The sequence below is a fragment of the Acinonyx jubatus genome, chromosome X (genome assembly GCF_027475565.1).
Source record: "Acinonyx jubatus isolate Ajub_Pintada_27869175 chromosome X, VMU_Ajub_asm_v1.0, whole genome shotgun sequence".
In the NCBI taxonomy this organism is placed as follows: domain Eukaryota; kingdom Metazoa; phylum Chordata; class Mammalia; order Carnivora; family Felidae; genus Acinonyx; species Acinonyx jubatus.
The window spans coordinates 96,026,642-96,098,730 of record NC_069389.1 but is presented as its reverse complement, the minus strand read 5'-3'; the positions used below and the strand labels follow the sequence as shown (position 1 = coordinate 96,098,730).

The 72,089-nt window shown below is 40.5% G+C and overlaps 2 protein-coding genes across 7 annotated transcripts; one reads left to right on the top strand and one right to left on the bottom strand.

Annotated features, from left to right (window-relative positions):
* The first annotated feature begins 37,407 nt into the window (after positions 1 to 37,407).
* On the top strand, positions 37,408 to 43,299 carry C1GALT1C1 (C1GALT1 specific chaperone 1). 2 transcript variants are annotated; one of them, XM_027054344.2, is made up of 2 exons: positions 37,408 to 37,560; positions 39,654 to 43,299. In XM_027054344.2, exon 2 carries the CDS (start codon positions 39,659 to 39,661, stop codon positions 40,610 to 40,612), a length of 954 nt encoding a protein of 317 aa, XP_026910145.1. In that variant the 5' UTR covers positions 37,408 to 37,560; positions 39,654 to 39,658; the 3' UTR covers positions 40,613 to 43,299. The 2 variants fall into 2 exon arrangements, with proteins under 2 accessions (XP_026910145.1, XP_014939791.1); XM_015084305.3 differs by lacking the exon at positions 37,408 to 37,560 and adding an exon at positions 37,567 to 37,768.
* Positions 43,300 to 51,362: 8,063 nt separating this feature from the next.
* Positions 51,363 to 65,853, bottom strand: MCTS1 (MCTS1 re-initiation and release factor). Of its 5 annotated transcripts, XR_003418450.2 has the most exons (8): positions 64,931 to 65,523; positions 64,220 to 64,372; positions 63,572 to 63,669; positions 59,758 to 59,891; positions 57,279 to 57,346; positions 56,013 to 56,298; positions 54,823 to 54,884; positions 51,363 to 52,699 (listed from the first exon to the last, which is right to left on the bottom strand). XR_003418450.2 is itself a non-coding variant. In XM_053201618.1 (6 exons), the coding sequence occupies exons 1-6, from the start codon at positions 65,558 to 65,560 to the stop codon at positions 56,217 to 56,219; spliced, it is 546 nt and encodes a 181-aa protein (XP_053057593.1). In that variant the 5' UTR covers positions 65,561 to 65,853; the 3' UTR covers positions 51,363 to 56,216. The 5 variants fall into 5 exon arrangements, 2 of the variants coding, with proteins under 2 accessions (XP_053057593.1, XP_014939789.1); XR_001432037.3 differs by having other exon boundaries at positions 54,823 to 56,298; XR_003418449.2 differs by having other exon boundaries at positions 51,363 to 54,884.
* Positions 65,854 to 72,089: the final 6,236 nt, after the last annotated feature.

Here is a 72,089-nt window from a genome sequence, read left to right as displayed (position 1 = left end):
TCAACCATGGCTGCACCTCGGAAGTAGCTTTAAAAAAAAAAAGCAAAAAAACTGTTTCCTGGGCTCCACCTCCAGAGAGAGACTGATTTAATTACTCCGTTCTAGGGCCAAGACATGAGTAACTTCTTTTAACTCCCTAAGTGATGTGAAATGTACAACCAGGGCTAAGAACCACTGCCTTAAGTGGAGTGTAGGCTTGTAACCTACACCAAGTCTGCTCTTCAGACCTTAAATATGTTTAACAGTAACAAAAGATTTCATTCTATAAGAGAGAGAGAACAATTAAATGCAAATGGCCCCAGGAGAGGAATTCAACTGACCTAAAGATAGTGGCATTTGAGCACTGGCTTCTAAAATCAAATGACCTGGGTCAGATTACAACACTACCACTTATCAGCCAGGTGATCCTGAACTAACTTCTCTAACATGCAAAAGTACTTATCAGTATGCTTGGCATGTAACAGGTCCTCAACGTATGTTTATTAACTCTGAAGATAAATCTCTGAGCTCCATCTGTAAATTGAGGGTAATATCTGGCTGCCTATCTCCTAGAGTTGCCATGAGACTGAAAATAGGTAATGGCCTTACAGGCACTTAAATATTTAGGTGCTGTACAAACAGAAAGTACAAACATTCTTCTTTTATGAAAATGTTAAACATACATCACTTTCTAAAAACTCTTCTAAGAATCTTCATGCCTGTGGTTTTGCAGAGTCTTACAACAGCCCTGAAAGTAAATTGGACAGTAAATTAACTGGTAAGAAAACGGAGACAAGAGGGGCATCCAGGTGGCTCAGTCGGTTAATCATCTGACTCTTGATTTTGGCTCAAGTTGTGATCTCATGGTTCGTAAGATCAAGCTCTGTGTCAGGCTCTGCGCTGGGCAATGGTACCTGCTTGGGATTCTCTCTATCCCTCTCTCTGCCCCTCCCTCGCTTGTGCTTTCTGTCTCTCTCTTGAAAAATAAACATTTAAGAGAAGAAAAGATTCTCTCTCTCCCTCTCCCTTTGCCTCTCGCTCTTGCTCTCTCTCAAAAAAAAGGGGGGGGGTTGAAAAAAGAAAAGAAAACTGAGACAAAGAGGTTGTGTGATCCACACAAGGCTGCTCAACAAAACAAAGGCTGGATCTTAAGCCCATTAACTCAAAGGCAGAGATTCTTTTCCCCAGATGACTCTCACAAAAGGTCCATTAATAGATCCCCCGAAATGAGTAGCCTGGTCATCTGATCAGAGCTCTGTTGGGTGTGTTGTGACAATTTCTTTTACTTGTCCCTTTCAAAGAAGGAATTGTACCTGAGGAAATCCAATCAATATTCCCCAGTCCTTAGGTACATGGTTAGTTTGGTTTTTAGTTTCCCTCGATCTGTTTTCTCTTATAAAATATCAGCAACCATGCCGTTGGTACATTAATCAAAAGAAAAAGAAACCTCTCCCACTCACCACCATCTCGTTTGTTTATTACCATGTGCCACTTTTCTAATTTCAACATGAAAAACAGTGAAAATGGCAACACTAAAGACTGATAGCCACAAGATGGCAGAATTTACCATTTCATTTTTTCCTTGCTTACATCATTTATTCATTCATTCATTCAACAATTATTGAGTGTCTACCATGTGTATAGCACCATTCTAGGGATCAAAAGGATTATAAAAGAGGCACACTATGTGATATGGTTCTTGATAAGCTTGATAAGCTTGGGGTGAGGGCAGTCTATAAAGAAGAAAAAACACACATAAGAACATTTATAAGAATGGGGCACCTGGGGGGCTTAAGCATCTGACTCTTGATTTTGGCTCAGATCATGATCTCACAGTTCATGGGTTTGAGCCCTGTGTTTGGCTCCACACTGAAAGCACGGAGCCTGCTTGGGATCCTCTCTCCCCACCTCTCTCTGCCCCTCCCCTGCTCACGAGCTCGGTCTCCCTGTGTCTCTCAAAATAAATAACTTTTCTTAAAAAAAGAAAATACACATTAATTTGTGATTAAAGGTCAAATGAGTGATCTAGACTGCTGTATGACTTTACAATGACCCAGAAAGTCTGCATGGAGGGGATAAGAACTGAGCTGGGGCTTGAAGGATAGGTTGAAAAGAAAAAATAGATCCCAAGCAAAGGGACCATTGTGGATCATGCTACTAAGATAAAAATTAGCAAAACATGTGTCCAGGTCAGTGATGAGACTAACCTGGTTATAACAAACAGACATTGAGTAAACAAGATGGAAATAAATTAGATCTCCATTGATTTTGCTGGAATGATGCCCACCAGAAAAGATAAAGTTATCTATTGAGTCTACCAATAACTGTAGCCTTTGGGCAGGCAATTTGGTCTAGCCCCAGTTTGATCGTTTGTAAAATGCACAGGTTGGACAAGATGACTTCTAATAGTCTTTCCAAATCTTATAAAAGAAAGAAAAAGACAGGGAGGCAGGCAGGGTTGTGAGAAGGGAGAGAGGAAGGAAAAGAAGAAAGAAGAATGGAGGAAATGGAGGAGGAAAAAGAAAGCTGATTCTAAGTTCTTTAGCAATTGCTGTACGGCTTTGAAGTATTTCAGTTGCAAACAAGAACAGTGCCAATATTACTGGTTAGGGCTTGGGCTCTCCTATTAGGTAGACTTGGTCCAAGTCTTAGATTAGTCACATACTGCTTAACGGTAGACATGTTAGCTTAGACTCTATAAGCTTCAGTCATTCATTCACCAAATATATATGTAACACCTTATGATATGTTAAGCCTTATGCTAGTTATTGGGAACGGGATGATAAACAAGACAGACAAGATCCCTTCTCCAGAGCTTACAGTTTTGTAGGTGAGACAGTCCAAAAATAAGCACACAAAAAACTAGATAGATGTGTAATTAATAACTGTAAAAGTACAGAGTGTTGTGAGAGGCAGATAGCCTCAAAGCCTAACCCAGTCGGATAGGTCAGGGGTTTCCCCAAGGAAAGATGAGCCAAGCAAAAAGGAAAAAAGCATTTCAGATCAAGTGAACAGCATATGAAAAGGCTTTAAGACTAAGAGGAACTTGGCATAGCAAATAACTAAAAGGCAACTGTAGCTAGAGCACAGAGAACTAGGTGGATGATGGCAGAGAGACCAGGATATGTAAGTCAACACACTGTAGCTTATATAATGTCCTGAGGGTCGTATGAAGCCTGTAGACTTTATGCTAAAGCCACGAGAAGTCTGTTTCCTTCTTTGTAAAAGAGGGGATAGTAACACACCCTTCAGAGGGTAGTTGTGAAGATTAAAGGGCATCACTGTCCTCTGCCATCCAATACCTCCATTTTTCAAACATTTATTTATTTTAAGAGAGAGAGCACACACCCAAGGGAGGAACAGAGAGAGAGGAAGACAGGGAATCCCAAGCAGGCTCCACACTGTCGGCACAGAGCCTGACATGGGGCTCAATCCCACAAATTGTGAGATAATGACTTGAGCCAAAATCAATAGTCGTGATGCTTAACCAACTGAGCCACCCAGGTGCCCCTGGCATCTCCTTACTAAATCTATCACCAAGTTCTATCAGCACCACCTCCAAGAAATTTGTCACCTCCAAAATATGTTTCCATCTCCACTGCCACCACCCTGGTCTAAGTCACCATCTCTAGCCTAGACTATGGCTAATTGGTCCCCTGACTTCCACTTTCGCTACCCTCCAATCCACTATCCCTGCAGCAACTCAGGTGATCTTACTAAAATGTAAATCTGACCATGGCACACCTTTGCTTAAAACCTTCCAGTGACTTCTCAGTGCTCTTAGCACTAAGACCAAATCCTTAAGACATGTGCTAATGCCGTTCCCTTCCCTGAGATGTGCATTTCAGCTGCAGACTCCCACTCCCTGTTCACCTACTTCATTCCAACTCATCCTTACTTCTCTTCTTCAGGGAAGCCTTCCCTGATCCCAACCCACCATCTATTTCAGGTTCTTTTGTTATTTGCCCCCTGAGAACCATGTTCTCTCCCTTCTAATCTCTTATCTCTGTAATTACATAGTCATCAGAGCGATCGTTTAATGCCTGTTTATGCCACTAAATTATAAGCACAAGAAAGCAAAAAACATGTATTTTTTGCTTACTTCTGTATCCCCAGAACCTTGCCCAATCTTTGACATGTAGAAAGCACTCAATGAATATTTGCTACAAATAAAAACTAATACTAACAATAATTGTTATTTATTATTTGCTTAGATTAGATAATATTATAAATGTGCTATTTCAGGGGCATCTGGGTGGCTTAGTCAGTTAAGCATCCAACTCTTACTTCAGCTCAGGTCATGATCTCACAGTTTGTGGGTTCGAGCCCCACGTAGGGCTCTATGCTGACATTGTGGAGCCTGCTTGGGATTCCCTCTCTCCCTCTCTCTCTGCCCAATCCCCACTCACACACTCGTGTGCACTTTCTCTCTCTCAAAAATAAACATTAAAAAATAAAAATAAATAAACGTGCTATTTCATTGATAGTTATCCCTACAGGAATCAGCAAGAGGGTAGCACAGACTACATTGTTAGTAAGTAAATACCCTACCACCTTTTTTCAGGGCCCCTATTTCTATATTTAAATCCATTATTACATTCTATCTCTAGCTACCACCAGGCATGGTTATGAGACTCTGAAGTCAGACTAGACCTAAATCCTCATTCTGCTACTATCTTTGTGACTTCAAACAAATTGGCCTTTCTGGGATGGAGTTTGTTCTCAGATTCATGAGGCTTTAATGAGATCATGCATGTAAAGTGCTTAGTACAATGTCTGGAATATAACATGCACTCAATAATATACTGTTAATATCATACAGATTGTTTAAGCTGAACAAGTACCCATTAAAATGTACAGCAAAAGCGGACTATCAAAGGACCTATGATGGCATGCTGTCTCAGCCTGCTAGGGGAAAAACTCCTTCGTGATACAGGTACATGACTGAATCTTCCTATAATCTCGAGAAATAAAGGGAACTGTGAAGGAAGCAAAAAAGGCTACAGATGGTTAAGTCAGAGGCCTCGAAGAATTAAAAGGTGTCGTTTACCTTATGTGCTAGTAAGTCATCTCGAATGCAAAAACAGTAGAGCAGGCCCCAAAGAGTTGGCTTTATCAATGGTAGCAAATCTCTGAGAAGACCAATATAAACTGTATACTTGATCTTATCTATTCTTCTTTGGACCTTTGTGTTCCTGATTCGCCAAAACTGACTACCTTGAGGAAACAACTGTCCATGTCCTTTGAGGAACTTAGCTAACAACCCATTTTCCTCCACTCAAATGTTATCTAATGTGCTTAAGCCATTGCTGCTCCTATGGATAGATACCTTTAAAAAAGGGATCCTAGGGGCACCTGGGTGGCTCAGTCAGTTAAGTGTCCAACTTCAGCTCAGGTCATGATCTCACAGTTCATGAGTTCAAGCCCAGAGCCTAGAGCCTGCTTCAGATTCTGTGTCTTCCTCTTTCTCTCTGCCCCTCCCCTGCTCATGCTCTTTCTCTCTCTCAAAAATAAACGTTAAATAATAATAATAATAAAGGGATCCTGGGGTAGGAAAAGCCTTCATGATCCAAAGGATTGAATCTCAAATGGTGGAATCTAAGAAAATAAGACATGTGATGCAGGAAATAGATTCAGGAAGAGCACATTGCCCTGTGTGCTTCAAATCAGGCAGTGGTTAGGAGCAGCTGTCTGGAATCAGATGGATGAGATTTCAAATCCAATTTCAAATCCTAGATCTGAAACATACAAACTGGGTAACCCAGGTAAGTTAATTAAACCCATGTCCTCAACTGTAAAATGGGGATAATAAGGATCTATCTTACAGGTTGTTAGAAAGATTAAATGAGATGACATAAAGTCATCCAAGAAAAGTCTGGTATAATTTGAGTGCTCACATATTTTTATTATTTAATCCCATCTGGTAACTGAATAGAGCCAGCCATGGTATTCTTTTCTACAACCATGGTGGGCTCTTCCTAGAGAGCCCTGGGGCCTGTGTGGATTCCCACCCTACTTGTATTCCAGGCACAGGGTGGGCAGAGCACCAATGATGGGAAGCCCAGACCTCTGGCCACTGGTCCCACTTGACCAGTAATAATCACATGGAGGACACAAAGGGGGAAACTTAGAAAGACAGATGAAACTCCTACCTCCCCCAATAAAAAATAAAAGCACAATTCAATATAACTATGCCCAGATTTCTGCTGGCAGAAGTTTGCACACTAATGTTTTACATAAAGGCCACCAGATCAATTAACATCCTGAGTGCTTAAAGGAGTGGGGTAGTGGGAAGTAGGTAATGGGCAAGAGTTTCACTCTCTCCCAACCCCCACAGCAACTATGTGAATGCCCCAGACACCACCTCCCTTCTCAGCAAACCTCAGATTTTCGGACCCCTTTAGTCTGTTCCCAGAAACCACAGGTGGTTTCTGCTTCTGTTGACCTTAAAAAACAAAGAAGCCAGTTATTTTTACCAGCAAAATGAATTTATTAGGAATAGCAGAGGAATTGCAATTCAGGACAAGCAAACTATGGCAAACCATAGGCAAACCCAGAGAACAGAGGAGAGGGTTCTGCTTTTACAGGGGAAGAGAGGAAGCTGGGAGGGGCTGTTTCACTGAGTTCTCACTGGCTGGGCTGTTGTTGAGCAAGGAGAAATTCTTCCTTCCTCAGGCTGGGGTACATATAGTAAGCTGCTTCCTGCAGGGAAATGTGAGATAGGCTTCTTACAGCAAGTGGTAATGTGTGAGAGGTCTCCCTTCAGGGCTTCCTGACTCCATTTTAAATGAGGTTTCCTTTACAGTAAAACCTTGGACTGCAAGTAACAGAAAAGCAAACATTTCTAATAAATTTTAACTTGATAAACAAGTGATGTCTTGCAATATGAGTAGTACAAGATGCTGAATATCACATGATCACAACTGAGCCAATGGTTCTTCCTCTCTCTCTCTCTCTCTCTCTCTCTCTCTCTCACTGCAGGATTGTGGGTGATCACCTCTCATGCTCGGATGCTTGGTCCCAAGCCACGGTGTTTGGCAGAAATCAGTGATTTTTCAGAACGCTGGAAGGTGCCAATAACTGGCACTAGTGTATTTTTTGTCACTTCAAAGCACCTCTGGACAGTCCTTTCCTTCTCCATACAAGAAGAAGCATCAGAATGCTTTGCTTCATTCTAGGTCAGGCTGCCGGCAGACATAGCCCTTTCCTCTGCTGCCTTATTGCCAGTTACGTTAAATACAGTATATGGCAAGAGTTCATTAATACTGTACTGTAGTCAACATCCATGCGAGCATATACAATGGCCCCCATGCAGAAAAAGGGTGAAAAGAAAGGCGGTAAGAAGGAGATGATTACGGTGGAAGTTAAGAAGGAATCATTGAGGGGTGCCTGGGTGGTTCCATCGGTTAAGTGTCCAACTTCAGCTCAGGTCATGATCTCACAGTTTGGTTTGTGAATTCAAGCCCTGCATCGGGCTCTGTGCTGACAGCTCGGAGCCTGGAGCCTCCCTCGGATTCTGTGTTGCCCTCTCTCTCTGCCCCTCCCCTACCTATGCACTGTCTCTCTCAAAAAATAAACATTAAAAATTTTTTTTTTAAAAAGGAGAAACAGGGCACCTGGGTGGCTCAGTTGTGTAAGCGTCCGACTTCGGCTCAGGTCATGATCTCGCGGTCCGTGGGTTCGAGCCCTATGGCGGGGTCTGTGTTGCCAGCTCAGAGCCTGGAGCCTGTTTCGGATTCTGTGTCTCCCGCTCTCTCTGACCCTCCCCCATTCATGCTCTGTCTCTCTCTGTCTCAAAAATAAATAAACGTTAAAAAAACTTTTTTAAATAAAAAAAAGAAGAAGGAAATCACTGAGAAGTACAAACGAGGTATGCAAGTGGCCAAAATTGCAAGACTTCATAAGAAGTCTACGTTGATCATTTGCACAATATTAAAGAAAGAAGAAACAATGGGACTAGATACAGCAAAAGGAGTCACGAGAATATCAAAGAAATGGCACGTATTCTGAAAAGTGTAGAAAAGTTGCTTCTGGTTTGGATAAATGAGAAGCAACTAGCAGGTGATACAGTGACCAAGAACTTTTATCTGCAAGAAGGCAAAGGCCTTGTACACCAACCTCATAAGTAAACTGCCAGGTACATCAACAGAAAATTAAGAAATCTTCAAGGCAAGCAGGGTGGCATCCATAGCATTGTGAGGCACGGACAGGCTGTGAGTTCGGACACTAAGGCAGCTGAGGCATTTGCTACTGAGTTCCATAAGATCATGGTTTCCAAGTGTTACCTGCCAGAACAAGATTTTAACTGCAATGAGATGGGCTTTTTTGGAAAGAGATGCCAAAGAGGACCTACATTAAAGAAGAAGAGAATGCAATGTCCGGTCACAAGTCCACAAAAGACCATCTCACCATCTTGCTTTGTGCTAACGCAAGTGGAGATTTCAAAGTCAAGCCCTCACTTGTGTATCATTCCAAGAATCCATGAGCCTTCAAGAAATGCAAGGTGCAGAAGAGCCAGTTAAATGTTATGTGGAGGTCCAACAACAAGGCTTGGGTCACCTGGATCTTGTTCATTGAGTGGATCAACAAGGTCTTCAGTCCTGCAGTAAAGAAATACCTTTTAGGAAAGAATCTGCCCCTCAAAGCCTTGCTGGTTATGGATACTGCTCCTGCTCATACTCCAGGCTTTGAGGATGACTTACTGGAGGAATCTTAGTTCATTAAGGTCAGGTTCCTTCCTCCTAACACCACTCCAGTCCTCCAATCCATGGATCAGCCGGTCATTTTGAATTTTAAAAAGCTTTACACCAAAGCACTATTTCAGCAATGCTTCAAGGTGACTGAAGGAACAAATCTTACCCTCCAAGAGTTTTGGAAAAATCATTTCCACATCGTGAACTTCCTCAAGATCATCGATAAAGCCTGGGATGGGATCACCAAGAGAACCCTCATCTGCTTGGAGAAAACTGAGGCCTGATTGTGTTCTCAGACATGACTTAGAGAGGCCTGCTCATGAACAGGAGCCGCCAGTTGTCGATGAAATCATAACCCTGGGGAAGATCATGGGACTAGAGGTGAAAGAGGATAAGATTCAAGAGCTGGTGGAGGAACATGGCCCGGAGCTAACCACCATCAAACTGATGAATCTGCATTGTGAGCAACAGCAAGAGGTTATAGAGGAGATCTCATCTGCAGAGGAGGAGAAAAAGGTGGAGGAATCCCTCACTCCAAAGGAGATTAGGGAGATGTGTAAAATGTGGGAAACAGTGCAAAATTTTTATAGAAAAGCACCACCCAAATAAGGCTATAGCAGTGCAAGCGATGAAATCTGTTTAACGACACTGCAATGTCACATTTCCACAAAATCCTCAAAAGGAGGCAAAAGCAAGTGTCATTGGATAGGTTCCTTGTTAAAGTTGCACAAAAAGAAAAAGATTCCATTGAGCCAATAGATAGCAGTGATTTCGTTAGTGATAGTGAAAGTCGTCCTACACAATAATCCTCCTCTCCCGTCTCCCTCACACCAGCCACGAAAGTTCTCAAAGGTAAGTGCAGGTTATTTATCTTTCTTTATATTTTATGTTTTATTATTTTGAAGTGTATTACAGTATTGTAATCATTTTTTATGAATATTTTTGGGTTGTGGGATGAATCATCTGAGTTTCCATTCTTTCTTATGGGGAAATTCGCTTTGATATAGAAGTGCTTTGGATTACAAGCATGTTTCCGAAATGGATTATGCTTGCAAACCAAGGTTTTACTGTATTTTCATATTTCCCCTTTTTGATCAAGGTCTTTCTTCAAAAGCATTGCTGAACAGGAATCAGGGTTGTGATTTTTTGGTGGTTTTTTTTTTTTCATATTTAGTGGTTTCGTCCCCTTGGTGCCAGAAAGGACCTTCCTTGGTGGTCACAACCCATATAAAAGGGAAAGTGGATAGACTGGAAACCACTGAGGTCACATTTGAGTAACAGGGAAGGGTAGGAGGGAGAACTGTCAGACATTTCCCCTCTGAGGTAAACGCTGAAGATCATCTTGAAGCACTAAGCTAGCATCACCCTATTAGGCATGTCGTTTCTACAAAGGTTTGACAGGCAACATGTATAAAGTTTAAAAATGATTACATGGGGTGCCTGAATGGCTCAGTCAGTTAAGTGTCTGACTTCGGCTCAGGTCATGATCTCACGGTTCATGGGTTCAAGCCCCGCACTGGGCTCTGTGCTGACAGCCTAGAGCCTGGAGCCTGCTTCAGATTCTGTGTCTCCCTATCTCTGCCCCTCCCCCCACTCACTCACTCCCTCTCTCTCAAAAAATGCATATTTTTAAAATGTTTTAATAAAAATAAAAATGATTAAACAGAGTAATATGAGGAGCAGACATTCTACATGGAACTGTCCCAGCTTAAAAGGGGTCTTTTGGGTTTTTTGGTTTGTTTTTTTTTTTTCAAATTTTTATTTAAATTCTACTTAGTTAACACAGTGCAATATTGGTTTCAGGGATAGAATTCACTGATTCATCACTTACATACAACACCCAATGCTCATCACAACAACTGCCCTCCTTAACGCCCATCACCCATCTAGCCCATTCCCCATCCCCCTCCCTCCATCAACCTTCAGTTCTCTATGTTAAGTCTCTTATCGTTTGTCTCTCTCTTTTTTATTTCCCTTCCCCTATGTTCATCTGTTTTGTTTCTTAAATTCTACATAGGAGTGAAATCATATGTTATTTGTCTTTCTCTGACTGACTTATTTCACTTAGCATAATATCCTCTAGCTCCATCCACATAGGAGCAAATGGCAAGATTTCATTCTTTCTGATGGCTGAGTAATATTCCATTGTGTGTGTGTATATATATGTGTGTGTCCAGTGTGTGTGTGTGTGTGTGTGTGTGTGTGTACACACAAACACATACATATATGTCATCTTCTTCATCCATTCATCAGTTGATGAACATTTGGACTCTCCATAATTTGGCTATTATTGATAATGCTGCTATAAACATCAGAGTACATGACCCATTTGAATCAGTATTTTTGTATCCTTTAGGTAAGTACCTAGTAGTGCAATTGCTGGGTTGTAGGGCAGTTCTATTTTTAGCTTTTTGAGGACCCTCCATACTGTTTTCCAGAGTGAACGCACCAGTTTGCATTCCCACCAACAGTGCAAAAGGGTTCCCTTTTCTCTGCATCCTCACCAACACCTGTTGTTTCTTGTGTTGTTAAATTTTAGCCATTCTGACAGGTGTGAGGTGGTATCTCATTGTGGTTTTGATTTGTATTTCCCTGATGGTGAGCGATCTTGAGCATTGTTTCATGTGTCTGTTAGTCATCTGGATGTCTTCTTTGGAAAAATGTCTATTCATGTCTTCTGCCCATTTCTTCACTGGGTTATTTGTTTTTTGGGTGTTGAGTTTGATTAAGTTCTTTGTAGATTTTGGATACTAGCCCTTTGTCTTCTATGTCATTTGCAAATATCCTCTCCCATTCCACAGGCTGCCTTTTAGTTTTGCTGATTGTTTCCTTCGGTGTTCAGAAGCTTTTTATCTTGATGAGGTCCCAATAGTTCATTTTTGCTTTTGTTTCCCTTGACTCCAGCAATGTATCTAGTAAGAAGTTGGTATGGCCAAGGTCAAAGAGGTTGCTGCCTGTGCTCTCCTCTAGGATTTTGAAGGTTTCCCACCTCACATTTAGGTCTTTCATCTATTTTGAATTTATTTTTGTGTATGGTGTAAGAAAGTGGTGTGGTCCAGTTTCATTCTTATGCATGTTGCTGTCAAGTTTTCCCAATATCATTTGTTGAAAAGACCATCTTTCAACAAAGGATATTCTTTCCTGCTTTGTCAAAGATTAGTTGACCATATAGTTGTGGGTCCATTTCTGGGTTTTCTATTCTGTTCCACTGATATATGTGTTTGCTTTTGTGCCAGTACCATACTGTCTTGATGACTACAGCTTTATAATATAGCTTGAGGGGCACCTGGGTGGCTCAGTTGGTTAAGTGTCCAACTTCAGCTCAGGTCATAATCTCATGGCTTGTGAGTTCAAGCCCTGCATCAGGCTCTCTGCTGTCAGCACAGAGCCTGCTTCGAATCCTCTATCCCTCTCTCTCTCTGTCCCTCCCCCACTGGCTTTCTCTCTCTCTCTCTCTCTCTCAAAATAAATAAACTTTAAAAAATAATAATAATATAGCTTGAAATCTAGAATCATGATGCCTCCAGTTTTGTTTTTCTTTTTCAGGATTACTTTGGCTCTTCGGGGTCTTTTGTAGTCCTATATAAATTTTAGAATTATTTGTTCTAACTCTGTAAAAAATGCTGGTGGTATTTTGATGGGGATTGCATTAAATGTGTAGATTGCTTTAGGTAGCATAGACATTTTAACAATGTTTGTTCTGGGGCACCTAGGTGGCTCCGCTGGTTAAGCGTCTGACTCTTGATCTCGGGCCATGTCATGATCTCATGGTTTGTAAGACTGAGCCCCATGTCAGGCTCTGTGCTGACAGCCTGGAGCCTGCTTGGGATTCTCTCTCTCCCTCTCTCTTTGCCCTCCCCCTGCTTCTTGGGATTCTCTCTCCCTCTCTCTCTCTCTCTCTCTCTCTCTCTCTCTCTCTCTGCCCCTCCCCTGCTTGTGTGTGCATTCTCTCTCTCTCAAAATAAATAAACTTAAAAAAAAAAACGTAAGTTCAAAAAAAAACTAAGAAAAAAAATGTTTGTTCTTCCAATCCATGAGCATGGAATGCTCTTCCATTTCTTTGTGTCCTCTTCAGTTTCTTTTACCAGTGTTCTATAATTTTCAGAGTACAGATCTTTTACCCTCTTTGGTTAGCTTTATTCCTAGGCATCTAACTGTTTTTGGTGCAATTGCAAACGGTATCAATTCCTTGATTTCTTTCTCTCCTGCTTCGTTATTGGTGTATAGAAATGCAACCGATTTCTGTACTTTGATTTTATATCCTATGACTTTGCTGAATTCATGTATTAGTTCTAGCAATTTTTTGGTGAAGTCTTTTGGGTTTTCTACATAGAGTATCATGTCATCTGTAAATAGTGAACGCCTCTCTTCTTCCTTGCCAATCTGGATGCCTTTTATTTCTTTTTGTTGTCAGATCACTGAGGCTGACTTCCAATACTATGTTAAATAGTAATGGTGAGGGTGGACATCCTTGTCTTATTCCTGTAAAGTGGTCTTTTCTAAAAGCCTTACAAAGAGAAGCTAGCTCATTTGTATTTTCCTTGGGTTCAGGGGAACAAAAAATATTTAAATAGCGAAGAATAGGGACGCCTGGGTAGCTCAGTCAGTTAAGAGTCCAGCTCTGAATTTTGGCTCAGGTCATGATCTCATGGTTCATGGGTTTGAGCGCCACATCAGGCTCCACACAGAGCCTGCTTGTAATTCTTTCTCCCTCTCTCTCTGACCCTCCCTCCCCCCCTGCTTGCACGCTCACCCTCTCTCTCAAAAATAAACTTTTAAAAAAATAAATAGGGAAGAACAGATCAAAGTTTCTGGTATGTCAGATCCAACAGTCAGAAAGGTTCCATTTTTGCAACAGATTGGGCCATGAAAGAAAGGGAGAAAATAAGGTAAGAAGCAGCAGCAAGAAAAAGGTATACAGGTCTGGCCCAGTCATCTTGGGAAAGCTGTCTCCTTCAGCTGTCGTCTGCTTCAATTCCTGGAAATCTTTATTTCCAGGTCATCAGCTGACATGCAGATCTAGTCAGGGTTTGGTGCTTTCTTTGGATGTGACACATGGGGGGCGGTGCCTGGCTGGCTCAGTCGGAAAAGCATGCAACTCTTGATCTCGGGGTTGTGAGTTCAAGCCCCACATTGGGTGTAGAGATTACTTAAAAAATAAAATCTTTAAAAAAAAAAAAAGGTGTGACACATGGATCCAAGAGTCATTTCCTTGGAGTTTGGCAGCAGAAGGGTTGGTTAACAGTACCTGATAGGGGCCTTTCCAACAGGGTTGAAGAGAGTCTTTCTGGAAATATATTTTCTAATAGGTGAAATCTCTAGGCTGCAAGGCATGATGCTTAAGGTCTTTGTCTCCCAGGGACACACTGTGGAAAGATTGTTCTACTAAAGCATAGTTATTCTCAACAGAAGCAATTAGGCCTTTTCAATACTGAAGTATATCCTCCTTTACCATTTGTGGATCTAAAGAAGCAGGAGCCAAGTACACTGGCCATCATGTGATTATCTCAAAGGGTGAGAGTTTATAAGTTCCAATAGAGATAGACCTGAGATTTAGAAAAACTAATGGCAGTGCTTTTGCCCAGTGTATTTGAAGGGTCTCTACATATTCTTCTTAAGGATGTCATTAGTGTGTTTGACTAGCCCTGATGATTAAGGATAGTAAGCACAGCGGAAGTGTTGTAACACTGGCCAAACAGCACAGACCTGTTGAAGCGTTCCCTGGTCACTATGAAGTTCAAGAGGGATCCCCCAGGTAGGGATGATCTTTTCTAGTAGGATTTTAGCCACAAAGTGGCAGTCCAGTGAGAAAACATACAAACCATTACCAAAACATAGTTATATGCATGAGATTGGGAGAAGCTGAATAAAACCCATCTGCCAAACTTTGAGTGGTCCATTGGGCAAATTAAAGTGTCGAGGAACAATGCAGACAGGTTTTCCTGAATCGTATTTCAGGCAGGTGGGGCAAGCAAAGTAGGCATTCTATGGCCTTGCTAATATTTACCCACTAGTATTGGCCCCAAAGGCCTCATAAATGTTTTCATTTTCATCAGAAGACCAATGACTGGATACATGTACAGTAGTCGTAATGGAAACTTTAGAGTCTCTGGCAACACTGGATTATTATTTGGCCCAACCCAGAGTTTTCTTTTCTTAATCGAACCAACAGTTATTAGGTTTCCAATATTGATTTTCCTTTCTGGGGCTGACTGTTGGGCATCTCTAGTCAATTTCTGAGATTATCATTTGTGCGGGGGATATCCCTTTGGATCATGACAGAAGTCTGGTTGTTAGTTCCTTTGAGAGCAGTGTTCTTTGTGGAAATATCAATAAGGTGGTTTCCTCCGGCCTGTAAGGAATCCAGTTTGGAATGTGCAGGGATCTTGATACTGGCCAAAGCATCTGGCAAGAGTATGGCACCTTATAATCCCTGAATATTAAGGCCATTTTTAATTTTGTCCCCACTGTACGTGAGGGAGCCTCACTATTTCTATAGCATCCCAAAGTCAGGAGCTACCCCAAAGGCCTACATACTGTTGGTATAGATATTTGCAGTTTTGCCCTTGGCTAAAATGCAGGTCCAAGCAAGAACATATCATTCAACCTGTCGGGCCAAGGTAGCTGAGGGCAAAGCTGCTGCCTTGAGGACTTCAAAAAAAATTGTAATAGCATACCCAACATAGTATTTTCCATTTTCACCTTTTAAATAAGAACTACTGGTAAACCACAAGAAGCTCACTTTATCCAAAGGAGTTTGCTATAAGCCAACACGGGGAGTCATGAGTATCGTCCACAGAGAAGGAAGAATGGTGGCAGGGTTAAGATCATTACCACAAGAGAGTTTGGAATCCAATTTGCACAGTGGTCAGCCAGCCTGAGAAAACCTTGTAATTGGCTTAGTTTGGAGAAGCTCGGGATGCCATGAAGTCTAACTGGATCTAAATGTAGTCTTTGTTCTGAACTCAGGTGCCTCAAATATCAAACCAGAGTCTGAGTAAACTGCAGTGTCTCCTGGGAAGCTTTGTGTCCCTTTAAGGCTAACAGCCTGAACTGGTGAAGGCTGTCTTCCTGCAAAGCCACCTGAGAAGGGGAGCAGAGAAGCAAGTCGCCTAAGTATTGTAATAAAGCAGAACTTCCAGGTAACTTGATATCAGCTAAATCCACTTTTAAGGTTTGGGAGAAGTAGGAAGGACTTTCAGTAAAACCCTGGGGCATTACTGTACAAATACACTGTTTTCCTTCCCCAAAAGGCAAAGAGATATTGACTGGCCTTATCCACAAAGAAATCAATCACAGTGAAAAATCTGATGGAGCAAATAAAAGACGTTGCAGGGTCATCTGATTCACCTAGTTGGCAATTTTAGTTGTTGCTATCAAATTCTAGAATTACTTCCCCCTTTCAGGAGAAAAAAATTGCAATATGATATTTTTCTACGAAATCTCAGCCCAATAAATGAATAGGGCAGAGGAACTAAGAAGAAGGAGTAGCTCTCAAAGGGTCTAAACAAGAAGGAATTGTTTTAAAGATAGGAACCTATTGGGACACCTGGGTGGCTCAGTCAGTTGAGCATCTGACTTCGGCTCAGGTCATGATCTCATGGTTTGAGTTCAAGCCCTGCATCAGGCTCTGTGCTGACAGCTAAGAGCCTGGAGCCTGCTTCAGATTCTGCGTCTTCCCTCTCTTCTGCCTCTCCCCGGCTCACGCTCTGTCTCTCTCTCTCACTCAAAAATAAATAAACATTAAAAAATTTTTTTAAAAAAGACAGGAACCTGTTGAGGTTTATTAGAGACCCCCACTACTTGAAACATTTAAGTACTCTGAGCAGGGGCTGTTTAAACAGTGGGGTTGTGGGCTGCCTGGGTGGTTCATTCAGTTACGCGTCTGACTCTTGGTTTCAGTTCAGGTCATGATCTCACAGTTTGTGAGTTCAAGCCCCACATTGGGCTCTATGCTGACAGCACAGAGCCTGCCTGAGATTCTCTCCCACCCCCCCCCACCTCCCTTCCTCCACCCCTCCCCTGCTTGCTCTCTCTCTCTCTCTCTCTCTCAAAAATAAATAAACAAAAAAAATTTAAACAGTGGAGTTGAGCATTTAGAGTGTACGTCTGGTGTCATAAGGACAGAGAGAGAGATCCCAAATCTGGAGAGTTTTTCCTCCAAGTTGGTGAAGAGGAAGGATTGAGAAAAGCCTCTGCAGTTCTTTTGAGTCCTGTAGTTGGGAGTTTGGAGGTCAGTTAGAGGGCTGAAGGCACCTGCAACGCTTATGTTTGGAACAATCTTCCTTCCAATGTCCTGTTTGTTTGCAATAATCGCAGAGACCAGGAGAGGGTTGGTTTTGTTTTATGGGCCTCCGTTTGTTGGGAGTTGAAAATTAAGGATTTTAGTGGTCTTCCTTGTAGTTGACTTCTCTAGGGTGTGGGTGGGCCAGTTTGCTAAAATGACTAAATCTGCGTGGACAGTGTCCCATTCCATCCTAGCCCTTTTAACTTACAAGAGGAAAATCCCAGTTCAGCGCTTTAATGAATACAGAGTTGAAGGTAGCTGAGTGGATTCAACATCCATAGGGAAACCAGAATATTCCTTAATAACAGTTTAGAGATGACAGTAATAGTCGTGCACAGGTTCATGGGTTTCTGGGAGCGAATCTCAATCTTATTCCAATCAACAGTTTTGGGAAAGCCCTAGGGAGCCAGGTAAAGTCATTTAGCAATTTCCCAGCCTGATCATATAAAAAGGCATGGGGTTGATCTCTCATTTAAAGTTCTAAAGATTTTTCAGGATCATCCCAATTAGCTGTTTTCATCCAGCATTGGGCCTGGCCTTTACCAACAAGCATGTGAACTAGCTGGTACAAATCTGAGGAACCTGGTTGGTAGGTCTGGATGACTAGATTAAATTCCTTGTCAAATCTAAAAGGATCGTCAGTAACTCCAGCAAAATCTTTCACTATGGCTCATAGTTCAGCCTTAGTCCAGGGGACATGGGAAAGAAATTAGGGGCTTAGTATCAGGATTGTCCAAGAGTTTAATTTTAAAGGGGCGGGTTCTAATGGGTTCAGAGAAGGGAGAGGGAAGAGGTTCAGAGACAAAGGGGAAGTTCACTGAGAGAAATAGAATGAGGAAGCAGAGGATGTAAAGGAGGTGGGGACAGAGACAAAGAGGACAAAAGGGAAGAAAGAGCCCTCAAAAGGTTTTTTGCATTCTTTCTATTATTTGTTCACCTTGGTTAATTTAAAATGGTTTTTGTAGAAACAAGATTTTAGAGTCTTGGATACTCTTGGAAGCGTCAAGATATTAATTGAAATAGGTGTCCCATTCAGTTTGTTTTATTTTAGAGCTTCGAATTTGGTTCTAATAAAGTTTGGGAAGAGGTGCGCCTGGGTGGCTCAGTCAGCTAAGCATCCAATTTTGACTCAGGTTCGTGAGTTGGAGCCCCATGTGAGGCTCTGTGCTTACAGTGATGAGCCTGCTCTGGATTCTCTCTGTCTGTCTCTCTCTCTCTCTTCTGTGGATTCTCTCTGTCTCTATCTCTCTCTCTCTCTCTCTCTCTCTCTCAAAAATAAATATTAAAAAAAAAGTTTGGGAAGATCAAAAGTTCCCCATAACAGCCATTGGAGTCCTAAGTTATTCTGTGTTAACCTGGCCCAATTAGTTAAAAATGCACATGAGGAAGTACCATAGTTTTTAAACATAACTGGCTGGGGTCCCAAAAGGAGGACCCTCCTGAGAAAATTTAGCAGATTGAGAGCCCATTACTCAAAAGAAGGTTCAGGAAACAGATTACTCACCAGGAAAGACAACACCTTCACACACACACACACACACACACACACACACACACACACACACAATTTTAACAGATCCAGAATAAAGTCGGAGAGCTCAACCGAAAGCAGGGAGCTCGGATCCGAGAAGAGACTTACCAAACTAAAAGGAAGCAGAGAGTACTAGACACTCAAGTGGGTACTTCACATGGTTCTGAGGGTCATTACTTCCTCAGGGGTTCATCTCTTTTGGGTCCCATCTGGGTCACCGTATAATGTTGACCTTAAAAAACAAAAGAGCCAGTTATTTTACCAGCAAAATGACTTTACTCAGATATAGCAGAGGAATTGCAATTCAGGGCAGGAAAACTATGGTTAACAGGCAGATCCGGAAAACAGCAGAGAGGGGCCAGCTTTTACAGGGGAAAGGAGGAAGCTGGGAGGGGCTATTCCACTGCATTCTCACTGACCGGGTTGTTGCTGGACAAGGAGAAAATCTTCCTCCTGCTGGTGTAAGTAAGCTGCTCCCTCTTGGGGAGTGTGAGATAGGCTTCTTCCAGCAACTGGTAATGCATGAGAACTGCCCCTTCAGGACTTCCTGACTCCATGATAATTTTTTTTCATGTTTATTATTTTGAGAGACAGATGGCAAGCAGCAGAAGGGTCAGAGAGAAAGGGAGACACAGAATACAAAATAGGCTCCAGGCTCCGAACTGTCAGCACAGAGGCCGACGCGGGGCTTGAACCCACGAACTGCGAGATGATGACCTAAGCTGAAATCAGACACTTAACCAACTGAGCCACCCAGGTGCCCCCGACTCCATTTTAAATGAGGTTTCCTTTATTTCCACACTTCCCACTTTAAAGTCTCCAAACTTTTCCCAAGTCCTTCCTCCCAATCAAGATGTACCTGTTCATTCCCTCACAACTTCACAAGGTGTCAATGCTGTAATTCAGGGCTAAGGCACACTAGTATTTTGATTATTTTGTTTCCCATGTGCCCCACATAAGAGTTTCCAGGAATGTATTATAAAGGATATTAAGTCAGCAAATATTGTTTAGGGGCCTAGTGTGAACCTTGCATTGTGCTAGATCCTATAACACTGTACCAAGGACAGAAAATTTGCCACAGTCGGTCTATCCAGCCTACTACCCACTTGCTAACATTATCAACAAAAAAACGTTCTCTGGAAAATGTTCCACAAAGAAGGAACATTCATACAACCTTTCTAGCAGGCAATTTAGCCAACCGTAAAAAAAAAACTTTAAAATTTTTACATAAGCTTTGACTCTGTAATTTTACTAAGAATTTATACTAAGGAAGTAATCAGAGATATACACAAAGGTGCAAGTGCAATGATGTGTATTGCGGTAGTATTTATAGTACTGAAAACAATCTAAATATCCAAAATAGAGGACTGGGTAAATAATTCATTCAGTGTCCACATGATAGAATATTGTATATACATTAAAGTACTATTAATACAAGACTCTTGAAAGACAAGAAAAATCTATTGCTGACTGTGAAATTTGTTTTAATTTTATGCACAGAAAAAAACTGAAAAGATATACCTTAAATGTTGAAAAAATGGTTATCTCAAATTGATAGGATTACCAATGACCTTTTTTGAACTCCATGTTCTAAACTTTCCACAAGAAACAATCTTTTTTAGTTGGAAAAAATGAAAGTTACCTATGTTTTTAATGTTTAATGTTTATTTTTGAGAAAGAGAAAGAATGTGAGCAGGGTGAGGGGCAGGGGGGAGGAGAGGATCCAAAGAGGGTCCTGTATGGACAGCAGAGAGCCTGATGTGGGACTCGAACTCAAGAACCACGAGATCATAACCTGAGCTGAAGTCAGATGCTTAAACCAACTGAGCCACCCAGGCACCCCTATTTTTTAAATTTGATACTCCTGGAGAAGGACTATTTGTCTTCTTTATATAATATTAAGGAGTAACAATATTCCCAGCTTCTCCTGATGTAGCCATTTATAGTTTTGCATTTATAAATGTGTCTAACGCTTTTAATCCTTTGACTTCTGGTTAGTAACTTCTTGTACTATTATTTTCTCAAAATAATTACATTCAAAGAAGATTGCAAGAAGTGTACAGGGAAGTCCCATGCACTGTTTCCTCAGTAGCCCCTAATGTTAGCATCTTATACAACTATAGTGAGCTCCTAATGCTAGCATCTTACATAACTATAGTGCAATATCAAAATCAAGAAATTGGGGCGCCTGGGTGGCTCAGTCGGTTGAGTGTCCAACTCTTGATTTCAGCTCAGGTCATGATCCGAGGGTAGTGGGATCAAGCCCTGCATCAGGCTCCATGCTGAGCACTGAGCCTCTCTTTCTCTCCCTTTGCCCCTCACCCCTGCTCACATGCTCTCTCTCTCTCTCTCTCTCTAAACTAAAAAAAAAAAAAAAAAAAAAAAAAAAAAAAAAAAAAAAAAACCTTTTAATTAAAAAAAAAAAAACAAGAGAGGCGCTTGGGTAGGTTAAATGTCTGACTTCGGCTCAGGTTATGACCTCCTGGTTCATGAGTTCAAGCCCTGCATCCAGCTCTGTGCTGACAGCTCAGAGCCTGGAGCCTGCTTCAGATTCTGTGTCTCCCTCTCTCTATGCCCCTCCCCTGCTCACACTCTGTCTCTCTCTCTCTCTCTCTCTCTCTGAAAAATAAACGTTTAAAAAAATTTTTAAATCTCCTAATGGCAAAAGCCGTAAATTTTTAAAAACAAACAAATAAATAAATAAGAAATTGACATTGGTATAATCCTCCTTGCTTATTCAGATTTTACCGGTTATAAATGTACTCATTTATGTCTGAGTGTATGGGGCGGTGGGTGTTTAATTCTATATAATTCTATCATACATATAGCTTTGCATAACCACCACCACAATCAAGATAAAGAACATTTTCATCACAACAAGGATCCCTCGTGTTACCCTTTTATAGCTGCACTTACCTCCCTCCCTCTCCAATTCCCCAACCCTTAGCAACCACTAAATATCCATCACTATAATTCTGTCACTTCAAGAATGTTATGCAAATAGAATCACACAAGTTATAACCTTTTCAAATTAGCCTTTTTCACTCAGAATAACTGTCTAGAGATTCATCCAGGTTGTCACAAGTGTCAATAGTTTGTTCCTTTTTCTTGTTAAGTAGTATTTCTAGGTATGGATATACTAGTTTGTGTGACCATTCATTCATGGAAGGGCATCTGGGCCGTGTTCCAGTTTTGAGCTATTACAAATAAAATTTCTATGGACATTCACATTTTACTATTTTTTTTTAATTTTTAATTTATGTCATCCAAAAACCCAAGAAAGCCTCCTCCTCCTATATACCAGGACTTGTTGAATGAATCTATGTTTTGCCTTACTAATACTGGCACAGTTTTGTGAGAAAAAAAGCTAGATTAAGAAAAGACCAAGGAGGGGCAGCAGGATGGCTCAAGTCAGTTAAGTGTCTGAATTTGGCTCAGGTCATAATCTCCCAGTTTGTGAGTTCAAGCCCCACATGGGGCCCTGTGCTGACAGCTCGGAGCCTGGAGCCTGCTTCTGATTCTGTGTCTCCCTCTCTCTCTGGCCCTCCCCCACTCACTCTGTCTCTCAAAAATAAATAAACATTAAAAAAATTTTTTAAAAGAAAGGAAAGAATATGGAGTTATACCATATTTTCTCTGTGAATTATACATTTTAATGTATTTGTCTCTGCCCCTTGACTATGAACTACATGGAGGCAGGGATCATAACTAAATTGCCTCTCCTCCTAGCGCAGGGCATAGGACCTAGCATAGACTAGGTGTTTAGAAAATATTAGGATGTCTTGGGGAGGGTGAGGCTCAAGGATAGATGTTTATAACAAACTCCACAGGGGTGCCTGGGTGGCTCAGTCGGTTGAGCGTCCGACTTCGGCTCAGGTCATGATCTCGTGGTCTGTGAGTTTGAGCCCCACATCAGGCTCTGTGCTGACAGCTCAGAGCCTGGAGCCTGCTTCGGATTCTGTGTCTCCCTCTCTCTCTGCCCCTCCCCTGCTCGTGTTCTGTCTATCAAAAATAAATAAACATTTAAAAAAATTTATAACAAACTCCACAGATTATACTAGGTAGTCAGGATTAAGAACTACTATTTAGCTGAATAAACAAAAATGGAGAGGGGAAGAAGGAAAGCTCATGATAGAAGAGAGCAGACTCAGGCTGGCAAGGGGACTTAGGTGCAGGACAAGGGTACTGACCTTCCATTATCTTTCTCCACCTTACAGAAAGTTCTGTGTCCAGATTAACCTCTAGACTACATGGTAGGGAATCAGTAATTTCCAGCACTATGTGTGAGAAGTGCTATTGCTGAATCCCTACGTCTGACTGGGCCAGAGAAGACAGCTTTCATCTGCTCTGTGAGGTTTTACCTATTTGAAAGGCTGCTCCACACATCTTTGGAGCCACAGACACCTTGAAGAGTTTGACGGAAAAAGCATTTGGTGATATGAATTACCTAGAGGTGCTTATATGTTTAGATGGCATAATTATGTTTGGCAGAGCTCTGGAGAACAATGGCTCCTTATATTACTGAATCACCTGGGAAACAGCCTAAAACTGTCCCTTGACAAATGCCAGGCCTGCCAGACCTCAATAAAATACAGTGGACATATAAAATCACAAGAAGGGATGGGCAGACTCTAGAAATATCACTGGTCAGGTCCCAACATTTTAAAACATTAAGGGGATTCAGCAGACACTACAGGAGCTGGCTGAAGGATTGTTCAAAGATTGCAAAACCCCTCAATGAGTTTGCTCGGGGTGATCAGATCAGAACTGGAGCACACCTGAGTTGAAGAGGGAGAGGAAGGCAGGTCAAAATACCGGGGCCTGGCAGTCGGGAAGATCTGTGCTTGGGGCACAACTATGTTGCATATCAAAATAAAGCTGCCCTTGTAGGAGGTGGGAAACAACCCACCCCCCACCCCCACCAAAATAAACAAAGCAGTTTTCACCCAAACTGCTCTCATGAGCCCTTCCTCTTGAGCTTTTGGAGATCGGCAGGCTGCCTCACTCAGAGTTCTGTTTTAGCACATGTTGTCTTCCACCACCGAGACCTTTTATAAATTGATGCCAGTTTTGAAGACTTCAGATCTGTGCTATGTCATAAAGACCCAGAGGTGAGGATAACCGTCACATTTGCCAAGCAAGGTCTGACAGCTCATGAGACTTGGGATCCAATTTTGAAAATTGAGTTTGTAGCACAAAGTGAACAATTACAGACAACACCCTCGGGTACCTGGTGTCCTGGAAGGCAGAGCTTTGGAGCTGAAGGCAGGCCTAGGCGAATTGTTTGAGGAAAGGGCATTTCCTTTATGGGAGAGAGTTGAACTAATAGCTAAGTGGGGAGAGTGGGGAGGAAGGAGTAAAGCAAGTACAGGCTCCGTCTCTGGGAGTGAGAGGACACCTGCAAAATGCTTTCCCTAAGCTGGCTTGGAGCCAAGTCAGCTCTAACTCAAGAAGGTGAGCCCTGCTTCACTTTTCTTCACAGGCCCTCAAAATGTTTATTTTGGCCTCCACCTGCCCTACTGAGGGTTGCAGTTTAAAATCTCATAGTGGAAGGGCACCTGGGTGGCTCAGTCAGTTAAGCATCCGACTTTGGCTCAGGTCATGATCTCACAGTTTCTGAGTTCAAGCCCCAAGTTGGGCTTGCTGCTGTCAGCGCAGAGCCCACTGCAGATATCCTCTCCCGCCCTCTTTCTCTGCCCACCCCTGACTCTCGCTCTGTCTCTCAAAAATAAATAAACATAAAAAAACTCATATTGGAACGTTGTAAGCGTATGACCCAGAGGTCCCTGTTCTCCTCTAAGCTGAGAACTGGCATGATCCCAGTGTATGCCCTGGGGTCTACCTTTCTTGAAGAAAAAGGGACCATGGCAGCCCAGGTGCTGACAACCACATTTTACATCAACAAAACAGCTGAAAACGATAGTAGTGTTGCCAAAAGCAGGACTGGTGAAAGCCAGAAAGAGCACAACTGATGTAGTATTAATGCAGTGGGCCCTCAGTGGCAACTGTGAGTATGGCCCTGAAGAAGAGGCCAGTAGATTATCATTATTCCTATAATTTGGGTTGATTACTGTACATTTTCATCCAAAAGAAGACAGTTTTGGGGGCACCTGGGTGGTTCAGTCGGTTAAGCATTCAACTCTTGGTTTTGGCTCAGGTCATGATCTCACGGTTCGTGAGTTCGAGCCCTGTCAGGGTCTGTGTTGGCGGCTTGGAGCCTGGAGCCTGCTTCAGATTCTGTGTCTCCCTTTCTCTCTGCCCCTCCCCTATGCACACTGTCTCTGTCTCTCTCAAAATAAATAAACTTTTTTTAAAAAGATAGCTTTGGAAAGTGGGGGGAAAAAGCCCTGAAGCCTTACAGGCTCGGGGTTGGATCCTGGTTCTACGACTATGCGAGCTTGGGCAGGCCAGTGTCCTCTGTAACATGAAACACTCTAAATCACCATCAATAGTCACTGCACAGGCAGTGGCAGATGCAGCCTTTGTGGGGCCTAAAGTTTATGCCGTTTCGTTTAAGTTTTTAAAAAGTGTAAAATGAGGTATAATCCTGAACATTTACTTAGAACGAAACATTAAATGACAAGAAATTACAAGTTTTAAAAACTGACAAAACCCACAAACATGACAAAATTTTTACAAACATTACATTTTTCATTGTATTAACTGGTACAACTCCTTGCTACCTTTTCTATATCCTTTCCCTGCATATCTTTTGATTACCTCTTCATCAGATATCACTTTTGGACTATAATGTCTATAGAGAGAAGAGGGAAACAATTTAGTTTTTCCTAAGACTTTAGAAAAGTTTCTTTCGGCTTCCCAACCCATCAATGATTAATGTCATGTAGATATTCTGGATTGTTGTCAAATTTGGGGAAACCTCTATCAAACCTCTATCATTTCTTTTATATGTAAACTGTGATTTTAGGCTATGTCAAGTTTTTTTACATAATGACTAATCTTTTTAAATTTTTTTAATGTTTGAGAGAGAGAGATGTGTGAGTATGAGTGTGGGGGTAGGGGCAGAGAGAGAGAGAGAGAGAGAGAGGAGAGAGGATAGAAAATCCCAAGCAGACTCTGAGACTCTGCACTGTCAGCTCACAGCCCGATTGAGCCCTGAACTCAATCCCACAAACCGTGAGATCATGACCTGAGCCAAAACCACGGTAGACACTACCAACTGAGCCACCCAGGCACTCATGTAATGACTAATTTTAAATAAACTTTAGACTTACTGCTTTAAGAGTATTCCCATAAGTCATTTCTACACTGGTACAGCCACCAATAACTTAACTATATGCCGAAATGATAGCAAACCACATAAATATATCCTTCTAACCCCAAATAAATATATCTGAAATTCAATTTATCTTTCGTTGGATCCCCAAAAGAATAGCTCCAGTAAAGACAGAACTCTCCCTAGAAAGCAAACAAAGGCAGAAAATATAAAAAGAGCAAAAGTGTTTTCTGGGTTGGAAGAAGATAGACAATACTCATTTTTAATATATATATCTTGTGTCTTCACAAGTAGATTTAAAGTTAATAAAAGTATTCCCCTCCCATATACATTTTTTTAATGTTTATTTATTTTTGAGAGAGAGAGAGAGAGAGAGAGAGAGAGCATGAGCGGAGGAGGGGCAGAGAAAGAGGGAGACAGAGCATCCGAAGCAGATTCTGTGCTGACAGCAGAGAGCCCAAATCAGGGCTCAAACTCACCAACCACAAGATCATGACCTGAGCCCATGACCTGAACTGAAGTCAGATGCTTAACCAACTGAACCACCCAGGCACCACCCCCCATACACATTTAAAGTAGTCTAGTATCGTGAACTCCATTGATACAATTTGAAAAACCATGCCCAGGAAGAATGAAGCCTCAGAGGAAACCTGATGGAGTTAATATAAGGCGGGAAAGGCTTCACCACAACTGAATTCTAAGCCTGTTCTGTGGCAAAAGACTTTCTAAAGGAGGGCAGCAAAGACAGAAATCCTAAGGAAAAGATGGGACAGATTTCACCATATTAAACTGAAAAACATCTGCAAAGTTAAAGCAAACAAAATCAAGCATTAAAAAAAAACTAGGAGGGGCGTCTGGGTGGCTTAGTTGGTTAAGCATCCAACTTCGGCTCAGGTCATGATCTCACAGTTCTTGAGTTCGAGCCCTGCATCTGGCTCTGCGCGACAGTTCGGAGCCTGGAGCCTGCTTCGGGTTCTGGGTCTCCTGCTCTCTCCATGCCCCTCCCCCACTCTTGCTTGCTCGCGCTCTCTCTCTTTCTCTCAAAAATAAAACATTTTTAAAAATTAAAAAAAAACTAGAGAAAACAGTACTTGTTATTCATATTACAAAGGATTGATAGCCCAATACAGAAATCAATTAAAAATTTTAAAGCAATGAGAATCCAAGAAGAGAACCATCAAAGAACATGAAGGGGCCATTTACCAAGAAAGAAATACAAAAAGGCAAAAATTGAAACTGGCAAGGAGCTAGGGAAACCAAGCCATCTCACCCTGTGGTTGGGAATGTAAATTAATTCATCTTTATATGGAGGGCTATTTGACAATATAAAAATAACATAAACATTTATAAGGAGCTTGCTCTGTACTAAGTACTCTGTGAAGTGCTTTGCACTGATTAATTTATTCCATCCTCACTCAGCTTTACTGATATTCAGTGTGCATCATTTGTAATAATGAAGAACTCAACACTCCTCAGACACCCAACAATAGGGTTTGGTTAAATAGAACCTCTATACAATAGGATTGAAATGAGCTATACTTACTACATGGAAAACTCTCTAAAATATGGTTAAGTGTTAAAAAAGGCTACAGGGGCACGTGGGTGGCTCAGTTGGTTAAGCATCTGACTTCCACTTAGGTCATGATCTCGTGGTTTTTGGGTTCGAGCCTCACATCAGGCTCTGTGCTGACAGCTCAGAGCCTGCAGCCTGCTTCAGATTCTGGGTCTCCCTCTCTCTCTGCCCCTCCCCTGCTTGTGCTCTGTCTCTCTCTCAAAAATAAATAAACATTTAAAACATATTTTTTAAAGGCTGCAGAAAAGAATGTATACCATTTCCATAGTATAAAAATCATATAAATACATGTCTATATATAGACACATAAATATTATATAGATATATAGAGATAGAGAAAAATCTCTGGGATATATATCAAAATGAAAACAACAGTTACTTCCAGGTGGTGGGATTTTAGATTACCTTGATTTTCTGCTTTATTGTTTTCCATTAATGCCTTCTGAATTTTTGCTATCACTGCTCCCGGGCAGCAGGAGTAAGGTCAGCTTGATGAGCATACAACCGATGCTGTCACACAGAGCCCCATGCTTACAAGAGCCCATGTTTAGTTTAATACTCTATTGTCACTATTTTGAAATTCTGAATAATTCATGAATAAGCGGTCCTACATTTTCATTTTGCGCTGGGTCCTGCAAATTATGTAGCTGATCCTGTCAGGAGCGTACCTTGCCTCTTCAGCTGTCACCCTGAAATGTGTTGTTCTGCAACCATCACCACCATAAGAACTTGCTATTTTCATTTTCCTTCCTTCACGTAGAAAGGTAAACCTCTTGACAAGGAGTCATTTGACTCATTTTTTCACTGTCAGCAGGCTGATCAACCCTCTCCCTAGAAGAAGAAGGAAAGTGTCTGAGGACCAACTCTTTTTCTTCCCTATTCGATGTTAGCTTTACACTCTCTCCCAGTGCCAGCCCCAACAGAATGGATTATGGGTGTCCCTTAGAGTCTCCGCCTATACCTTCCAAAATGCCAGTCCTGGCAGGCGGTAAGATCTGGTCTCCTGAGTAACACAATCAATCCCAGTAACTACTCTAGTGTCAAACACACGTGTACGTTACCTATAATAAAAGGTCTTTAGGTCATTCAGTAATGGGGCCATGGCCATGAGATTTCCTTATAGCTTATTCCCATCAGCTATGCTTTTTATTGTCAAGAACACTTTCATATAATCTTCCACTTGGAGATTTCACTGTGCATTCCTCCCTTTGGATCTTTTGTAAAGATTTGTTTTTTGAAAAACTAGCCACTCCCCATCCCTAAGAAATCATGCTTTTGAAATGTCAAAATAATATCCCTAACCACCTTTATCTCTACCTTTGTTTCCTATTTCTAAGGCAGTATCTACTCAGAGGAAAGAGGGTCACGGTCCTATAGCAACTGAATTCCCTAAAAAACAGTGGTTGGGATATCTTACCAAAAGTTTCATGAGGTCAATTTATATTTTATCCACCTAATATTTTATCTGCATGCTATTTAATCCTTCAAATAAATCCAGTTCACTAGACAAGCATTATAGAAATCACATCTCCCCTAGGGAATTCTTTTGGTCCAAATATCTTCTACTAGCTTTTCTGACATGATAGTCAAAATTCCCAGTTCTTGAGTGACCTCTATTGTCCCACACTTGTCACAGAAACAAAAACCTTCCACTTTTGGGTATTTTTGAATATACCCAAAAGGATAGAGAACAATGCAATTAAGTTGCAGGTATCTGTTACTCAGCTGCAGCGATTACATTCTGCCAATCTCAGTCATCATTCTTTAATTTTGTTTCTTGATTTAGAGGAGATTTTGAGCATTAGGTTCTCACTAGGAATACAGCCAAATTCATATTCTCACTTGAAATAAAGCTGTCACCTCAGCAGCAGTTGTCTAGTTAAGATCTAAAAGCATCCCCATTCCCAGATTCCTCATCTCTAACCAACCTGCTTCCCCGGCTACCCCCACCTCTGAGCTGCAACCAGTACCTCTCCCAGCTGACTGATCTAATCCTTTCCACAGGACAGGAGGACTCTGAGAACACGTTTGTTCAGCACACTACACGACAGGCAAAACTGCCTTCTGACCTGTGTCCCAAGGCAATTCCATTTCACTCCTCTACCTTCTGGGGAGGTGAACAAATGACAGCACTCAAACAAAATTCTTTTTTTTTTTATCTTTTATTCAAAGATCCATTTAAAAGCATGCCTGGGGTCTATGCACGTGGAAGTGGGTATGAAGCAAAGAAGGCAAGAGCAAGGCTCAGAGGGAATAAGATGGAGAATGAAGTTATGGGTCACAGGAAAGGAAGTGGTAGTTCTAGGCTGCCTCTGGCACTTGATCTCCTTTCATCTTTCCAACAACTTCAGGTATGTGAATTCCCATTTTACATATGAGGACAGTGAGGGAACTCAAACTTCAGAAGTCCTGTGGCTCAAGGTACCCAGGCTGTGAATGGTGGAGGAGGAATTGAATCTTATCGGACTCCAAAGCTGTGCTCTATCTACCTAAATGGTAGGGTTGGGAGCACTGGGCATGGGCACAGGACATTTGTTGAGGTCCCCAGGACAAACCCTTCTGAGGCCTTAGCCGGCAAACAAATGCCACTTTGTAATTAGACTTTCTCTCTTCCTCAGCAGATGGTCCCCTAAATTAGTTGAAGCCTGTGGGCCTTAAATATAAAATAAGCGGATGCATCTTGATTATAATATGGCACTTTGGTTTTAGTTGCAAGTGTTATGCTTAAAATGTAAGAATGTGATTGACTTATAGCATTTTCTTTTTAAAGGATAAAAGTTCTTTGTGCTTGATCAGCCCAGCCCTGGATGCCCGGCTGCTCTCCATTACAGACAGAATGACACCCAGCCAGGCTGCCAAAAACAAGAGTTCTGCAGCCATTTTCCTCGGTTGGGCCTGGGTTACGTGACCCTCACCCAATCCATACTGCTGAGGTGACACCTCTGAGACCCAGTGGAGGCAGTTCGTGCTCTTCCTCCCTTCGCCAGACTAGGCAAGATGTGTTTCCTCAAGAATCCCCCCACTTGCTGGAATATTCTCCACCCAGCTCTTCTTTGCCGCCAGCATTTACTTGCCCCTGCCTGGCTCTAGAAGCTGATCTATCTAAACCATTCTCCTTTTTCTTCCCCACTGAGCTGGGGGGGAAAGAGGCAGCTTTGAGACCTGCTTCTCTTTTACTCACACTTAGTATGCCTGTTTTGTCTGTATGTAAAGGCCCCCTCACCTACAGCTAGGAAAAATCCTGCTCTTATATCTAATTTTGGAAGTGAGAAATCAGTCTTTATGCAGAGACACACACTTCCTCCACAAAGCATGGCAGCTGGGGGTGGAGTGGAGGCAGCAGTGAGGTTGCAGGATCCAGGTGGGATAGGGAAGAAGGCAATGCTGAAAGAGAGAGAGGGACAGTCTTCTCAGGGAAGAGAGACGTCATCATAGGGTTAAGCAGGCAGCAAGGAAGGTGAATTCACAAGTCAGGAAAAAGAGAGAAGGGACTAAGCACCAAGCACTATGCTAGATGCTTTACATATACCAAGTGAGGAGGGACTGGAAATGAGAAATGTATTAATGCTATGACACCATTCAGTCAAGAAGTAATGAAGGACTTAGTAGAATAGTAGCAGTTTGAATGGAAAAGAAAGGATAGAAACAGGATTCACTGTGAAGGGAGTTTCAGCCTAACTTACCAATTGGTTGGATGCAGAGGTCAGGGAGGAGGAAACCAAGAGAGCTTTAGGTTTTCATAATAAGTGACTGGGAAGATAGGTGACATTAATAGGAATATGACTGTCAGGAGATGGATATGTAGGCAAGGTTGATCAATTTGGTTTGAGACCTATTTAATCTTTCAAATGTTTTATAATTAAAATTTTCAAACATAGACAAAAACTGAGAGAATAGGGGATTAAAGCCCTATACCCATTACCCAGCTCAACAATTATCAACTCACGGCCAATCTCATTTCATCAGGAGCCTTACCTAGTCCTCCTTTCCCCTTTCCCCAACTGGATTATTTCAAAGTAAATCCCATAAATAGGATACCATCCATAAACACTTCAGTATCTATTTCTAAAAGATACTCTTCACATAGCCACATACAATTATCTTAACTAAAATATTAACATTAAGCCTTTAATGCCATCAAATACTTAATGTCATCAGTAAGTATTCAAATTTCCTCATGTCCTCCTTGTTTATTTATAGTTGATTGGTTAAAAGCAGGACCAGATAAACAAATCAACTGAATGCAAGATTCTGTCTAAAACAGCCACATGGAGATATCAAGCAGGCAACCGAAATTTGGGGTCCAAAACTCAATGAAGAGGTAAAGGCCAGGAATACAGATTTAGAAATCATCTTCCCCGAGTGAATGATATTTGAATAAATGAAACTACTGAGTAGATGTCATAAGGGGAGAATTCAGCAATAAAAATGGCCCAAGGATAGAACCTTGACGAACAACTACATTCAGGAAGAAAAGAAAGAGACCCCTGGGATGGGGATGGGAGGGAGCAGTTTGAGAAACAGATGAAAAGTTGAAAAGGAAAACAAGATAGCAGATGTCACTGGAGCCAAGAAATGAAAACGCTGCACAGAGGGAGGACCACACAGTTTTACTCAATGTTTTCCATCAAAAGAGTCTTGGGCTAAGACTCGGTCCCTGCTCTATTGTATGACTTTCTAGCTGTGTTACGCATTAAGCAAATCATATCCGTAAACCCAAAATTCTTCAGATGTAAAAAATGGATAACACCAGTCCTTCCAATTAAAAGGCTGCTATGAAGGGGCGCCTGGGTGGCTCAGTCAGTCAGTTAAGCATCTGACTTTGGCTCAGGTCATGATCTCATGGTCCATGGATTTAGGCCCTACATCGGGCTACGTGCTGACAGCTCTGAACCTGGAGCCTGTTTCAGATTCTGTGTCTCCCTCTCTCTCTGCCCCTCCCCCACTCACACTCTGTGTCTGTCTCTCTCTCAAAAATAAACATTTTTTAAAAAGTTTAAAAAATAAACAAGTAAAAGGCTGCTATGAGGATCAAATGAGAATGGATATATGTGAAGAAGGCCTTTGTTGACTGCAAAGCATTGGACAAATATGAGACACTATTCACTCAATAAATCTTTACTGTTTTTATTAATGTGAAAATAAGACCTAACTGTTGAATGGAGGATTTAAAGTTTCTAATATTAAAAAAATGCCGAATTTTAAAGTACATAACTCTTCAAGAGTCTCATAAGGGCTAGCTTTCATGAGCATCTACTTTGTGTGCTGGGCCCTGTTCTAAATCCTCCACATACCTTAACTCATTTGATCATCACAAACTCTTATGACATAGGTACTACAATGTGCCTTGGTTTACAGATAAGGAAGCTAAGGCTGAGAGGAGCAAACTAACTTGCCCTAGGTCACACAGCCAGAAAGCAGGTGACCCAAAGCTCAAGCCAAGTCTTTCTCCTATGCATGATTCAGGACTGACCTCTTAATCACCACACCAAAGTTCCTCTTAAAAATATGCCTTGAAGGGCACCTGCCTGGCTCAGTTGGTGGAACTTGCAACTCTTGATCTCCGGGTGGTGAGTTCAAGCCCCAAGTTGGAATTAGGAGCTTACTTTTAAAAAAAGTTAAAAAATAAAAATCAGTGGAAAAAATATGCCTTGGAAAATTGGAAGATCGCCATATTATGACCCTAATGAACTGCAGATCTAGGCATTGGGCATCAATGCAGCTATCATCACAGAGAAAACCAGACATTACGTGGCTCCTGAAGTTAATTTTGTCCCCCACCCCACCCCAAACTGAACCTTAATCAAACAAAGCTTTTAGATTAGGATTATGGTTGCCAGATAAAATTCAGGAAGCCCAGTTAAAATCACATTTTAGTTAAACAACAAATAATTTTCTTAGTGTAAGCATGTCCTATGCAATATTTGGTATGTCCCACGCATTGTATTTGGGACATACTTTTACTAGAAAGTATTCATTATTCATCTGAAATTCACTCTTAACTGGGTGCCCTGTATTTTTATTTGCTAAATCTGACAATCCTACTTTAGATCTAACTACCCATTTATAAGAAGCACAAAAAACAGAGAAACATATTAATTTGAACACTAGATGTTTGATTATATTAAGGAATTAATTTTTCAGTTGTCTAGTTGTATTGTGGGTTTTTTTTAAAGAAGCTCTTACCTCTTACAGACACACATTGAAATGTTTTTGGGTGAAATTATATGATGTCCTGAAGGTCCTTCATAACAATCTGGAAAGGAGAGAAATAGAAGGGGTATAGATTCAACAAGACTGGCTTTGAACTCATGACATTGAAGCTTCCTTAAAAAGTACAATTGATTTCAGGGGCACCTGGCAGGCTCAGTCGGTGGAGCACACTACTCTTGCTTCTGAGTTTGAGCCCCATGTTGGGTGTAGAGATTACTTAAAAACAAAATATTTAAAAAAAAAACTACATGTGGTTTCATTACACTCTTCTATTTCTGAATGTGTTTGAAATTTCCCTTAATAAAAGTTTTTAAAAGAAACAATACTTAGCACAGTGACTGACATACTGTTAATACTTAATATGTATCTGTTGGCAGGCGAATCATTTGTGTTTTTTTTTTAAGAAAATTCTCAGATGGCCATCAAGTGGAAAAACATTTTGGAAATGAAATTACAAGCATGAATATGCCTGAAAACACAAATTAGATTCATTTAGGGACCAACTATACTCAAATGGAAACAATAATGAATTTGCCCAGACAAGGGAATTTGTTTACTGAGGACGAAGAGTTGTGAAACTCTGGGCAAAAGAGGTACATACATTACAGGTACTTGATTTTGGTAAACACAGAAACATTTTTAACCCTCCAAAAAGATGTTATGCAGAAAACAATCTACCTTAGGTTTTCTTCAATATTTACTACTCCAGTGAACTATTGTGGAAAGCCATATTAATTTCCTAAAGGCCTTTGGACAGATTTTGATTGATTGATTGATTGATTGATTGATTTTTAAAGTTTTATTTACTTATTTTTGAGAGAGACCGAGCGAGCAGGGGAGGGACAGTGAAAGAGGGAGACAGAGAATCCCAAGTAGGCTCTGCACTGTCAGCACAGAGCCTGATGCGGGGCATCGAACTCATGAACCATGAGACCATGACCTGAGATGAAATCAAGAGTCAGACACTTAACCAAATGAGCCACCCAGGCACCCCCAGATTTAGAAAATTTTAGTGCTCACATGCAAGTAAATCGCCAAATACTAGAAATTTATGACTTCTCATGCTGAATAATCCATGCACTTGACAGGAGGTCTTTATCAAAAATACAGTATTCGGGCACCTTGGGTGGCTTAGTCAGTTGAGCATCCATCCGACTTGGGCTCAGGTCATCATCTCACAGTTTGTGGGTTTGAGCCCCGCATTAGGCTCTGTGCTGACCGCTTGCTCAGAGCCTGGAGCCTACTTCAGATTCTGTGTGTCCTCTCTCTGCCCCACCCCCGCTCACACTTTGTCTCACTCTGTTTCTCAAAAATAAATAAATGTAAAAAAAAACTTTAAGAAAAAAATGCAGTATTATCAGCTTTAAATGCAATCTTGCCTTACATGCTGGGTACATGAGGGCAACCAAACTCAAAAGCAACCTGCATAAGGTGCAGGTTAATGTTTTTAGTGAAGTGTTTAATGTAGGTAAGTGAAATAAACTGTTTATCTTATGCTAAATATTCCACTGTATGGATGCCCTATAATTAATTCAACCATTCTCTTATTGATGGATGTTTCCCACTTTTGCTGTTATAAGACAACAATACATTTAGCCTTACATTCTGGGCCTTTAATTTCTGGGAGAGAGATTATAAGTGGGTTGGCTGAGCCAAGGGTATAAATATTCTTAATTTTAGTAGATACTATTTGCATGTATTTTTAAATTAGGGCTACATTGTGGAATGGTGTTTTAAAAATGCAATCACCTAACTACAAGTCAATCATCTTACTAACTTCACTTCCAATGATTAAGTGTATTTCAGCTCTGCTTTAAGTAGAGAACTGGGTTCTTGGACACCCTCTCAATAACAGTGCCTTTGATGTTACATATCCCATGGTTTATTCTGCTTCAGAGCATCCTGTTATCAGTAGTTCCAGTTTGGCATACCTTCCTGTACTAGAAAGAAGTGGCATTTTTTTTAATGTTTATTTATTAATTTTGAGAGAGGGGGCAGAGACAGCGAGAGAGGATCCCAAGTAGGCTCCATGCTAACAGCACAAGGCTCAATCCCATGATCCCTGGGATCATGACCTGAGCCAAAATCAGATGCTTCAGACTAAGCCACCCAGGCACCCCAGAAGTGGCATTTTAAACTGTCACTTTGTCAGTCTCTGAATTCTAAATGCCATGTCAATCTGTCCTTTAAAAAGTACTTTTTTTGGTAACTTTTCCTTTTACTCTTTGTCCCTCTCATTTTGAAGATCCCTTTATTTGCTGTTCTTCAAATTCAAAAGTAACAAATGCTTATTGTAACTAGTGGAACAATGCATTACAAGGATGTATAAAGACAAAGCTAATCACCTCCACCTCAACCTCCTGATGTAATCTTAACAGCCTGCCCAGTCTTTCACAACTCTCCCTGCTCATACAGATCAAACATGCACACATATATAAAATTTTGTTTAGACCAAAGTATAATCATACTATACACAATATTCTGCAATTTGTTTCACTGAACTATGTATGTCCATATATACATATATATGTTTATATATATGTGACAATGACAATATATAGCATTTAACAAAACACAGTGGAGATACTTGTCTTAAGTTCCTTTCCAGTTCTAAAACTTGTTTTTGTATTCCTTCACAGAACATACCACCACTATAATTATTTGTAATGAATTGTTCAATGTCTTTCTTCCCTGCTAAACTAAGAGCTCCATGAAGGCAGGGGGCCAATTTTGTTCACCACTGTATCTCCAGAATTTAGGTTAGTGCTGCTAGGATAGTAGTTGCCTAATATCTATTTGTTGTTTCGGTGCTTCAGGAAACCTTCAGTCTATTTAAACTGGGTCACTGTCAATACTCAAAACATTTATCTTTAGGAACTCAGACCCAAGACAGTCACCACTCAATGTTATCTGGATGGAACCTAGTCATTTTAAATATTTGGGGTAAATTGTGTTTTTTAGCAAAAACCCTCGCTACCACAAAAAAAAAAGAATTTTAAAAGATCATGTGTTTAACAGAGTTCTGCACTTGTAATTAGGACACCTGGATTCTAGTCTCACTTCCAACATTAATTACTGTGTGGCCTTTAGGAAGTTCCTTTCCTTTCTGGTCCTAGTCTCATTTGTAGTTCTAACATTCATTAATTCCACAAACATGTATTGTCTACTGTGCGCTGGCACTAAGCTAGGTGCCAGTGATACAGGGATGAATAATAGTAATAGCCAACATTTAATGAATGCTTATTCTGTGCTTGGTCTTTTGCTAATGGAGTCATATGCACTCATTTAATCTCCTAGCACTACTGTGATATTTTCTGTACTTTACAAAGGAGGGAACTGAGGCATAGCGAGGTGAAGTAACTTTCCCAGCATACCAAAGGACGCGGTGAAGACAGGATTGGATTCCAGTCAGTGGGGCTTCAGATGCCATTCCAATAACCACAGAAAATCCTTGCCCTCATAATTCGAGGAATATTTCAGTGGCTTGCACTTTGGTCCCAGCCCAGGAATACGGGCTGGCGCACCCTCTCGTCGATACGAAAGTGCAACGATGCAGGAGCACGTGAGAGAAACCACCGAGAAACCTGACACAAACGCTGCCAGCAGCAATGCTCTACCTCACTCTCGCGGTTTCCACGCCAAGAAGGTGAAGAGGTGGGAGGTGTCAGCGGCTCTTACGCACGCACGCCTCCGGGCGTCCCATTGGATACAGGCAAGCGTGCGGGTCACGCCAGCTAGACGCGCTTCTGCGAACTCCGCGGGAGGCGGGGAATAAAGGAGCGCCGCGTGCGTGCCGGCCCTTCCGACGTCAGCACGGGCCGGCCGCTCCGCCTGGCCGTGGGTTCCTTTGCCCCACCCCGCCCCGCCCCGCTACCCGCACCGTAGCGGCGTTCACTTCCTGGCCCTCCCCACCTTTAGCGAAACCAACGAGAGAACACCGCCTGCAGCTAGAGCAGCCGACCAGGAGCGTAAGCGTGTGGCGCGCGAACGTGAGAGGAAAGCCGTGCGCGGCTGCGCTTTCCCTCCCCTGAGCCGTTGTAGACGCGGGTGAGTGCTGGGGCGTCGGCCCGCACCCTGCGCGGACACCGGAGCGGATCGACCCCGCCCCTCTCCTGGGGGAAGGCCTGGGCCCTGGCCCACTCCCAGCATGCTCCACGCCGGATCCCAGGGCAGGTGCCGGGGGTGCAGTATAGTCGGGGAGACCGAGAACTGCCTTCCTGGAGGTGCTGCCTTGGCCCCTCAGTGGGGTTTTGAGGTGACCACGTCCTCCCTCTCGTTTTTCTCTATTTCGTTCTTCTCCCTTTTCCATACTCCATCCAGCCACTTTCACCTTCTAAAAAGATGCCATCTCAGAAACCACTCTGGGAGTTTCTGCTTCATTTATGCCTGTGTGCAGTTTTAAGTTTCCCTCTCCTCTGCAACAAATATCCTATCATGTACATCTTCAGTGTTACATTTTTTTGCCTCCCCTGATGGAAAAAAAAAATCTCCTTAGAATAATTTATGCAAATGATCCATGAGTAGTATCCCCATCAGGAAGAATTCTGATCTAGATATGCTATTATCAAACTAAGAGACACGTGTGGATTATCATATATTGGCTAGAAATAATGAAAATTGTATAATATGAAGTGTCAAAATCCTATATAAATTACTTTTAGAGTGCATCTGAGAATTCTGATACTAAGCAGAGTTTATTTTCTGTCAGTTCTCTTTCTTCATAGAGCTGTGTATTGACCAAGTTCTGTGAGTGACATAGGAAAACCGTCCAGCCTCTTTGCTCACCCTTCCTCCCCCACTCAGGAATTACATCTGTCAAACTATTCCACACCTTGTCCTAGTAGAAGTCAAAGTCCATTTCCTCTAGAAGAAAACCAAAGGGGTGGTTTCCTTCTAGCAGGATGTTGATCGTGGGTGCAAAATGTCAATTACAGTTAACAAACCCCATATTTTTTTCATTTGTAGGAAAACAAGGTTATCCAGTAACCCATCTATTAAATTTTCAACAGTATGAATAGAAGCACTGTTCAGATCACTATTCTGTAATAGAAAAAGCATTACACTGATCTCAAGAGATCTGATTGCTGGTTTAGTTCTACCACTGACTGTGTGACTTTGGGTCAGTTACTTAACCTCTGTAGACCCTCTCTTTCCCTGTCTGTAAAGTGAGAGAAATGGTATTAGGTGACTTCTAAGGCTTCTTTCAGCTTTAAGAGACAAAGAGAAAAATCTAAGTAGCTCAGTAGAACATTTCTTGTGAAGATAGAAGATTGGGAAATCTCAACAGTTGTATTTAATGTTGGCTTTTCTTTTAATTTCTGATTGAAATAAAAGTGTAGACTTTTCTCTTTCTACTTCCCCAGAGAATAAGAAAATGCCTTTGGAGGCAATAAAGATGTTGGTTAATGGTTCCCCAGATATGCCTATATTGAGTCAGTTCTCATCTAAATAATTTAACTATTTTCATTATGGGCTTTTATTACATCAGTTAGTTGGGTTGCTGTATCAGAAACCATTTAGTCTTAGGAGCAAAAGAGTAAATATTAACATGTATGGTTTCAATCTCAAGAAATTTGATTTAGATGTACTCAGAACACCTAAGGACAGCAGCCATCAGTTAAATAAAGCACTAGGTTAAGAACAGAAATGCTAGCACAGATGTCATTGGTGATTTGCTAATTATAGGTGGTTCTATCTGTTCAATTTAAGGTTTTGATATAAAGTCCATTCATATCTACAGAAATATTTAAATAATATAAGCAAGCTTGTGAAGTGAAATTCCTTTAAAGAGAATGACGGACTGACAACCTCTACAACATTGATTTTTAGAGTTAATGTTTTGATTTAGTACTTAGTTAATTAAATCCCCATAGAAGAAGTGCAAAAATGGCCTCCCAGAAAATTCTAATGCATAGAGGTGTTGTTGCAAAGTTCCAGGTTATACAGAACAGTAATCAGATACCATTGGAAGCTAAAGATTCTTAGACTTCTTGGTATTCTATGCAACTAACTTGATTTCAAACTTGGGAACTTTTTTTAATGTTAAGAGCAAAATGTAAGTCTATAAGGCATACCAAATCAAATCACTAGACTAATCCTTTTCTATTAAGTATCCTAAGGATCTTTTTTCTTCTTTATAGGAAAAATGCTTTCTGAAAGCAGTTCATTTTTGAAGGGTGTGATGCTCGGAAGCATTTTCTGTGCCTTGATCACTATGCTAGGACACATTAGGATTGGTCATGGAAACAGAATGCACCATGAGCATCATCACCTACAAGCTCCTAATAAAGAAGATATCTCGAAGATTTCAGAGGATGAACGCATGGAGCTCAGTAAGAGCTTTCGAGTATACTGTATCATTCTTGTAAAACCCAAAGATGTGAGTCTTTGGGCTGCAGTGAAGGAGACTTGGACCAAACACTGTGACAAAGCAGAATTCTTCAGTTCTGAAAATGTTAAAGTGTTTGAGTCAATTAACATGGAAACAAATGACATGTGGTTGATGATGAGAAAAGCTTACAAATATGCCTTTGATAAATACAGAGACCAATACAACTGGTTCTTCCTTGCACGCCCCTCTACATTTGCTATTATTGAAAACTTAAAGTATTTTTTGTTAAAAAAGGATCCATCACAACCTTTCTATCTAGGCCACACTATAAAATCTGGAGACCTTGAATATGTGAGTGTGGAAGGAGGCATTGTCTTAAGTATAGAATCCATGAAAAGGCTTAACAGCCTTCTCAGTATCCCTGAAAAGTGTCCTGAACAGGGAGGGATGATTTGGAAGATATCTGAAGATAAGCAGCTAGCAGTCTGCCTGAAATATGCTGGAGTGTTTGCAGAAAATGCAGAAGATTCTGAAGGAAAAGATGTATTTAATACCAAATCCATTGGGCTTTTTATTAAAGAGGCAATGACTAATCACCCCAACCTGGTGGTAGAAGGATGCTGTTCGGATATGGCTGTTACTTTTAATGGACTGACTCCTAATCAGATGCATGTGATGATGTATGGAGTGTACCGTCTTAGGGCGTTTGGGCATATTTTCAATGATGCATTGGTCTTCTTACCTCCAAATGGTTCTGACAATGACTGAGAAGTGAAAGAAGAGCATGTGTACAATCACCATATAGGACAGGTATTGTCACTATTTGCAGTAACAACTGCATGTCCAACACAGCAGTATGTTTCTTTTCCTTTTTTTACTTTGGTGGCACTGGTTTAATGGCACATTAAAGTTTAGTGGTACATTTTAAATAGGGTGGTTTTTTCCCCTTAAAACACATGTGAAAACGTCAAACATGTTGGAAAGAAATGTTTTAAGAATAATTTTGCAAATAAAAGATATTTATAAATATTATATTTATGTGATAAATTCTAAATTATGAATCTGTGGCACATATTTTTGCTGATCTGTTAAAAAATTTAACATGTCTTTTTAGCTTTCTAAGATACGTGAATGAAATCTCTAGTTGTGAATTTGTGATTAAAACTTTCAGCTATGTGTTTCCATTACTTGTAATGCTGATATATGTTCTGAACTTTTGCAAGGGCCCATGGATTGCTTTCTCAAAATACACAACCAAGCCACAAAGGAAATAAGTGTTCCCAACTAATGTTACAGTGAAAGTGGAATTGCGTCCCTGGGAGAAAAAGTGAAAATGATCTATGAAGGTTAATAATTTCACCAGGAGCTAATTTAGTGGCACTCCTCAGCATACACAAGCTCAGTGTAAGTCTCTTCTACTTCTCTGTGCAGATACTGAAATAGGAGTGGTCACTATGAAGAATCTAATTTCATTTAACATTTAACTGTGTTGTTTCCCACTTTATCAAGCTCTTGGCTGTGGTTTGGATAAAAATACTTGAGTGTTCTTTGCTGCTGCTGGGCGGATGAGTTCTTTGGAAGTCTTTGAAGAACTTGTTTTGGTAATCTGGCAGTGGAGTCTGCCCTGGTTTTTCTTTACCTGTTAAAATTCTGAGATTTTTCCCATGTTCATAGTTGCATCCTATCCAGTGGTTTTGGGTGTGTAGGCCTTAACCTCACCAGTCACCCTGGATTACCATACCATTTGCCTAATTTCAGTGGCTACACAGAAGCTTTATCCACTGGTGGATACAATAGTTCTTGTGCTTATAAATGTGTGAAGTACTTGGAACTGATTTGTCCTATAATCAGGCCTGCACATGCTATATTAAGTCAGATCCATAAGCCCCCGCCCCCCATAGGGTGTGAGACCATGACATTTTAGAGATCAATATTTGCTATAACTGGCCTCATGATGTTAATGGTCTCCCACAGCTTTTGCAAACCAGAAAGAATTTCCTCGAGGGCCTCGGGCTTCAAATTATTACTGATCATCAGAATGGTGTGTAAAGCACTTTTAAAAAATTGATCTCATCTTCCTTATTGGGGTTTTTGGTTAAAATGAAGAATTGTTAATTTTTAAAAATAATAAAAATCCCTTGATCAAGCACCCTAATATGTGGTCTCAGATGCAATTAATACAGATCAAGTCATGTTTGGTGTAAGTACAATGATAAACAGTATCACCCTGAGTGTGACACCCAGTTTAGAAGTGTCAACCGTGGGGCGCCTGGGTGGCTCAGTCAGTTAAGCGGCCGACTTCGGCTCAGGTCATGATCTCGCGGTCTGTGAGTTCAAGCCCCGCGTCGGGCTCTGTGCTGACAACTCAGAGCCTGGAGCCTGTTTCAGATTCTGTGTCTCCCTCTTGCTGACCCTCCCCTGTTCATGCTCTGTCTCTCTCTGTCTCAAAAATAAATAAAAACGTTAAAAAAAATTTTTAGAAGTGTCAACCGTGCCCCAACAATATATTTTTTTAATTATGCATTTATCAGCTTCAATTATATTAGTATATTAAGGTGTAATTGTAATAAATATATCAGAGAATGCATCCCATTGTTTGATTTCCTAGTGGGTGCTAAGATAATAATTGCCTTTTTTTTTTTAATGTTTATTTTATTTTTGAGAGAGAGCGACAGTGTGAGTAGGGGAGGGAGAGGGAGACCTAGATTCTGAAGCAGACTCCAGGCTCTGAGCCGTCAGCACAGAGCCTTACACGGGGCTCAAACTGCAAGATCATGACCTGAACTGAAGTGAGACACTTAACCAACTGAGCCACCCAGGCGCCTCAGGTAACAATTGCTTTTTAAACCAAATGGATGCTCTTCAGGGGTGCCTGGCTTGCTCAGTTGGTACAGCATGCCAACTTGATCTTGGAATTGTGAGTTTGAGCCCCACATGGGGTGTTGAGATTACTTAAAAATTTTTTTAGGGGCACCTGGTTGGCTCAGTCAGTTAAGTATCTGACTTCGGTTCAGGTCATGATCTCGGTTCATGAGTTTGAACCCCACATCGGGCTCTGTGCTGAGAGCTCAGAGCCTGGGGCCTACTTCGGATTCTCTGTCTCCCTGTCTCTCTGCGGTCCCCAGCTCATGCTCTGTCTCTCTGTCTCTCTCAAAATTAAACATTAAAAAAACTTTAATAAAAAATTTAAAAAATGTTTGAAATAAACCAAATTGATGCTTTTGGTTGTATTTTTATACACAAGTATTCCTTTATAAAATATTATTTGTCTTAAATAATATGCTGCCTCAGGGCACCTGGGTGGCACAATTAAACGTCTGACTCTGCATCAGGCCATGATCTCACGGTTTGTGGGTTCAAGCCCCACGTCATGCTCTGTGCTGACAGCTCAGAGCCTGGAACATGCTTCAGATTCTGTGTCTCCATCTCTCTGCCTCTTTCTCTCTCTCTCTCTCTCTCAAAAATAAACATTTTTTTTAAAAAGAGGAAAAATAAATAATATGCTGTGTCTTTGAACTTATTTGTACCCAGTCTTGTAGATAAAATCTGAATCAGTAACATAGAAAATAGTATTACTGAGGTCACGGTTACAGTTTTGATCACTGTGCACTCAATAGGCAAAAACTGTAACCCTAACCTCGCTCTGTTATTGAGGACAGAATTGGGAAGAGTGAAAGTCTAATGAAAATTGATCATGGTTGTGAATACATTTTACATATGGCTAGTGGCTACCATATTGAACAACACAGGTCTAACCAATTCCAGAAATGTTAGACCCACTGGATGAGATGTGAATGAGAGAAAATTTGAAGTTTCTTCTAAAAGTTATTTATCTTGCTGAGTATCTTGAATGCAGTGGAAACTGCAACCTGACTTTTAGCAGGCCCTAGGCCATCTCCTTGTGTGAATTTAATCACTAGATCTTCCTCCTCAAAATGAAAACACTCAGTTTGGAGGAAAATACAGATTAGACCCCTTGCCCTTTTTCTTCTCATGGAGCTATAAGGTTGCTTATGTATCCAATCTGATTTATAGTGCCCAGATTTTGCTGTAATGCATTTAAACTCATCTTTTGGGCTTTTTAAAAATGTTTATTTATTTTGAGAGAAAGAGACAGCAGGGGAGGGACAGAGAGAGGGGAGGAGAGAGAGAACCCCAAGCAGGCTCTACACTGTCAGTGCAGAGCCCAACATGGGGTTCAAACTCACAAACTGTGAGATCATGACTCGAGCCGAAATCAAGAGTTGGACACTTAACCAACTGAACCACACAGGCACCCTTCTTTTGGGCTTTTTTTTTCAAGTTTATTTATTTTGAGGGAAGTTTATTTATTTTGAGAGAGAGGAGGTAGAGAGAATCCCAAGAAGACTCCATGCTGTCAGCATTGAGCCCAACACAGGGCTCAATCCCATGAACCATGAGATCATGACCTGAACCTAAATCAAGAGTTAGACACTTAACCAACTGAGCCATGCAGGCACTCTAATTGGGCCTTCTTAAAACAGGGCACACCTGTATTAGGAAGGTTACCAAAATCACAGAGTCTAGTGATGAGGTACCACTAATTTCCCCTTAATTTTTTAAGAATTGGGGCGCCTGGGTGGCTCAGTCAGTTAAGCGTCTGACTTCAGCTCAGGTCACGATCTCGCAGTCCGTGAGTTCAAGCCCCGCGTCTGGCTCTGGGCTGATGGCTCGGAGCCTGGAGCCTGCTTCCGATTCTGTGTCTCCCTCTCTCTCTGCCCCTCCCCCGTTCATGCTCTGTCTCTCTCTGTCTCAAAAATAAATAAAACATTAAAAAAAAATTCTTTAAAGAATATTGTGTTCCTGGGGCACCTGGGTGGCTCAGTCGGTTAAGCTTCTGACTTAGGCTCAGGTCATGATCTCACGGTTTGTGAGTTTGAGCCCTGCATCAGGCTGTGTCTGCGCTGTCAGCAAAGAGCCTGGAGCCTGCTTCACATTGTGTCTCCCTCTCTCTCTGGCCCTACCCCCCCCCCCCAAATAAACATTAAAAAAAAAGAATACTGTGTTCCTTTTAGTGCTGGCTGACTTGTATTGATGAATTCGATGCAGGATCTGAGTGGTGTCATGAAGAGCTTTACGTTTGTAAGTTTAGCTTTTTTTTTTTTTGGCATACAAAGAAATTCAGAAATGTTTGCCAACCTCTCCACAAAAGAGTCCCCCAAAGTTTAATTAAAAATCACTGAAGGGTATGGGGCGCCTGGGTAGCTCAGTCGATTAAGCGTCCACCTTTGGCTCAGGTCATGATCTCGCGGTCTGTGGGTTCAAGCCCCGCATCAGGCTCTGTGCTGACAGCTCAGAGCCTGGAGCCTGCTTCAGATTCTGTGTCTCCCTCTCTCTCTCTTCCCCTCCCCTGCTCATGCTCTGTCTCTCTCTGTTTCTCAATAATAAATAAACATTTAAAAAAAATTTTTTAAATCACTCAAGGGGCTCCTGGGTGATTCAACCGGTTAAGTGTCCAACTCTTGATTTCAGCTCAGGTGATGATCTCATGGTGGTGAGATTGAGCCCTACATCGGGCTCCATGCTGGGTTCTGCACTGGGCGTGGAGCCTTTTTTTTTTTTCAATTTACATTCAAGTTAGTTAGCATATAGTGCAACAATGATTTCAGGAGTGGATTCCTTAATGCCCCTTACCCATTTAGCCCATCCCCCCTCTCACACCCCCTCCAGTAACCCTCTGTTTGTTCTCCATATTTATGAGTCTCTTATGTTTTGTCTTCCTGTTTTTATATTATTTTTGCTTCCCTTCCCTTATGTTCCTCTGTTTTGTATCTTAAAGTCCTCATATGAGTGGAGTCATATGATACTTGTCTTTCTCTAATTTTACTCCAGTTCCATCCATGTAGTTGCAAATGGCAAGCTTTCATTCTTTTTCATTGCCAAGTAATACTCCATTCTGTGTGTGTGTGTGTGTGTGTGTGTGTGTGTGTGTGTGTGTGTATACCACATCTTCTTTATCCATTCATCCATTGATGGACATTTGGGCTCTTTCCATACTTTGGCTATTGTTGATAGTGTTGCTATAAACATTGGGGTGCATGTGCCCCTTCAAAACAGCATACCTGTATCCCTTGGATAAATACCTAGTAGTGCAATTGCTGGGTTATAGGGTAGTCCTATGTTTAATTTTTTGAGGAACCTCCATACTGTTTTCCAGAGTGGCTGTACCAGTTTGCATTCCCACCAACAATGCAAAAGAGATCCTCTTTCTCTGCATCCTTGCCAACATCTGTTGTTGCCTGAGTTGTTAATGTTAGCCATTGTGACAGGTGTGCAGTGGTATCTCATTGTGGTTTTGATTTGTATTTCCCTGATGATGAGTGATGTGGAGCATTTTTTCATGTGTCAGTTGGCCATCTGGATGTCTTACTTGGAGCAGTGTCTATTCATGTCTTTTGCCCCTTTCTTCACTGGATTATTTGTTTTTTGGGTGTTGAGTTGGATAAGTTCTCTATCGATTTTGGATACTAACCCTTTATCTGATATGTCATTTGCAAATATCTTCTCCCATTCCATCGTTTGCCTTTTAGTTTTGCTGATTGTTTCCTTCCTGTGCAGAAGCTTTTTATTTTGATGAGGTCCCAGTAGTTCACTTTTGCTTTTGTTTCCCTTGCCTCTGGAAACTTGTTGAGTAAGAAGTTGCTGTGGCCAAGGTCAAAGAGGTTTTTGCTTGCTTTCTCCTGGAGGATTTTGATGGCTTCCTGTCTTACATTTAGGTCTTTCATCCATTTTGAAGTCTGGAGCCTGCTTTAGATTCTCTCTCTCCCTCTCCCTGTGCCCCTCCCCCCCCTCAAAAAATAAAAAATAAAAAAATTATCACTCAATAATTCCAATATCATCAAGGATAAAATTAAGTATTTAAAGGATAATGGGGGAAATGACTTGTTTAGAAAGTACGAAATGATGGTATAAATCTGAAGTTTCTAACATAATTTTAATATTTAATGGGTTTTGAGAGACAGACTCAGAGGGAGGGGTAGAGAGAAAGGGGAACAGAAGATCCAAAGCGGACTCTGTCCTGATGGCAGAGAGCCTGAAGCGGGGCTCAAACTTACCGCTCAAACTCACGAACCGCGAGATCATGACCTGAAGTTGATCACTTAACCAACTGAGCCACCTAGACGCCCCTACTGTAATTTTATTTTTTTGAGAGGGAAAGGGGTAAGAAAGAGGGAGAGAGAGAATCCCAAGCAGGCTCCAGGCTCCACATTATCAGGGTGGAGCCGACACGGGGCTCAAACCCATGAATGGTGAGATCATAACCTGAGCCTAAGTCGGAAGCTTACCGACTTTAAAATTACTGTAATTTTTTTTTTAAAAAAAGATAAATCTACCTTTGGGGCACCTGGCTGGCTCAGTCAGAGGAACGTGCGACTCTTGATTTTGGGGTCATGAGTTTGAGCCCCAGGTTGGGTGTGAAGGTTACTTAAATAAACTTTAAAAAAAGATAAATCCACCTTTATTAGTGAGACATCTGTACAACATGTTCCTTGCATAAACAGAGTGTCTATCAGCTCAACACTAGGCCTGGTATTTTGTGGAAAGCAAAAGAGGCCCAAAGTCATATAATTCATACAAAGAGTCAATCACTTCATGTAAGCTCTACATGAGCAATAAAACAAGCTATAGTTCATTATTAGAATATGGTGGTCCTTTTGCCTTCAAAGTCCTCAATTTGATAAATACTCATAATTCTCATTTCTTTCATAGTTTTCACTAATTCCATGCAAGAATGGCCATATTTGATTATGCTGTTGCTTGGCAATTTGGCAAAAGCTTTGACAGGAAGAACAGACCTAAAAAGAAGACTCAGATTTTCAACAGATGCATGAATGGATGGGAGTGATGGAGGAAGGATGCCCTTAATGGGATGGGCTTGCCTTTTTCTTTAAAAACAACATGAATGCTTTGATCTAGTGAGTGACTGATAAGAGACATCCAGGGGCGCCTGGATGGCTCAGTCAGTTAAGCATCTGACTTTGGCTCAGGTCATGATCTCACAGTTTGTGGGTTTGAGCCCTGTGTCAGTACTGTGCTGACAGCTCAGAGCCTGGAGCCTGCTTCGGATTCTATGTCTCCCTCTCTGCCCCCCCCCCCCCCCCGCTCTCTCTCTCTCAAAAATAAAAATATATATTAAAAAAAGACATCCACATAGGTACTAAGTGTTGGATAAACCGGGATGTTCTAATAGTCAAAACAGAAGCCCCATACCATCTGAGAGGAAAGGGGAAAAACTGGTCGTAGCTTGATGGAGGAGTGAATACTGGCACCGGGAATCTTCCTTTCTGTACTTACCACTCTAAGGCACTCGAATCTAGAGGGAACTTTCAGGGAATACTGCCTATTCTCCAGTCCAGTGCCATCCAATAGAAATATATGAGCCACGTGAGTTGTTTTAAATTTTCTAGTAGCCACATTAAAAAAGTAAAGGCATGGGTGAAATTACTTTTAGTATTTTATTTTACCCAGTATATCCAAAATGTTGTCATTTCAACATGTAACCAGAAAATAAATTAATGTGCTAGTTTACGTTTTTTATTAAGTCTGAAATCCAGTATGTATTTTATAGTTATAGCACATTTCTAACCAATTCCAGAAGTATAAGCCCCCCACCCCCCACCCCAAGGCTAGTACATGAATGGGAGAAAACTTGAAGGTTCTTCCCAAAGTCCTATTTGTTTCTCTGGTTGTCTTGAATGCTATGTCAATTGCAACCTGACTTTTAGCAGGCCCCAGGCCATTTCCTTGCATGGACCTTCCTTCTGAAAATTAAATCACTGGATCTAGAGCAATATATAGATTAGACCCCTCAGCTTTTTTTCCTTAGATTACAACTGAACCAAACTGCTCCTGTCATTAATTTTCATATTCACTAATCCTTTCTCCTATTTACCTTCTAAATATATGGATAGTCATAAAGCAGCTGCTAGCCCTGCCTTTGCACATTATAATCTCCCCCACGTGACTAACCCTCCCCATTGTATCCTTTTCTAAAAAGATCCACAAAGGCTCCTATATGGCCTAACCTTTAAATGGTCACAAATCACATGGCTTGAAGGTGACTAATAGAAAAAGTTCAGTCCTCAGGACTGAGTCCACAATTTCAGAAGGTTCTCCCCCACATACCCCGCTGATGAGGGGGAAAGAGAAATTCCCTCAGAAGCACAGATAAGGCACTGTGCAAGCAACCCATTCTTCTCACCTTCAAATGCTACCCATATTTTCCCCACTGTGGAACAGAGGCCAGGCCAATTTACACTCCTCTCCAATAACCCATAAACAAAGATGGGGATACAACTGTGGGCTGAGGTTAACATTTTATGAAACGTGAGGGGAGACTTTCTGCAAAACAGGGTTTGCAGTGAGGCAGTCGTAGGTTCAAATCCCAATTCTGTCATTTATTAGTTATGTATCTTCAGGTGCCTTAGTTTCCTCATTTGTAAAATGAGAATTCAAATCTACCTCACAGAATCATCGTAAAGATTAAGCAAGATACTGCAAGTAGAGCTTGTGCATATAGTAGGCACCCAGGGAATGTTATTTACCTTTCCCTCTTAGCCATTTGAACAAATTAGCACTTCACACAGCTAAATATGGATCAATCCTTTTTATTAAATACCTAGATGGTAAAATATTAAAATGTTGATGTGAATAATAGCTGGTATTGAATATTCAAATTCTAAGGGAACTCCTTAATTAAGTTTTAAGATAACATCTGTACATCTAACCTGTGCCATGCAATAAAACAGCTCTTCCTCAAACAGCTTTTTTATAAAGTCAATATGTTTTCAGGAGAAATTCAGAAGTTGCTTTTAAGAACATTAACTGAGAGCGAGTTCCCCTTTCACAGCAAATTAGACATTATTAGAGCCAAAACTGCCCAAATCAGTATGGTTCCTATCTCTTCAGACTTTAATCAAGATGTTTCTCTTTATATTGGCAAAAACCACTGCTTAAGTGGGACTCCTGCATCCCCAGTAAATGTAACTGGGCATTTGGTAGTTGGGAGAAAATTGGGTTTGACAACACCCAGAAGCTCATGAGGCCATGTGCCTTCTTCTCTTAGACTTCCGCATTTGAGGGCAAGAAAGGGGAATTACTTTGTCGACTTCTTTCAAAACATTTTACAAAATATAAAATTTGTACCTTGTAAATCATAACATAAAATAAGTACAGGGCTAAGTGTCCACATTTTACTAGATTTTAGACCTACTATTTTTAAAACAGAATAAAGCACTGCCATTGACAAATATTTTCTAATCCTGGGCTTTTTGAAAGCTATTTAGGAGAAATTAATTTGATGAGTTAGAGACAGCCATTATCCCACTAAATGAAACTGTTTCTACTCTATATTCACATACATTTCAGGCTGAACTTTCTGGAATCTAAAATGCTTACACAAGCAAACTTCAGAAAGATCTTAGTCATGCAAAAGCATACTTTTTCCTAATCCTAGATAAACCAACTCTCTAAGAAACCTTCCAGAGCCTATAGGGCAAAAAGGACTCTCCTCCCATCCTCCTCATCCTGTCCAACCTAGTCCAGATGTTTAAATGAACAGTGAAGTTTGGCTTTACAAAGTGAATTCTGAATGAGGCAGCTTTTGACCTGATGAAAACAGTACCCAGACCAAGAAGTGCATACAAAATCAGATCATGAGAAACTAAAAATTATTAAGACATCAGTGTGTAGAAACAGACATTTCAAGCCCTGATAGAAAGTGCACAGCTCCTTTTAAAAGCTGTCTCAAATTTAAGCTCAATCACAGGTAGTATCAATCCAACATGCAGTTTCATCACAAAATCATCTCACTGGTTTGCAAATTTCCAAGCCTGGGGGGGGGGGGGGGCTTTATCATGCATCAGCCTAGGACAACCCCAGCATTTGGCGACAAAGACAGAAAGTCTCCTTTTGAAATAGAAAAGTGGAAAGAATAAAAACAGATTGCCCGACCTCAAAAGTCTCCCCAGTATGGCTTTCCCTGAGGCAAAAAGGGAACTGAATTTGATTTGTTTTCAAGGAGTATGTTTGGAGAAATGGCACTTCCTCCAAGCAAGCGCTTACATGATTTATTGCTTAAAATGGTCTTTTGCTCATATGCTTGTGACAATCAGAAGAAATTACTTATTTCATCATAGGAGATTAAATGAAAGTTCATAGTTATCACTCACAATCAAGTCCTGTGATAAAACATTAAAATTAGAAGGAAAGAAAATTAATCTTTGTAACTTTTCAATTTAGAGTTATTTCCCCCTATGACAGAGTTCTGGGAATACTTACAATGATCCTGAAGGGAGTGAATGATTATACCCCAAAAGTCCCCTCTATTACATATTGGCTGAAATTAAAGTACTTTAAAATTGAAGAATGGAACAAGAAGAGCAATAAAAAATATGATGTAGAAATCGTGATTTGTTTTACTTTTAAAATGAAATTTTTAAATGTATAGGATAACCCATTTAATTAGAGTGAGGCATGTCATTCTTTAACAACTGGGTTTTTTTGTTTGTTTGTTTTTATATTTATTTATTTTTGATAGAGACAGGGCACAAGTCGGGGAGGGGCAGAGAGAATGAGACACAGAATCTGAAGCAGGCTCCAGGCTCTGAGCTGTCAGCACAGCGCCTGATGTGGGGCTCGAACTCACAAACCATGAGATCATGACCTGAGCTGAAGTCAGACGCTTAACCGACTGAGCCACCCAGGCATCCCAACAACTGGGGTTTTGATTAGAAAAAAATTTTTTTAATTTTAGAGAGTGCACACACATGAGTGGGGAAGGGGAAGAGAGAGAGAGAGAGAGAGGGAGGGAGGCGGTGGGTGGGGGGGAGAGAGAGAGACAAAAAATCTTAAGCAGGCTCCATGCTCAGCACAGAGCCCAACATAGGGCTCGATCCCATGACCCTGGGACCATGACCTGAGCCAAAATCAAGAGTCAGACGCCCAACTGACTAAGCCACCCAGGCACCCCTTAATTAGAAATTATTTCACTAATTAATCTTTTATTTCTCAAAGTATTCAAGGATAAAATTTGGTGTCCTTTCATTTTTCACTCCAAGAGGCAAATATTAATAGTACTAATTAGTTTGGATGTTTTCATCTATTTTTCCTCCCCATGACCTGTTCTAATGAACATGATATTACCAGGAGAATTCCAGCAAATCATCTCCTGTATATTTATCCATACATAAATTATATTCTCCAAGAGGCCAACCTTTTAAACCAATCAACCAATCAACCCAACCAACCTACCTGTCTAATAGTGTCAATATAGATTTAAAAACTGGTTCTCAATCACATTCATTCATTCCTGTTCTGATAGAGTTCCAGTCCTTTACAAGTACTTAATTAGTTTTAATATAATATGAAACAAAGTAGTGTTATAGTTCATTATAGGTAGTCATTCTTTTACCTGCTACAAAAAGCATAATAAAGTATACATACAAAAGTATAAAAACATCATGCAAAATATACATTTACACGCATCAGTCTCCATGTTGAAAGACAGGATTTCTTTAGGAACTGTTGCTGAGAGACTGAGATATTAAGAATACAATTATATTTAATCTAAATACAATTAACAACATACTAAACACAAGTGTTCTGAAGGGCTTTCCAAATATATTTCAGTGGCCTAATTCTTACAGGTTATAGCTTGAGTAAGCTTCTGATTGCTTGAGACCTCAGAAGTGATGGTTATAGTGACACAGGATGCATGCATTTTCATTTTTTTCCTTTCATTATAAATCAGGTTTAGTGGATACTCCTTTAGAAATTGGAACATTTTGAGTCTCCTGAAGAGCCTTGAGAGACATATTCTCAAAATTAAGGAACCTAGATAAACAAAGTTAAAAATATTTACTATATTTTGTTTGGGTATACATTCATTTCATATTCCCATTAATATATAATTGCTACATGATTAATATTCTCACAACAAAAAAGTGAAATATTTTACTGTAATGAAACACATCTGCAAATTGAGTCATTTGTCATTCTTTTATCTTCTGAAGCACTATGCTTAGAAATACTGTATCCTCAGTAGCTGATTTGTATGCAGAGGAGGAACTTGGCTAGATATAATCATTATTTGACAAATGCCATATGACCTTCTGTTTGGGGACTATCAAATCTCATATTGGAAATGTTCATGACTACCCCTGGGATAAATCCAGCTGCCTGTTTTGGGTCCAGAACATTCACAAAAAAAAAAAAGAACAAGAAAAGGAAAAATGCAGCTGCCAACAAAACACCACCAAACCACTATAATAGTCTGCTAGAAGAGGGCTGAACAGGCCTTTATATTATTGCACAATGGGACAACCTTTGAGTTGGAATGCTCAATCCTTGCAACTCCAAGACATCTGGATTTTTTTAACCTTCTCACATTGGATACAATCTAAGCAATATTTTTATATTTAGCTCATGTGTAATTTGCAAATTTTAGTGACTGAAATTGGAAAAGTATTAGTAACTTCCCAGTGGCTTTATAAATTGGTATTGGGCTGTAACCATTACCCAGGTTTTCTTAAATGTCAATTTACCCACTAGACTGGAAGCTCCTTAAGGGCAAGGGCCACCTGTGTATTATTCATCTTTGTGTCACGTCACCTAGAAGCTAGCAAATATTCAATAAATGTCCATTGAGTTGAACTGACCTTGGCTGACTAAGGATGTCATATACACAGAAATGGCAAGATTGTAGGCTGGCTTGACACAAAATTAATTTGGAAACTAAAAAATGAACCGAAGACACATTGCCTGAGAGAAAACAGGCTCTCCCTGTATTCGTAATCTCAGGAATGTGGGTAAACTAAGTTTCCTTTAAACGCAGCACAAAGAGGCTGATATGCTAGTTTAACCTCTTTGAATTAGCTTTCCTGCACGACCTTATGCTTAGAAACTGATCAGGCTCCCAGTGTAGAGTGACACCCCTGATTAACACCATGACCTGAGGCCTCAGACCCAGGGGAAGGAGAAAACATACATATTTAGTCCACATCACCAAGGCAACACAGTCACTGTACCTCAGCATAGTAGGAAAAACAAGCACAGATGATGATGTTAAATATTTTTAAAGTGTTCCGTACACCCACTGTTAACAGTGGTTAGAAACAAGGATAAATTATTTCAGAAACCAGGCAATTAAAGGTTTTAACTTCTCTAATATGCGAGTGCTTTGTTTTCATTGCCATCACTCCATAGGCAATCTTGGTCAATTAACATTAACTTAGTACCAACAATAAAGGTTCAAAGTTCGGTTTTGACATCAGTGACTCAGATATTTTCTTCTTAAGAACACCAGGTGCTACAGGCCTCAAATAGGGCGTCTCATCCCTCAAATGGAAAGACATCTGACTTTGAAACCAGTAAGTCAGCATAACATGAGACCTGCTGAAGAAACATACCCGGAAAGAGGATTTATAAATGGGCTACTGAGGAGACTATTTACACTTTTATACACCAGGAATAAATAGGAAAATGTAACAATACGGAAAGTTGTAGGATATAACTGTCATAACAAAAGCAAATATTCTACAAAGAACTTCAAAAGGCTAGAGAAAGTAAAATATCAGGGCACCTCTATGGGCTAGGAAAGATTTTGGCAGACATAAGCATTGTAACTAATGATGAAGCAAGAAAAGTTCTCTAAGCCTTACCCCAGCCCAGATGAAATACTCCCCCAAATTTTCAACCTTCCTTTACTCTTATCCAAGTTCACCAAGAAACTTCCAGTTTCCTAATTGTTTACCCTAAGCAGACTTAGCACTATAGATGAACACATTCACATTCTAATGTGGGAATCTCCAAGTCTTACAAGTTTCATTTAGTGGGAGATGGTTTCTCAGTCTGAGGGTCAGACCCTGGATCTACAACCTTCACCTATGTTGTATCTTGGGAGGCCTAGCTGCAACAGCCAGCCAAATGGTCTCCCTCTTTTTACTATCCACCCTCACCTTTCTCACCAACTTCTAACTGTAACACAGGTCACCACAATCTTGTAAATGTCTGTATCCATCTGAAAAATAAAACCACATGTCACATATTTGTAAACAACCAAATGAAAATGGCTGAGACACTAGAACAGCGAGGTTATTAGGAAGAAATGCCTATTGTCGCTATGTAAATTCATAACTGCTCCTTTAACTCCCAAAAGAGCTTACTGTTCTTACTGAAATAAGTCCATGGCCTTCATATGCCACTTAGGATAGGACATACACGCTCTTTGGGGGAATACAGTAAGGACCCAAATCTGGAAGTTCTGGGCATCTGTGTAGTATGAGTTTACCCAGCTTCAGGCCAGGGCGCTAAATAAATTGAACCTGAATCTCTTCAAGCCTATCTGTGTACAGGTCATACAGGGGACATAAAAACAAGTTAAATTACTTTACAGCGATACAATCAACAAAATCCAGAATGTGGGAGAAAACTCTGTAAGACAAAACAACCAGATTCCTTCAATAATTAATTTAAAGGGAAAATACAAAGGGAGACCTTCTAGATTAAGAGACTTAAATAAATAACAACTAAATGCAATATATGGACCTTGTCTGGTACCAATTTCAAGCAAACGAATGGTTAAAAAAATGAAAAAGAGAGGCAATCAAGTTCATTTGTCACATATTTAAACAAGATATTTGATCATATTAAGAAATAGTTCTTTTTTGGGGTGTGATAACGATATTTTAGGTGTAATGATGTTTTTTAAAAAATTTAGCTTTTAAAGATACATATTTAAGTTACTGTGGATAAAATGAGATATCTGGGATTTGCTTCAAAATAATCAGGGAGTGGGGTGGGGAAGGAGTAAATGAGATATAGATGAAGTAAGATTTGCCATGAATTGAAGCTGGGTGACGGATACAGAAAAGGTCCATTATACTACTATTCCCCACGTACTTTTACATATGCTTGGAATTTTCCATAATGAAAAGTTTAAAAATGACAACCAAACAAACAAAAAACACACACAAAAGAGAAGAGGCATTTCTAGGGTAATAGGAGAAAATTCCCAGTCCAGCTTCCAGCCCCATTAAGTAGCCAGATTCTCTGGGAGGTCGGCAGGTTCATCTACCAAGTCCTGCCCTTCAATTTTACATTATTGGCCTAAGAAAGGACATTAAGTTGTCTGAGTTTGATTACTTACCAGATACCTCTTAATGTCCAAGTCTGCTACCCAATTTTAACTGGACTTTAAGAAAAATTAAAATAATTTTTGAAGCTAACAGAATTTTAGCATCTGTTGAATTTATTCAGCATAACCACAGAGGTACTGTCTTCATGCTGTCACACACACAAACACAGATACAGCACAATATCCATATTTAGCCATGTGCATTCCTTCTGAGGCTCATTTATATGTCTTCATATGCCACAGCCCATCATTTAAATAATGGATATTTTCAATGCCAATTCCTTTGTTGACTTTCTCACTGTGGAAGGAGAAAAGCACATAAACATATTGTTATGAATTTTTATAGGCTTACTTATGGTAAATATAATTCCGAGTGCATTGCTATTTTGCAATTATTGAGCCCCATGCAGGGAATTTATTTATTACATTAACGTTATTGACTACATTAAATGACATTGCTGCAGTTCCTGTCTTAAAATGATTCTAGTGATCTAACTAGTGGGCCTTATAGAAACAAAGTAATGATGTCACCATACCAGGAGAACATCAGAGTGTTGTAATTGACTGTGGAACAAAATTAACAGGATTAATTTGGTCGTCAAATGAGTTCCAAGTTTTTCAATATATTGACTACATTTTGGTAAATATCTTTAATACTTCCTTAATAATCTATACTACTAGGTCAAAATAGAAGATAAATACCATGTGGTGCTGAACTGTGTCACGGTTTTAAAAATTAGTAGCACAACATTCTTCCCCCCAATTAAAAATTTAAGTCATACTGAATAAAAAGTTCCTGGGGCACCTGCAGGGCTCACTCAGTTAAGCATCTGACTCTTGATTTCGACTCAGGTCATGACCTCATGGTGTGAGATGAGGCAGCATCAGGCTCTGCGCTGGGCATGGAGCCTGCTTGGGATTCTCTCTCTCCCTCTCCTTCTGTCCCTACTCCCGCATCCACACGCAAGCGCGTGCGTGTATACCTTCTCTCGCAAACAAAAAAAAATTTTTTTATTTCCTAAAATACCACACACATACATATAAAACAGCTGTGTTGGCACCCGGTTCTTTTCAGAGTACTTAAGAAAGAATGCAATCCTGGAGACAAAATAGGTTTCAATGGCTTCCGAAGTGTCAGGAAAAATCAGAAACGAGGCTTCTGTGCTTAAGTATTTGTAAGATGTGATATGAATGACAGCAAATTTCACCTGTAATTCTGATGCTTCCCGCATAGGTTACCCTTTCTCAAAAGCCAAGGGGGCCTAATGTGAGACTTACATATCTTCTGCAGACATCTTCATGACTCCAACACACAGAGCATGCTGTTTTCCTTCTGCCATGATTGCCTGAAAACACACAGCTAAGAAAACTATCAAAATGCCTTGGAGAGGGGGTATCAAACAATGATCACGTTACTAGTTAAGCCACTTTGAACCCATCTTGTATCCTCACCCAGACCATCAACTCAATTGAGGGCAGGGACCTAGCAGAGTCTGTGGGCACATTGTAAATATTCAATAAATGCTAAATGAATGAATAATCATTCTTGGTTTTTAAGTTAAATGTTAATACCATAACCCAATGCCAACAAAACCAAAATAAGACCTGCAAAAAAGATAAAATTTTTCATGTAAATATTAAAAACTGTGAAATAAATAAACACAATTTGTTCTAATGTTGTAATCAATGAATGCCGGTTTTACGTAATGGACACGTTTTTTTTAATTTTTTTTAACGTTTATTTATTTTTGAGACAGAGAGAGACAGAGCATGAACGGGGGAGGGTCAGAGAGAGAGGGAGACACAGAATCTGAAACAGGCTCCAGGCTCTGAGCTGTCAGCACAGAGCCCGACGCAGGGCTCAAACTCACGGAACGCGAGATCGTGACCTGAGCCGAAGTCGGCTGCTTAACCAACTGAGCCACCCAGGTGCCCCATGGACACATTAAAATAATAATTATACCCCCAGTCTATCTGTAACAACCCAGTGTATGTTTCAACCTTTCTAGAACAACCAAAATGTTCCTGGTTATCATTTGAAGCATTTAGAATGTTACACATTGCAGTACATATTTTACAAAGCAAAATTCCCAGGGTACACAGTATCTCCCTGCACTAGTTTTGCAACTATCTAAAAGTCTGTAATTATTTCAAAATAAAAATTACTTTAAAAGCAAAGGTTAGGCACTTGAAAATTCTTCCATTTAAGAGAATCTCCAGAACTATAAACCTACAACACTTAGAAAAGTCAGAAACATTAAAAAGAAAACCTGTCCTCACAGAATACTTTTCTCCATCTCATTTTCAATTCATAGACTCAGCGTTCCAAAAATATTTGAGCACCTATTATGTGACCAGTATCTCTGTTGACACAAGCTGTTCCTAAGGTACCAACATACACCTTATACAATCTACCCCTTAAACATAACTGCCACAACAGAGAACACTGGGCAGTGTCGGGAGACTAGACAGTCTCCTTCAAGTACAGGACACACTCTTAAACCCACTCCAATGGCCTTCCCACTCTACAGTGATTTCCCTATACCTACCAAGTATTTTCTCAACCTGACGCAAATGGCCCCTTTATGACAAAAGAGAAGATCTCCTCCTCTCCAGACTAGTTGACAAAAACCTATTTGATCTAGAATATAGCTAAACACCACTGTAGAAATGAAAATTATGCAAAATTACTCAGTTACATCATGAGTTTTAAGGACTATCTGAAACTTTAACATTTCTCTTTGAGAAAATATGTTCTGAGGCCCAAACATCCAACTTAAAAATGATCTGTAATATAAAAGTTGGGGATTGTCAGTATTTCCCACTACCCACTTCTAACACTCTACCTGGTGCCTAAGCTATTTTCCCTTTTGAGTGCTTTTACTCCAGTGTATACGGATAAGCCAACTATAAAAGTAGCAAGCTGATGGGGGGCGCCTGGGCGGCTCAATCAGTTAAGCATCCCACTTTGGCTCAGGTCATGATCTTGAGGTTTGTGAGTTTGAGCCCCACGTCAGACTCTGTGCTGACAGCTCAGAGCCTGGAGCCTGCTTCAGATTCTGTGTCTCCCTCTCTCCCTGCCCCTCCCCTGTTAACACTCTGTCTCTCTCTCTCAAAAATAAACATTTAAAAAAATTTTAAAAGTACCAAGCTGATGTCTAAAGAAGTGATCCAATCATATCATATATAGCCTCTCCATTAATAATCTAGAGTTTCAGGGGTGCCTGGTGGCTCAGTCAGTTAAGTGTCCAACCCTTGATTTCAGCTCAGGTCATGATCTCACGGTTCGTGGGTTTGAGCCCCACATCGGGCTCTGTGCTAACAGCATGGGACTGGCTTGGAATTCTCTCTCTCCCTCTCTCCCTGCCCCTCCCCTACTTGCACACACACACACTCTCTCTCAAAACAAATTAATAAACATTTTAAAAAATAATCAAGTTTTATACTGTGTCCTGAGTCTGATAACATTGGGCAGTAACTGGGCCGGAATGCAGCTGGGACTTCTTATTACTTGTTTCCATTTAACTTCTAAGATGGGACATAGAAATGATGTTATTTCCCACACATTGAAACGCAACAAGAAAGGCTGAAATGATGTTTTTTCCCACATCTTGAAATGTAACAAGAAAGTCATGAGACAACAGTAGCGGTAACCTCCAGAAAAGTACACCTAATCTTCTCTTGGGTGATAGATCTTCCAGTAATGACAAAAATACTGTGAATACATTTTTCAGCAGTTATAGCCTGGGAAGGATACAACAACTGTATCTACTGCAGCAGGGTAAAGTTGAGCTCCAGGAGAAGTTAAGCCTGGACACATGATATTTGCTCCACTGAGAACAAATTTGATGGCTCCTTTATCAACCTGCTGGTGTGGCAGGATAAAAGGATCTAGAAGAAAAGAAATACATCACATAAATTAATGAGACTAATGACTCAACAGAAAAAGGCAAAGGACATGAGCAAATATTTCCCAAAATTACAGTATTCTGAAAAATGCAAAATAAAACTGAAACACCATCCTTCATTTATCAAGTTGATAAATATTTTTAACAAAAGTAATTCCCAGTGCTTGCAAGAGTTTAGGAAAACTAGCATTTTCATACACTGCTAGGCTTATTATAATGGAGCACAACTTTTCTTTAGGACTACGTGGCAACATGTATCAACAGCCTTGAAAAGGTTCATACTCTTTGACTTGGTAATTCTCTTTCTAGGACTTTATCCTAAGAAAACATTAGAGATATACAATATATTTAGGCAGAAATATAATCATTGCAGCACTATTATTTACAATAAAAATAAACTGGAATCAACCTCAATGTCCAACAATGAAGAGATAAATGACTTAAGGTATGTCTATAGTACGTATATAATAGAACAATACTTTTGGAAAATATGTATTACTCTGGGAAATGTTCATAATATAATGTTAATAGGAAAAAAGTAAAATAAAAAAAATACCAAAGAGATCAGTGGTTGCTAGGGAGTGAGAGGAGAAAAAGCAGGAAGGGACAAATAAGTGGAGCAGAGGACTCTTAGGGCAATAAATTATACTATGATACTATCATATGACAGTATCATAGTGATACTGTAACAATGGATACATGACATTATGCATTTGGTAAAACCCACCAAATGTACAATGCAAAGAATGAACCCTAATGTAAACTATGGACTTTGGTTAATAAAAATGAATCGATATTGGTTCATCAGTCATAACAAATGCATGACACCAAAGAATAATAAGGGAAGGGTGGTAGGAAGTATATGGGAACTCTTTTTTCTGCTCCATTTTACAACTGCCCTAAAAAATAAAGTCAATTAATTAAAAGCTATTTAACAGAGAGCCCAATTTAAAAAAGAAAAAATATTTTTAAAAAAGGAAAAAATATATAAACACACATACACAATATAGGAAATAATTGGATGGAAGTACACCAACATACAAACCATGGTTATCGCTAGGTCATAGGAATACAGGTGATCTTATTTCTGCACTTTCCAATTCTCTAGAATGAACACAAATTCCTTTTATAATCCCAAAAAATTTATGTGTGTGTGTGTGTGTGTGTGTATGTGTGTGTGTCATAATCTAAGGATTAAAGTATCCCTGAAAGATTCAAAACAATGGCTGGGCGGGGGCAGGGGGGGGCGGCGGGGATTTTTTAGACCTCTCAGGGCTTTCTGGGAATATTAATAATTGGTAAAATTCATTCACTTTAATGTCTTACCACTAGCCCTCCCACTATTCAGAAAATAAGTATTTTTTCTACCAAGACTACATATTAATTTAAACATCTTATTGAAAAAAAAGAAACTTGAAACAAACATAATTTGTTTTCTAGTTCTCCATCCTCGTTAATACCTGCCCTTTAATAATAATGATGATGATGATGATCTTGAGCATGATGATGATAATATACAGTAGCAGTGGACAGTTACTTAACAATTACTACATCATTACAATGGCTATCATATATTGAGCCATTACTGTGTTCCAGGCATTGCATGCACGAATCTCATTTAATCCTAACAATCCTGGGAGATATGATATACAATGTATCCATTTTTTTAAAAGATAAGGAAATATAGCTTAAGGAGTGCCTGGCTGGCTCAGTGGGTAGACCATGCAATTCTTGAAGTTGGGGTTGTGAGTTCAAGCCCTGTGTTGCGTGTAAAGATTATTTAAAAATAAAAAAAAAGAAAGAAAAGGAAATAAGGCTTAAACAAGTGATGACCTGTTTAAGTGGCCTGGCAAAAGTGACACACACTGGAAATTGAACCCAGGTCTGCCTAACTCCAAGTATGCTTTTAACCACCATATTATCCTGCTTCTTGCACATCAATAACTTTAGGATGTTCTAAAAGGTTGGTTCCCAGCAAAATATTATTAAATAGGAACACCTTTCTATTCCAACTTATTATGCAAATGCTTAACATACAGAAAAACCATTAAGAATAGTTTGATGAAGGGGTGCCTGGGTGGCTCAGTCAGTTGAGCATCCAATTTCAGCTCAGGTCATGATCTTGCCCTTCAGAGTTCCAGCCCTGCGTTGGGCTCTGTGCTGACAGCTCAGAGCCTGGAGCCTGTTTCAGATTCTGTGTCTCCCTCTCTCTCTCTCTGCCCCTCCCCTGCCTGTGGTGTAAGTGTGTGTCTCTCTCTCTCTCAAAAATAAACAAACATCAAAAAATGAAAAACAAAGAATAGTTCAATGAATACTTGGACGCCACCCACTGAGATTGAATAATTGTTCATTAACGCTTTGCTCTGTTTGCTTTATCTCTATTTATGCACACACATTTTGTCCTCTACCATTTGAAATTTCAAACATAATGCTTCACCATAAATAAGCACATATCACCTAAAAATAGTCATTCTCCTACATAACCACAATACTATTATCATACCTAAAACTGTAACAATAGTCCCACAATATTGCCTTATAGCCAAACCATATTCAGAGTTCCCCCCAAGAGCCCTAAGAAAGTGTTTTTTATCTTTTTTGTGGGGGAAGAGGGAGGGCTTGAATTTTGCTTTTCAAACCAGGATCTAATCTAGATTCATGCAATACATTTGAGTACTTTGTCCTCTTTTAGTTGAGTAGGAATTAACGTCACCAGAATATTTTCATTTTAAACTTTTTCCACTGCATCAGGACTCAGTTTCTCTCCAATGTACTTTTTTAACCTGATGAAATCAATACTTAGTCAAGTAATTGTAAATAATTCTTTATAAATACTAAAATGATTCACCTCTTTTAAGATTTGCCTCACTGCTCCAGACCTCTGCTCCACCATGTAATTCAAAATTTATCTCATCTTACCAAAACCAAACTCATTAAGTTACCACTACCACCTACACAGCCTTCCAGTCACTCCCCTTCTTTCTGCCTCTTGGCTAGAATGCCAGAAAGACACTGGTTTGAAAAGCAGAAATTTTAACTTCACAGTTGAAAACCTCTTGTGCACCAGGATTTTATCTCCTTTGAATTTTCTTTTGTAATGTACTCAATCTAACAATGTGCAAATGTAGGTATGTAACAAACATTATTTTGTTTCCCAACAGCTGACCTTGCCACCCAACTAACAATAACTGGGACTACCGCAATTAGCCAATGCTTTCCCTTAGATAGAGTTAATCTCTAGGAGGCATATCTAGATACGAATTTAAAAAACGGAAGTGCTCACAGCACTTATCACAGTCTGTGAATAAACATTCATGTAATGATCTAATTGTCTATTCTTCCAACTAGACTGTGAACTTCATAAGGACAGCGACCATGTCTGCCTTTGCTTCCCATCATATTCTCAGTACCTAGCTCAGTACCTGACACATAGAAGTTCAATAAATACTTGCTGAATGAATGAATGAATGTTCTTTCTTGGCCTTTCTGGACCGCATAATGAGAGAATTTGCATTTTTCAGATTTACCACAAGACGGGGATTCATTTTAGTTTTATACCCCATATCACCTAGTATTAATAAATAAGTTAAGTACCAGAAGTCACTTTCAACTCCCCTTATATCTTTCCATATCCCCAAATATGTATTTTCTAACAAGACTTACATTTGTGAAGTAACCTTAGGGTTGGATAAAAAGGCCCTTCTCTTTGTCTAAAAAACAGTAATTCTCCATTTACTGTAAGGATTTCTATATGTTCATGGCTGTAAGACAAATGTCACAAAGTACCAAGTTAGATATTTTCTTCGAAAAATGAATATACCAAACACCCTTTAAATAATAACAAATATGAAACATATATATACAAAGATACAGCAGCCTCTTTTTAATTTCATTAAATATCCAGGCAAAAAAAACATTATTTAAATTGTTTCATCTACCATACCAGTCCAGTAGAAAAAAAAATTTTATTTGATCTACTGTAATTGTATTTCACATTTTATTATTTTAATTTCATTGTTAGATAATTCAATAAAACAAATATTTACAGTACAAACTGAAATAAATTAAATCCAAGTCTGAATAAAAACATTTAACTCTTTAATAAAACAATTAGTACACAAAGCCACATTTTTCACAAACATGAAAAAACACTTGACAATACGAATATTGTTTTAGAATTATTCTATTTATCTGCTCCTATAATTAATCTACCAATGGTTAATGTGACAATAATTCCATTTTTTATGAGTGCAATCTAATCATACAATATTAAGCTATTCTGAGCTGTGCATAGAGATAATAAAGACTTACCATCGAACCATTTTGACAGGATCTTTCTTAGGCATGATTTGATTAAGCCATGGTTCAATACCTGGAAATTGCTCTATCAATTGGTTCTTAATACCCTTTATAACTGAGGTTTTCAACTGGATGCAGTTAGACACGTTTTCTTTTTCATCAAATCTGTCAAATGATTTTTGCAAGGAAAAAAAAAGGGATTTCTAAGCAAAAATATCAGAATAGCTAAAAATATTGTTTTAATTAGTCATCTATTCCCAAGTATTTAGATGTCTAAAATAATTATGAAATAAATTGTTTTAATATAATTTCCCTTTTATTCTGTCCAGCACAAAACCAGTGTCTTAATACAATATTAAACTGTCATGTATACACAATGAAGGGGAGGGGCAGGTGGGAGGATGTGAGGCATATTTCACATTATAATCTGTAATCAGCTACACAAATGCCCTTCCTGGAAAACCCTACTCAATTCTACCCAGGAAGAAACAGTTTCCCACCTATAACAAAACCTGTGTACAAAAAAACAAAAACAAAAACAAAAAAAAGTAAAATAAAACAAAAAACCCTCGAGCATTGAGATACAAAAGACCAACCCAAATAAAACTTAGGCAATTAGCCCCTGCTAGGCTATGTAATCTGCTGAGATTTTTTTTTAAGTGATGACGATGACTTCTAAGATTTCTATTTATTTTTGCTCAAAATGTCATGCACAAAACCCACCTTCCTTTGCCCATGTTCCCCCTTTGCTTTTTGCGTCTACCAAATCTGGAAGGCAGACCCACTAAGTAGGTTCCCAGAGAATTTTTGTCTTCCTTATACTGAGTAGCCTATGGGGCAATCACGCTATTTTGAAGACAAGGTTAATCTGGCAGCTAGGCAATAGGCATGACAGGCCGCTTGCTTCCTGTCACCCAGACTCCTTCACTCCCATGACCCAGGAAGTCAAGCCTTCCCTTATTCAGTTCATAACTAATAAACATATGGCAGTGAGTGCAGAGCTCTCCTCTCAGCTAAAGAGGATATACCCTTAAATCACAGTACAAGGATGTGATTGGTAGAACCCTAGGGATGGCGATAGGACTGGGAGAGGAGGCAAAAGAAAAAGAGGAGTAAGGAAAAAGAAAACGAGGGTGGGAAGATCAAAACCCGACTGAAGATTAGGGATGGAAAGCTTAAATGTTGCAAGTTGCGAGTAAGAGCATAGTACTCTAGAAAACCTTAGTGAGTAAGGATGGCAGGGGCGGGGGAGAGAGAAAGAGGTTCCTTGCTCTCGCCCTCTTCCCCACCCCCACCCCACCGACTTTGTGAGCAGCCAGTGGAGCCCACAGCATGTCCTTACTTCTTGAACATGATCCAAGGTGAAGGGGGCGACGATAGGGAAGGGCCCGGAATGGGGGGAAAAATTGAATTAGCAAGGGTCCGGCAGATCCCTTCACACGAGGAAGGCCGGCACTGACAGTCAGGAGCTGTTGTCGTTATCCGGAAAGGGAGACAGACAGCCGCACTTTACGGTTCTCAGTGAAATGTGACTACTTCCGCTCCTCTGAACACGTCGGCATTTTTGCCGACTCTTTTGGGGCTACCGATTCCTCTCCAGAGAGGAGAGCTGGAAGGGCGGGACTAGAAAGGGAAGAAGAGATAAAGCAAACATTCTGGTTGCAGGAAGAGAAGAATGAAGGGGGCGGGGAAGTCAACCAAGGCAGCATTTATGGCAGTTGCGTCAGTTACGGGCTCCTCAAAGGGTCAAGAGTGTTCCGTGTTTGGTTGCTACCTGCTGTTAACCTAAGCAATTTCTTTAATGGGAACGATTTTTGTTCCCCGAAACAACCGAATGGACTGGTGCTTACCGACCACCGGGAACCCAGGCAAGCCTCACGGCATCTTGTTAATGTACTCATGGGCTTGCCAGGTTTAGCAAACAAAAATACAGGACATCCAATTTTTGAATTTCAGGTAAACAGTGAATTTTTTTGTTTGTTTGTTTGTTTTAGTTTGACTGCACCTCATGCGATTTTGGGGACATACTTATATTTTTAAAATTTCTTTGTTATCTGAATTTAATTGGACGTCCTGTATTTTAATCTGGCAGCCACACTCACCAGCCATAGTGAGGTGACCACATAGAATTATTCATTCGGTTGTTGTCCCCTGCCTCATCCCCATACCTATAAATTGAGCTATAACTCAAGGGAGGTAATTTCTTTGTCGATAAAATGGTCTCTAGGCAAGTAATACAAGATTAATTTTTTTAATGTTTATTTATTTTTGAGAGAAAGAGAAAGCGCGCATGTGCGCATGAGCAGGGGAGGGGCAGGGAGAGGGAGAGAGAGAATCCCAGGCAGGTTCTGCGCTGTGGTTGCAGAGCCTGAGAGGACGGGGGGTGGGGGGAGTGAATCAGTTCCAGGAACTTTGAGATCCTGACCTCAGCCCAAATTAAGAGTGGGACGCTTGGGGCGCTTGGGTGGCTCAGTCGGTTGAGTGGCTGCCTTCCTCTCAGGTCATGATCTCACGGCTCCTGAGTTTGAGCCCCGCATCGGGCTCTGTGCTGACAGCTTGGATCCTGGAGCCTACTTCAGATTCTGTGTCTCCCTCTCTCTCTCTCTCTGTCCCTCCCCCACTGATGCTTGCTCTCTCTCAACAAATAATAAAACATTAATTTTTTTTTTAAAGAGTGGGACACTTAACTATGCAACCCAGGCACCCTCAGACTAATCCGATTGAAGAGATAATAGTTAGGGCCACCTGGGTGGCTCAGTCAGTTGAGCGACAAACTCTTGATTTCGGCTTAGGTCATGATCTCGATTGGTGAGATGAGACTTGAGCCCTGAGTGGAGCTCTGTGCTGACAGCTCCCGGTCTGCTTGGGAATCTCTCCCTCTCTCTCTGCTCTTCCCCTGCTTTCCATCTGTCTCTCTCTCTCTTTCTCTCTCCAAATGAATAAATAAACTTTATTTAAAAAGAGAGAGAGGTAACAGTTAAACACGTTTTACTAGTGTAACTTCAAAAAAAAAAGTGAATCAGGGGATGCCTGGGTGGGTCAGTCAATTAAGCAGAGGTTAAGCAGACTGACTGGAGATCCCAGCTCAGGTCTTGATCTCAGGGTTGTAAGTGCAAGCCCCGTGTTGGGCTCCACATTGGGCATAAAGCCTACTTTTTAAAAAATAGCCAAGAAACTATAGAAACATACAAAACCTAACTAAACAGACACCACCCAGGTGGTGGAGTGGATTTGCACTCACATGTAAAACAAACAAACCAGTCTCCAGGGAGCAAATAGTATATATTGGGGAGATAGGCACTTAGAGCAATCACAACAAACGTATGTATTTGAATTGTACAACTAACTCACTTTTCCTGGATTCTATGGTAAGAACGATCTTCTAATTATAATTTAGCTTCTCATGAAGACCTGCCTGGCAAGAATTCGCTATTTTCAAATCCTCATGAACAATTGTTCATCTTTGTAAATTAATGAACTGTCATTTTGGTTTATACATCAGTCTCTTGTCAACTTCCTTAGCGTGACTCCACATTCCTGGCATCAATCAACTCTATGACATTTAGAATATTGAGTTTATGAACATGTAAAACTGAAGCCCAGACCCCAAGCTGTGGTTGGTGCTACACTGTCAGGCTTCTTGCCAAATAGCTTTCCTCTCCTGGCACATCACCCTGGGAGCCTGCCATGTAACAACAAATACATTAAAACAGAAATAAACAGGTATTAAGTGGTTTGAGATGAGTGTAAAAAAGATCATACTGAGGGCTCCTGGCTGGCTCAGTCAGTAGAGCATGCAACTCTTGATTTCAGGGTTGTAGGTTCAAACGCCACGTTGGGTGTAGAGATTACTTAAAAATCTTTAAAAAAATACAGTTTATTTTCTTAGACAGGTGAAACATATTTCAAGATTTATTAGCTTTATGACTTTGGGAAAGTTGCTTTATTTCTCTGAGAAATTGTCATAGATCTTTAAAACAGGAATTGTGGGGGCGCCTGGGTGTTTCAGTTGGTTAAGTGTCCAACTCTTGATCTCAGCTCAGGTCTTGATCTCAGGGTCATGAGTTCAAGCCCTGCATTGGGCTCTGTGCTGGCAAAAAAAAACAGTTAAATATTTGCAGTGCTAGGAATAATAGCTTTTAATTCTATAAAATTATTCATACTCTATCCAAATTATGACAAATCTCATATCCATGGGAATAGATATATTCCCATGTATAATATGTACATATATATTTTAATCCACTTTCATACACTCTGATAATCACAGAAACTGAATCTGAATTATGACAAATGCTAAATTAGGTCACTAGCATTAATGAGATATTTAGTTCTGTATATGTGCATGAATACCTTCATTCATGACCCACCTACACAGATACATAAAGAGAACCCAATTTTCACTGTAATGTGTTTTTGGTTTTGTGTTGTAAGTGGTATCATCATAAAGTGGATTTTGTTTTTCCAAGGCTACATAATTGGGGGTTTGGTCCTGACAAAAGACTTATCTTCAAATAAATCATTGCTATAACAATATGTCACAAAAGAATACCTCATACTAAACCTCTTCAAAAATTAAAATAATGAGGGTGCCTGGGTGGCTTAGTCGGTTAAGCGGCCGACTTTGGCTCAGGTCATTATCTCACGGTCCGTGAGTTCGAGCCCTGCGTCGGGCTCTGTGCTGACAGCCTGGAGCCTGTTTCAGATTCTGTGTCTCCCTCTCTCTGACCCTCCCCCATTCATGCTCTGTCTCTCTCTGTCTCAAAAATAAATAAACGTTAAAAAAAATTTTTAAATAATGAACTTCATTTATTCATGCAATAAGTATTTATGAAGGACTTTCACGTTTTAGTCAAACATGCTCCTCTGTGCTGTAATTTGTGCATGAATGTTGCACAGAACTTATGAGGTGCTTCAACGTACATACAGCATAAGACACAGAAAACCCAAGTCTATCATATCACACGTTTTACTAAAACAAATAACCTAGCCATAATAAACATTAAATGTTTCGCAATGGTATTTGCCCCCTTAAATTTACGAAAGGATTTTACAGGGTCATCTTGACACAAAGCTCTAAAATGGTGCTAGGGGAAGTTTGCGGTAAGACCGCCTCGCGTTCTTCATAAGCTTCCTTAAGCAATGAGTCTGGCACCAAAACCGTTCAGAGCAGCCGGTAAAGAGGGGGTTCTTTAGGAGCTAGGCCACAGTTTTGAACACTGGAGAAGCGGCTCTTACTGCAAGAAAGAATTGGGTCACTGCCAGACCCCTGCTGGGCCTCACATCTCTCAGAATCTACAATCTGTGAGGGTCCCTGGGTGGCTTAATCGGTTAAGCATCCAACTTCGGCTCAGGTCATGATCTCACCCCGTGTCGGGCTCTGTGAAGACAGCTCAGAAGCTGGAGCCTGCTTGGGATTCTGTGTCTCCCTCTCTCTCTCTGCCCCTCCCCCGCTTGCACTCCGTCTCTCAAAAATAAATAAAACATTAAAAAACATCTACGGCCTGTGATGTCTTCCATTAAGGTCATTTTCCCCACAAACTGCCTCTCAGCCTTACACCTTAGAGCTCTCTGCAGCCTGGCTTTGATCCCCCACTAGGGTAGGGCACACCTAAGAGTCGCACCAATATGGCAGCTCCTGCCTCCAGGGCCAAATACAGGAAAATTTGGAGAGAGCTGAGAGCCCCCTATTTATCAGAAGAGTGTTAGGACTAACAATCTTGCCAAACTTGTGATAAGTCAAACTCACCATGCCTCATTCACATCTTTGTTTTCCTCTGTCACTGTCATGTATGTAAGCACCCAGTTCAACTTATTTGCTTTGTGACCTTGGGCAAGTGACTTGAACAGACTGTGTCTGTCTTCTCATCTATACAATAAAGGCTCTATTTGATGAGGTTGCTGTGAAGATAAAATGAGCTAATCCATGCAAAGCATTCTTAGTTATTATTGTCAATATTTTTTTAAAGTAAGCTCTACACCCAGCACATTTCTTGAACTCAAGAACCTGAGATCAAGGGGTACCTGGATGGCTCAGTGGGTTAAGCGTCTGACTTCCGTTCAGGTCATGATCTTGCTGTTTGTGAGTTTGAGCCCCGCATCAGACTCTCTGCTGCCAGCGTGGAGCCTGCTTCAGATCCTCAGTGTCCTTCTCTTTCTGCCCCTCCCCCACTTTCACTCTCACGCTCTCTCTCAAAAATGAACTTAAAAACAAAAAAGACCCTGAGATCAATAGTCCCATGCTCTACCAACTGAAGCAGCCAGGTGCCCCTATTATTATTATTAAATTACTATATCGGTGTTGTTTTCCCCATATTCCTCTGTGCTTTCTACCTGATCTCTCATTTCTACCTTAACTTCAGGTCCTTCTGCTGTGGCTCCTAGAACACCATTCCATGACTAACAAATTCTCCTACCATCCTCTCCAACTCATCCCTGAATATTCACGGCTTTCCCATGAGGATGGAGCTTCCCTTACTGCCCTTTGAAGTGAAAACCATTTGTACCAACACATGTGTGTACCGCAGAGTCAGGAGCTGAGGTGGGCAACCTCCTCCAACCACATTACAACTTCCAGATAATTCCTCCTTCACCCTCAGGTGAAAAACCCTGATTCTTCCTCTAAGTTTCATACCATTTGGTTACACCTCAACACCTTTACTGATTCATTGAAGATCCTGGCATCTGGTCCACAGCCTTTCCTCTCCACCCTAGAGTTGTTAAACACTGCAAGAGAAAAAGCACATGGTTGAATAAATTGGTACTGCTCTGAATTTGTGGTTTCCAATCACAAATGGACGCTCAGCATTCCTGAGGAATCCTTTCCTGCTGTCAGCCCACTCTTATTGTCTCCGATGATTCTTTCAAAACTTCTGAATTCTCAGAACTCCCACTCCTCAGCAGCCCCTTCAGTCTTATCAAATAACTCACCTCTTTTTTTTAATTTTTTTTTATTTATTCATTTTTGAGAGACAGAGCATGATCAGGGGAGGTGCAGACAATAACGACAATAATAATAGGCAACGCCTATTGAGTACTTACCCTGTGCCTGGCACTGTTGCAAGTGCTTTCATATATTAACTCATTTAACTCTCAGAGTGACTTTATAAAATGAATACTATTATTATTTCCATTTTACAAATGAGGAAACTAAAGAAAAAGGAGGTTAAGTAACTCGCCCAAGATTATGAGGCTATGAAGTACCAGAATCTGGATTTGAACCCAAGTAGTGCTCTCTAAATCACAACAGTTCAAGTCCTCCCCCTTGCCCTGCCCTGCCCCGCCCCACCCCACCCTCCTGGGCTCTTTCATTCCTTCCCTTCTGTCCCCATAGGTAATAACTGGTGATGGTTTTGTGTGTATCATTCCAGAAATTTTTTGCTGTGTTTACATATATAGGTAAACATAGGTAGGATCATACTATGCATGCTATCTTGCTTTTGCTTTTTTTACTTTATGGGTGAAATATATCTTGGAGATTTTCCTATGTCAGATTATAGATGATAGGTACACAGTACTTCATTGCTTTTGATGGCTATAGAGCATTCCACAGTATGTATGTACCATAATTTATTTAACTAGTCTCTTCTGATAGTCATTTAGGCACTGACAAGAGGATTGAAGGGTAGGACGGACCCATAGAACTCCAATGCTCTTCAGAACTTCTACTGGCCTCCCATTACGAGGGGTCAAGGCCCTGTGCTCTAACACTTATCTTAACCTCAAAAGTCCTCAACTGAGGAGCCCGGGTGGCTCTTACGATTAAACATCCGACTTTGACTCAGGTCATGATCTCCTGGTTCATGGGTTCAAGCAGTGCATTGGGCTCTCTGCTGCCAGTGCAGAGCCTGCTTCAGATCTCTCTTTCTGCCCCTCCCCTGCT

Excerpts from the sequence above, each read along its gene's own strand:
- C1GALT1C1 (XM_027054344.2), top strand. The coding sequence starts at position 39,659 with ATGCTTTCTGAAAGCAGTTCATTTTTGAAGGGTGTGATGCTCGGAAGC.
- MCTS1 (XM_015084303.3), bottom strand. Across the intron at positions 63,670-64,219 it reads CCTGTCAAAATGGTTCGATG|CCATGAACATATAGAAATCC; the intron begins GTAAGTCTTTAT and ends TTTGTCTTACAG. Across the intron at positions 57,347-59,757 it reads CTGCAGTAGATACAGTTGTT|GCAATCATGGCAGAAGGAAA; the intron begins GTATCCTTCCCA and ends GTGTGTTTTCAG.